Raw genomic sequence first — 72,089 nt, forward strand, 5'->3', positions numbered from 1 at the left:
TCTGGGTGAAAGCCACGGAGACCAAGTCGGCGGTACTGGCAGTTACGGTAGACGTGACCCGCTTCGCCACAGTGGTAGCAGAGTGGACGGCTATCGGACGTACGCCACACGCTGGCCTTTGTGGCGTTCTGCCGCGATCCAGACGGACGATAAGTTGGTGCACTCTGAAACCTTGAAACGGGTGGCGGAGTCGAAGAGGTGCCCTGGAATCGATGGCTAGCCTGATCCATTCTCCCCATGGTGGGATCAGGGCCATGTGGTGTGGTGCAGGAGATCGCAGAGCCGCCGCATAAGTCAGCACAGGGGCCTCAGGTCTTGTTGGCGCGAGTGGGCTGACCACGTGTCGGATCTCATTTCGGATTAAGTCTGCGAGATCACTTACGGGTGGTTGGGGTCCCGCTGCTTGGAGTTGGCGCAGCTCGTCCCGCACGACGCTTCTTATGAACTCAGCGAGGGCATGCCTCTCGCTGTCAGCCCCGATAAAGCATGCAGCAGGGGTCAGGTCGTGGCGTTCATACTGTGACGACCTATACTGGAGAGTACGCTCCATTGTGGTTGCCTCATTTATTAATTCTGCCACAGTCGTCGGTGGATTGCGCACGAGTCCGGCGAAGAGCTGCTCTTTCACCCCACGCATTAAATGCCGCACCTTCTTTTCCTCAGACATTGCAGGGTCAGCACGCTTGAAGAGTCGAAGCATGTCCTCGACAAACATCGAAACTCTCTCGTTGGGTCGTTGGTTCCGAGACGAGATAGCCTGCTCCGCTCTCTCTTTCCTTTCAGTGCTGCGGTACGCATCACGAAACTGTCGGCTGAACTCATGCCACGTCGCAAAGGAACCCTCGTGATTCTCGTACCACGTTTTGGCAGAGTCTTCTAACGCAAAGTAAACTCTCCGCAGCTTGCGAGCTTCATCCCATTCGTTGATGTTGGCAACTCGATTGAAGTGGTCAAGCCAGTCGTCAACATCTTCATAAATGTCTCCATGAAATGAGCGTGGTGTTTGCGGCGCATGAAAAACATGCGGGAGAAAAGAATAAGCGTCGTTGGTTTGACTCGCCTGGTTGTTAGTTGAGGTTGCCATCTCGTCTTGAGAGAGGGGACCGTACTCGGGAGATAGTCCTCGCAGGCGGCGACTGCTTCGTGCCGTGGGAGCTGTAGCTGTCTCCAAGTAGCTCGGTGTGTCGGCTGAAAATCTGCAGCCGAGGCGCATTTACCCAGCACCTCCACCAGTGCCACGAACGTAATAACAGAGAGCGACGAAACGACGTCTTGCTTGCCCTCAGACCAGGACGCAAAAGCCCTCTTCTTTCTTCTCTTCCAAGGGATTCCCCCTACAGTTGATGGCTCATACCCATTACCTGTGACAATATGAAATAAACACTGTGATAAATCCAAGCCAAACATGTGTCTAGCCTCATTAAGAAGCACAAAAATGTAACCAATAATTGTGAATGATTTCAGTGCCACGATGGGTTTTAACCCTGGACAAACACCGGGGCCGCATGTTTCGGCTTTTGCTGGTTAACCGTTCGTACAGAGTGCTTGGGCAGTGATTTTTATAAGAAAGATTCAAGACACGCTCGCATTTCCAAGATCAAATTGTACAGAGGCTTCATCATATCTGCACTATTTGAGGAAAAATAATTTTTATACAGTGCTGCGTACACGGCTGTGATACTGTCCTCAAACGCATTGAGTCACTAGAACAAGACCACATACGAATACCAGTAGGAATAATCTAATAATTATTTATCAATATATGTTGAACATCCAATTAACTTCGTCCAAATGTGTCGCTGCATAGCAGTGCAGTGTTGTACCATCTTGAGATAAGTTCCCGTTCGGTGTTGAGTTTGTGTGAAGCCATCTAGGTATTTTATTGACTCTGCACCACACATTTTCTCGCAGGAGTCTATTCACAATTCGCAATTGCTCCAAATGCAGACCAGTTCTGTAGTTTCATAATTATTTTCTCCTGTATCGACTCTTCGACTTGAATTTTTTTACAGGACCTTTGCTCTTGACCAGACCCATCTGTACTTTTTCCTTGTAGGAAGGCCTAATAAAAGAAAGAAAAAAAGGGAAAATGTTGCTCAAGGTTCCATCGACAGGGCTATCGAAGCAGATAAACCCGCACTAAATAGTCATGAAAGTAAGCAATCTCTAATACTCACACCCACATGCACACAAAATTTGCATATTCATGAATGTGCTCAGAAGAGATGCATCCTGATGTTATGCAATAATCTCTCATGTAAATTTGTTTCTTTTTTTTTTTTTTAACGGAGCTGTTACGAGCTAGTTTTCAGCAAAGCACTGAGTGCTTGAACTGAAAACCCCTTGTACCACCTAGACAGCAGTCTTGTATTTTAAGGCATAAAAGTGTAACCTCTTGCACCCTCTGTGAAGTGGTGGAAAAAATTAATGCATCAGAAAGCAAAGCCACCGCACAAAAAAAAGTGTTTGAACACTGTGCTAAGCACCCATGTTAACAGAGTGTGAATAAATAATTAAAACAAATGTGTAATACCCATGATGCAAAACAAAGCTAAGAAGAGAAGGCTATCCACTAAGTTGTCATTGACTTTGGTGACGGTGAAAGCCCTCTGCTGGAAAACATGTATTGCTGCCATTGGGAATTGTAGGCATCAGGACAATTACTCCTGTGAGAAAATTTCATGCCTAACATGCGTTTCACCATGCTGTGTTGCACGGCCCCTACCACAATGCAGCATGTTCAGAAAGCACTGCTGATCGGTAGCCAAAGCTCCCGAGAACACATGAGGCAAACATTATAGTGCAGCCCATGCGTGGCCTGAAATTCACAATTAATTCTCGAAAGCAGGCTAGCAATCAAACCACTATCACACAACATGCATCCACAGTTCCATGAACATCAACATACAGCACAGGCCTAGGCTCGCAACAAATACTCGGACACTGAGGGCGCCTTCTTTGTCGATGTGGCTGGACCAGTGAACAGCAAATACACAGCAAGCATAATTCATCAAGAAAAACAGGTTGATTGTATATCAGCTCAACACATAGGCACAACTAGCACGGAAAAAGCACAAATTGCCCTCACCCTACAAAACCCTTAGTCTACCTTTATTCCGACAGCCTACCGAAATTTCTGTAAAGGGCACATTGGCCTCATTGTGCACCAAACCCTCACGCAGCTATCATCCCCACACTCAGAGGGTGAATGAAAGCAGCCGATATCGATAGCCGACAACTGCGGAGATAGAGACAGTGATCTTGTCCACAGCCAAGCTGAAGAATTAATCGTCCAGATCTCCGATCCCGGCATATCGCACCCACCCTCGGCTATACGTATGAACCCACTTAACCTCACCGTCTTGTAGCTCGTCACACACGACATCAACCAAGATGCTTGAAGGAGGGGACAACGTGATTATGTCGGCCGAAACACGAAACGTGCCGAGATAGCTGTCATTAGGTTTTTTTTGCTGCGTTGCCTGTCGAGAACATCACGGTGCGCTGTCGGAGGTCAATTATAGCACCTATTCACGTAAAAAGTTGATGCCTAGAATGAGGTCTCGGAAGCATTCGGGAAGTATCAGGCAGCTGCAGAGACATGCGCGTCCGCGAATGCCGAGTCTAGCCGTGCACATACCGAGAGGGGTGATGACGTGCCCACCGGCTGTACAGATTTGTGTTTTGTACAACGGCGTAGCAACTTTCTTAAGATGCGTCACCAGTTTTCTGCTCATGATGTAGTAGTCAGCCCTTGTGTCTAATAAAGCACTAGAATCGTGGCGGCCCTTGAGCACTACCGTTATGTCCAGGGAAAGTCGGCTTTCTGATTCAGAAGCTGTCATCGTCGAATCGCTGCTGATACGTACTCATGTCGATGAAAGCCCTTGCTCGTAACTTTTATCAGCGGCCCCGCCCCCAAAAATCGCTGTCGTTAGTTTTCCCACCTAGAGCTGAGCGATCGCGTTGGCGCCACCCCTGGGTAGTTCGAGACACTTGAAGAAGACCTTCTTGGAGGTAATGATCGTGACTTGTGCTGCGGGGGCAGTGACATGTGCTGCTAGGACAGGTATTCCTCGATCGCTCTGGGTCTTTCGCCAAATCTTGGCCTGGGCGAGTCGACGGCGAAAGCCTGAAGTCCGGGGTGGCGGTACTGGCATTCGCCGTATACATGTCTGGCTTCGCCACAGTGGTAGCACAGTGGCCGCCTGTCCTATGTGCGCCATATGTCCAATTTCTGCGGGAGGAGCTGCCGATTCTCGAAATGCTGGACTGGTTGGACTTATGCAAGTGCATCGCAGGGTGTAGGTGTACGAGGCGGTGCGGAGGGGCATAACAACTCACAGCTTTGGCGTATGATGCAAAAGGCACATAACAGCTCACAGCCTTGTGCACAACGAGGCTCCGTCGGTACAGGCAGGGAAGCATCGCTGGAAAGTGGGACTTACAGAGCCTGCTGTACTTCGCTCCTGATGAGGCTGGAAATGGATCCCGCAGCAGGTGGAGGCGGCCAGTGAATCTTTTGCAGCTCGTCACCTACCACTGATCGGATGAGGTCGCAGAGAGCTTCGAGACTGATGTTACTTTCCGCAACTCCAATCTGGTCCACCGGCGAAGCAGCATCGACACGATCGTACACAGCCGATCGCCGCTGCAGCATGTTTTTAATCATCATAGCTTCAGGTAAAAACTCTGCCACAGTTTTTGGGGGACTTCGAACGAGACCTGTAAAGAGCTGCTCGTTAACTCCTCGCATTAGGTGCCGCAACTTCTTGTCTTCTGCCATACCTGGGTCAGCGCGACGAAAAAGGCTAGTCATGTCCTCCACGTACATCATCATGCTTTCGTTTGGCATTTGAATGCGTGATTGAATTGCCCGGTCCACTCGTTCACGGTGATGGGGGTCAGCGTAACTTGCCAGCAGCTGACGGCAAAACACCGTCCACGACGAGAAGGATTCGCAGTTCTCGAACCAAGTACGACCGCCATCCTTAAGGCTGAAGTATACATTCCACAGCTTGTTGGCGTCGGTCCACTCGTTGAAAGCTGCAGCGCGTTTAAAGTTAGCCAACCAGTCCACGACATCCTTCAAAATGGGCCGCGGAACACCTTCGGCACTCCTGCTTCTGCAGCTTGCAATTAGCCGTCGGAGTATTTTCGTACCGCTCTGACGTAGTGCAGTTGACTTCATCTCCTGTAGGTTCACGCTCGGGAGACAATCCTCAGATTCTCCGGCTGGCCCGGTGGACAGGTGTCGTGACCACAGGTATAGGGCTACCAGGAGGCGTTTGGATCATTGGCTGGGAATACCAGCGACTTTAACAGTTGTCGCGTGTGAGAAAGAGGGACTTTGGGCAAGGAATACCGCATCGTCGCAGAGACGCAGGTCAGTGACGCGACACAATCAAGAAGCCTCAGTGAGAGCACGCGCTGTCCCAAAATGTCTTCCTCGTTTATATCTCCTGGATGTGGGCTCGTGCTCGCAGAAGTTCATGGCCAGAAAGAAATATACATAAATTAAATTGTTCTTGCCCCCTCGTCGATCCCCCAACCAACGTACTATTCAGTCCTTTCAGCCCACCCACTCGTACGAAAGAAGAAAAAAAGCGCTTAAACCGTGTGACAAATACCTGTAACTCCGCTCATAGTTCGCTGATTCAAAACATTTTTGCAGCGATCGATTTATGAGGCAATGAGCTTTTTTTAATGAAGCTTAATAATTACTTCAAAAAATGTTGCCGGGCCCCCGCAAGGGGCTGCTGAAACGCTAATCAACAAGACACGGATGCTTCCCAAAAACAGCATTCTGGGTAGCGTTACGGAACATACACTGAAGCTCTATGCTTGCAAATCCCTTAGACTTCCACAGGAAGTTGTGCCGGTCAGTTCCGTTAGTCACCAACATTTGCAGAGTGGAATGATGCTGAATTTTCTTGACTCTTTTCAAATCAGTCTGTACCATTACAGATGTGAGAAGCTTTCCGAAACAAGTTTACAACACAAAGACCACTTTTTTTTTGCCCCTTCCTTTACCCCTCCAGCTACATACCCATATCGGAATTTCTTGACGGCCTTCCGGCTGGTGTCCACAAGTTCTGCATCGAAGCCTTTGCGTTTCTTGGCACTTTTCTTCCCTTTGGCTGCAATGATAAACATGTAAGTGGCATGAAATATTGAACGAAAATGTCTCACATCGTGTTCATATCTGCAGCCCAATATCGCGAACTACAGCACACTCACGTGGATGTGTTTTTGAGCCGTCATCCTCGGTGACAGCCCGTATGCGCTTAGGTTTCTTTGCCCTCTTGGCCAGGCGTGCCTGGTACTGAGCTGTTTTCTCCAGCTCCCTCGAGACACGATCTTCGGCCTGCATAAGATATGGGAAATTAGCCAAGTTTACCTAACTATGCCTATGCTGCCTGCTGTGTGGCCTAATGCAATTGAGCAACACAGTTTAAGAGAGCATGCAATGACACTTTTACGGATGCAAGCATGAAATAGCTACTTAAAGGGACACTAAAGTCAAATAACAATTTATGTCAGGGTGAAAGCTCAATGTACGACAACATCTAAAAGGACACTATTATCAACAACAGTGCTCTACATACCAAGAAATTAAGGTGAATGCACAAGAACACATGCGCCGCAGTAGGACATTTTCAAAATGATCCTGATGACATCAGACGAACCGTCTACAATTAATCAATAGTAATTGATCTAGTTGCACTAAATAAAGAATCTTCCGTGCATGAAGAGACACAATAAAATCCTGCTTGTTCATTTGTTTGATTTATGAAAAAAAGAACCGCCAGACGTTACTATGGGGAATGGCACCAGTGATTCAAAAATTCAATTTTCACGTAGTTACACTGCACAGATGGTGCCATCTAGCAGGGCACAGTTAAACCAAAAACGTCTGCGATCTCGGAACCAATAGCAGAAAATTGATCAAAGGCCGTTGTTGCTGCTGAGGCTAACGCTGCTTTCGGTCTGCAGCTACTAGCGCAGTAAAGCCGGGCAATGTTGCGCACGGCAACAGTGACGCGAGTCGGTCCTGTCGGTCCACTTCTTGAGGCGGGCGATTTGAAGTGCGCTACCCCAATGCGAACCACTGAAACGTGATTTTATTTCGAAATAGGCCCTTCCTTGGCACAAAATTAACACTACAAGGTTTCTGGACCGCTATTTCAAAAATCAACTTCGACTTGATAGTTGCCTTTAGTGTCTCTTTAAAAGAAGAGAGAAGCTGATTATTGTGAGTTTTGAAAAGAAGAAAAAACCCGATTAATTTGTTTCGCAAGAAAGACTAGAAAACATCGATAGAGCGTCAAAGCTTTCCCAGCATCAATTCCCTCTTTAATCACTTGAAATATTAGCACTGTTGTACCACGCCCCTCATAAAGTATCTAGTTTGGCTGAGAAACACGTTTCATTTCAATTTTTAACTGGGCAGAGAAGAGCTGAGCTCCAAGCCTGCTCCTTCAATGCTACTCAAGAAAGGAATCATGCTAGACACACATTAGCACAAAACATCAGTAAAAAGTTATAAGCATATTGATTAGCTGCTTTTGGTTCTGTGCACTGTTATGCCAAATTTCTATTTCTTAAAGTGGGTATTCATTCTGGTAGTGTGGATGTAACGGAATTTTGCTGGCAAGCAAGAGGTAGGTGGCTGGTTCACTGCCTAACCATCAATGGTACATCTTGAAATGCCGAGAGTATTTTCAGCAATCACTAGTTTGCATAGCCAGATACATATGTGAACATGCTTAGTATCACACATTGTATTGAACGAGCACTGACACAAAATTTTGAAGGCAAGACAATGAGTGAGATATATTTGTGTGGAGAAATAAACAACATTTACGAAATATAAACGGCAAATATAGCCTAGAACATAATTAGAATCGATTTCAAAGTGTATGCCACGCGTCTGAGTGAGATGCAGAGCACCTCGCAGTGCCAATATCAAGGCAGTATCAATGTAAACAAACCTACGTCTCGAGTTTATGCTCGCTGGTTGCTGGCACGCGCCTTGTGCTTGCACTACCTGCGATTTATTTCTTCGTGGCTGTGGCTTTGTATGTGCAGGCTGTCAGTGCAGCCCCCGCTCTCCCGCACAGCACCCACGTCGCCGTTTTGCATTGTCACACAGCCAGCTATGGTTACCCTGACACTAGAACTGCTCCTGCTATTTCAGTGCTCTTTGAAACCAAAACTGCGACTGGGCACTCTAAAGAAGTCTCTAAATAAACAACCATCATGAACTTATGCAAATGAAATTTCCAGCCATGACAAGTGGTTCATGAGCTACATATTTTGACAAAAAAAAAATCAAGGTGCAAAATTTTTGCGTCGTGCCCCTCCAAAGAAGCAAAGTAGGACCATATTATTCTAATATTCTACTCTGATTTGCATCTCAAATCCTATGTAGTTCCAAACAATAAATGAATAAGTCATCAAGAGAGACCAACTACCCGTACTCCATAAGATTAGCACCAGCCACCGACCAAAATGATCTAGTGCCATGCAGCAATTGTGCTGCCATATTGTCCCACACTATGCTCTCCTAATGCAGTACATTAAAGATGATAAAATTGCAACCTGTTTTTCCACTGAGAACACTGTTACACCAACACTCACATTCTGAGCGCGTGGAGGTATCTTCAACTTCTTGAGGGTGTGCTTGCTGTGCTTTCCGAGCTTGAGGTGCACTGAAAGATGGTTCACAGAGCTCACAAAAAAGCACACAGTGTTTACAAGACAGGCCCATTACACCGTACATAGCAGTTAAAGTCTGCTGGCAATTAGTCATCTGCTTCTTCAACAATCTGATAGTAGCAGTCTTCATCACATTCACTCACATCACAACCAAACATAAGCATTAAAGCTCATGTGCAAGGCTTAGCAGTATGTAGCTAGTAAAAAGCAACATGAATTAGCTCAGTTTAAAAAAAAAGCAAGTATTGGTTACAAGAATACTACCTAATGTATCACATAAAAAGAGAGAAGATAATTTAAGCAATGAACAATACTGGGAAAAAAATGAAGCCCACAAGACAATAAATGTAATAAAAGCAGGCAGCATTAAACATACGAGCACATTTTTTTCAATTTTAACCAACTTCTTGTTCTGCAAGTACTACTACAGAGTTAGTCACTCATATTGCAGCACCTACTGTGTGAACAGTACCCTATATACATTACAACTTATTATGAAAACTTCAGAAAACTTTTGACAGCCCACCAAAATTATCTTACACCAGTGTCACATGGTCACTTTTCGTTGCGACCTAGCCTGATATTAATCAAATTTTTGCGATTCTAATTGGCTCTTCACGCGAGCTGCAGAAGGTAGAGCGAATCAATGTTGAGAAATTTGATCTCGATGGGGCTTCATAGCGATCAGCAGTACCAACGTGTGACACATCATCAGAAATTACACATGATCGGAAGTTACTCAGAGTCACGTGACCAGATAAGTACATGCCGTGCAATTCACACTGCTAGCCAAGTAGTTAAAGATACACCTCCAAAAAACAATTCCATCCTGGATGAGAGAATACAGAATTAAACATCTTTTAACCACCACAACTGGGCAACAACAGTAGACGAGTCACCTTGCTCACGAAACTTTTCTTTGGGCGTCTGGAACCACGAGCGCTGCGGCTCGTTGGCATTAGCCTTTTTGTTGACGAGCTCAGATGCCTTCTCAACCTCTTTCTCAATGACTCCCAGCTCCTTCTCGGCCTTCTCCTCCTGCAGGATGCTCTCGATCTCTTGCTCAAGGCCAGCTATCTTCTCCCGAAAGTGGGCCACCACATCTGAACAAGAGTGTAAAAATAAGGAAATGCACTGGTACAGCACAACTCAGCCATAGGATTGAAACTGAATGAATCCAATGTGGCAATCCTTCAGCCTTTCAAAAATTACTGCACATTGTATTTATTTTTCTATTTATTTCTTGCTTTGCTATCAAGCGCAAAGAGTCACATGCTGCCAACTGAACAGCCATCAAGGCTATTAACAGTGCTAACACTGACAGGTTTGCAAGCATTCACTTAACACCGGATAAAGTAGACGAGAGAACGAATGCCATCGTAGTTAAATAGGCAGAGCATTGGGCACATTATACGAAGGTTGCAGGTTCAGACCCTGCCTGCAGCAAGCTGTCTTTACGTCCACTTAAGTGTCTTCACATATATTATAAATGCTACAATACACTTGAGAACAGTACAATTACCCACCCCTATACCTTTCTTAGCATTATAATATGTTGGTTTTCATTTAAGTCAGCATCAAAAAGAAATGAGCCCCTTATGGTTTCCCTTCTTTGTTGAACTTTGCATGGAACACCAATGCGATGACAAGGCACTTGAGAAATGTTCACTTCATTACCAGTGGAACTTATGTCCACTGCAGAATGAACACCCCTTCCAATGATCCTTCTCTGCTGTTGCCATGAAACAAAAATTCAGCTTCGGTTAATTATTTTTTTTTGTTTTTTTTATGTTGACATAAAATATCAACTGGTACTCTATGAATTCACCAAACACATTACTTTGATCCTGAAATTATTCTTGAATAATTCAAAACACATTATCTTGATCCTGAAATTATTCTTGAATAATTCAAAATTAGCCGATTACCCTGCACATGCCCGACCTGAGGGGTTACCAGAGTATTTCTTATGTAGGAATACAGTCAAACTCTGCTACAACGAACGCCGTGTCAACGAAATTTCCGCTACAACGAAAAATTCACGGTTCCCCATCGAGAGTCACTGCATAAATATTGTCCCCACAACGACACACTTTTTCTTCTGCCGTCCTGCATCAACAAAATTTCACATTCCAGGCTCAGATATTATTGCTATACAGTAAACACAGTCCTTATCATTTTGATGCATTTTCAGAACTTGAAGATACGTTGACGTAGTCTAAAACACGTGTTGGCACCACCAGAAACCGCCGCTATTCAGCAAGTATGGATGCCGCCATTGCTCGATAGCGATGGCAATGAGACTGCCCTGCTTTTGCCGCTGGCTTGCTTTTGAGCCGCAGACGATCCGAAGCTGAAGCTCAGTTCATGGTTTTCTTTCACGTAGCTATGTGGAACGATGCCTTTTTTGATGCCAATGTGTATCATTTCGTTCGCGCTTGGCCACTGTCGTAACTAATCAGAGCAGCTTTTCGTTAGCATTATCAACAAAATCAACTAGCCACGAGTGGTGGATGATAAGAATGGCATAGAATCACAATGATTGCTCGAACAATGATTACTTACAATGATTGCTCGACATTTACTCGATTTAAACACATCACTATCTCTTCATTTTGAGAAAATTCATTGAAAAATTTACATATGAGCTTTGAGTTCACCACAGCAACATTCACTCATATGAGTGAAGCAAATATGGTAGAGAGGAATTCTTATAGGGTTAGGCTCACTCCATGTACAATTCTTGGGGCTTCACATTTGCATGGCATGCGATCACATAGTCCTGACAGCACTCAGCAAACACATTATAAATTCTACAGATGCTTTGAAGTAGCTTCCACATGTTCCGGGTTTTAAATTGTAAATGTACCCACCAGGTGGCGAAATTCTCTGTTTCACTGGTGTTCTAGCTTGCTTGACAATTTCTTTTAGGAGTTTCCTCTCTTGCTCACCAACCATGGAGACAGACCTGAAAACAGGAGACATCCCTTGGTGTTGCAACTGTATACTTCATGCAAAGTAACTTCTGGGCCTTGATCTATTTTCAATAAGAAAGATGCTCCCAAGAATAGAACTTTTGCAATAAATGTCAGAGGTGGTATAGCTGCTCACAAATATGTAAAACTGATAGAAGATAAGATTACAGATTTGTTGGAATACACGGCTAGACCAGGCTAAGGGAATATAAGCAGCACACGTTCCAAACAATTGTACTTTTATTCACTCCAAGCTTCACAAATAAAGGTCACGTGCTTGCTCATGCATGTGCTCTTGACATCCTGCATAAAAGCACCATTTAATGGCACTACAGATTTGAGATCTGTAAAAAAGATTAAACTCTGCGGTGTACGGCAATGAAGATGACTGGCTACTAAGCGAAATTGCAGTTATCAATTTCAAGCACCCCAAATGCCTGGACTTGGTTATTGTACAAGCTCCAATAAAAGTGTGAACTAACTATGAAAACTACAAGATTAAGTTTTCCTTCACTTGTAAACCATGTTACAATGGAAGCACTAATGCCAGCAGAATAACACCCTCATCACAATGAAGATAACTACAAGCAATTTACTTGGCTCCTCAACAGAGAAGAGACCACAAAAGAGAGATTATTATTACAAGTGTGTAAATAGCAAAATGTTGGGTGCGAAGCAAATATGAATATTGAAGTGTGATTGTGAATTGAATCATTTCTCAGATATTTTTAGAACATTCTCCTAATAATTCGAAGCGAAATTACAGAAAAACAGAGTTGCAGTATATTCCTAGGCATATTCTTAAAAAATAGCAGTATGAAAGTTTTTTTTTTTTTGCTAAGTTTATGAAACACTGACAGGGTTATTTTTTAGCTTTCTTTTCAAGAATGAGGCGTTGTAGAGGTGGAATTGTATTTATGCACGTGACTTGGAGCAACCAAAGTTTTGCCGGCAACACTGTACATGTGAAAAGCAAAGATGGTATTTCCTGAGCCTCTCCTCTTCTTTCACCTTCTGTAGAAACTGAACTGATGTGGCGGACAATGGTGTGCTCCCTTGGAGCCGAAAACTCCAGGCCTGCCTCTTAGACGTCAATACATAAAAACATCTGAAATTTTGGATGCTAAACACTACTTGAAAAATATTCAGTTTCAAATATTTGCACACCCCTAATAAAATCCTTTTCTACTAATGGTAAGAGTGATTGATCATTACTCAAGACCAATTTGAAAACATTCGATGTTTGAGTTAGTTTGCTTCACTTCAATTCCATCTAAATACCTCTTTTCACACATTGCTACAAGTTATGACACCTAATTAAAAAAGTAATAAATAAATGAGACAGGGCACAGACTACTCAGACAAGCTTCGTAAGGTGAACTCTTTTGCCTTCCATATTAAGGAAACTCTGCTAAAATATAAAAGACAAGTTCAATCTAGTAATCAACCCAACCAGCTCTAATGTGCTGATGAAACACTGATCGAACATTTCTCCCACTGTCTATCAAGCCACGAGCTCAGTTTCCTTACATGGCAGTTACGAAGCACTTTTCCCAAGCAACTTCATCACTAAGGTCTACAGAGTGTTAAAAGAAAGCATTCTTCGCTTTCCTTCCTGCTATTTCATCGGCTATGTCAATTTACGACCTCTTCAAAAGTGGTACAGTCAAACCACTTTATGACGAAGTAGCATCTTACACAAAAATCAGTCCTTTGTGTCTGAAAATTCATTATGATAGTACATTCTCTTAACAGTATTGCAAGACTATTCTTCACTTACTCTGTCATAACCAATACTTCATTATATCTGGGTTTGTTATATAGAAGTTTGAGTGCACTGTCAAATCATCAACTACAACCTAGAATGGAACACATCACCACGTACCGTCCGCTCTTGCCGGCTCGAGCTGTTCGACCCACACGGTGAACGTAGTGCTGAACAGTGTGGGGTAGCGTGAAGTTGATTACCTGCGTTACATAAACATGTTGTGGTCAACAAGCATTTCGTCAACAAACAAACTGTCAATGTGATGTGCTTCAACCTTGCTGGCATACCAGCCTCTCAAGACCGAGTGCAATAAAGGAGAGCATACCCATGAAAATATCGATCTGGAGTGCAGCAAGGCTCAGTTTGAACTGCTCGAGTATGGATAAGTTATTACAGTTAAACCTGCTTATAACGAACCTCCATATAACAAATTCCTTGATATAATAAAGTTTTTTTTACTCCCAGCCATCTTTCATATAACGAATTTTCGCCACGAACAGCGTAAGAATTTTGCCCCAGATTTTGTTATTTTGGCATGAGCATGCATCTTCTGCGATTGCCCCACCGTCGATGAAGCTTGACGCGGTGGCGGCGTACTTGTGGCCCCGGCTACTCCCAGGCGAGAGCAAGCACTCGTTATTGCGCGAGCATGAGCACGAGGCGGGCAGGTAAGCCTGTGCCCCTCAAGCAAGGGTTTCTGCCGTTCTGGCCTCCGTGGGCGCATGCCCGGATGAGCCTTTTATTATTTGGAGGGAGCATCCTCCCCCTCCCTCCCTCCAAAAATAAAAAGCTGCTTTGGGTTGGCAGTGCCCCGCTTTTGTTTAGCGTCACATACGTGGGGCTGTGCCGCATATGTCCAAGTCGTTGGCTCCTCATTTTCGACAGCTTGGGCACATGCATGGTATTGCACGTGCATGGTGTGGCCCCCGACAACGTTCAGCCTTGTTATTTTTTCTTAAGGCAACTGTGTTGTCGCTACCGTGGGAATGTCAGATTAAGCGCTGATGGAAACTCTCCGAGACCACAATGAAAGAGATGGATCTTCGATGGTCGACTTGTCACGCACTTCCGTGCCGTGAGACCGTAGCCTTCGCGATTAGCTGATTAGCTCTGGCAACGAGACGCTGCATTGAATGCAATGCAGTGAATGTGAAAGCAACAAATCGTAATGTTATACAAAGTAAGGCTAGCAGCAAACTCCTTTGGATATGATATCACGGAACTCCTACAAAACGCTAAATACAGTGGAACCCTGATTATACAACATTTAGAGGACCACGCAAAACCGTCGTATAATCTGGCGCCTTATAATCGAAAAACTAAAATTATAGACCGCGACACTCTGCCTTTCTGGAAAAACGGGTACGGACTGCCTGAATAAGCCCACGGCACAACCTTTTACCTCTACAATGAGGGTAGATTAAATTACTGTTGGTAGAGGAAGCTAATGGCAGTAATAGTTAGTAGAAGGATGTCCGAGCTAATCTTTATTTTTAGCCTTAAAGAGAATGAAATTCAACGCGCATCTTTTTACCGATAAATAGAGTCCGAAAATTGCCTGCAGGTGAAAACGAAACTGAAACCGCGTTGCCGTGAGTGTCCCAGCAGAAGAGTCAGACACAGTGCCATCGCTATTGCATAATGGCGACGGACAATGAGTCTATCTACAATGCATTCGTGCGCGACTGAGCAGTGCACGTTGTAATTTGTTGCCTCGTGAAGTGCAACTAGTGGTGTTCCACCGTAGTTACGAACGTTGGTGTCAAGTGAAAGTAATTGTGCACGGCGAAACAGCTGCGTTGTGCCCTTACGCGTGCGCAAACCAGTGACTGCGAGTGTGACAAAGGCAAGAAATCGGGCGAATGTTGACTAGGAAATGTTTCCATGGACCGAAAATGTGAAAATATCAGCTTTTTGGTCAGCTGAACCTACTGCATGTGGATAAAGCTTAACTATGCAACGACCCCGGATACGTATGCACGCGATTGAGGTGTATGTAGAAGTGCATGAACTTCCAGGAGAATAAATTTTCCATTTGATGAAGATGACTACTTTTCCTGTAGGCCTCTTTGGGGTACACAAGTTCGTATTTTGCACTGAGGAATATTTGGTTGACATGTGATTCGAGTAAAGATGGTTTTTCCTTTCCGACGGAATTTGAAAGTCGTCGTAAAACTGCGTCATATAACCAAGGTCTTCAATACATTGTTTCTATGGGGATTTTGCTGGTACCAAATCGATTCGTCGTAAAATGCAGGTCGTCGCAAAACCGGGGGACGTATATTCGAAGTTCCACTGTACGACCACTCCAGGGAGAAGTGCTCTGTTCACGAGTCTGTTCAGGCTGAAAGCAAGCTGATGCTTGTGGACATAGCACGCACACCAAAGATTGCGCCCTTAAAATCAAAGTTCACCGTTGCTGATAAGCACTGATAAGCAGAACCTTCCCGCCGAGTCAACGCTATGACAGTGGTTCAAGACGCACGTGTGCGATGTTCGCGAGAAGTATGGCGCGTGATCCTAATCTGATGAGTGAACTGCCGCTTACTGCTGCATCATCTAAGGCGTAATTGTATCCTGAATAGTTGTCGACTTATGAACACAGAAGGAGTGCGAAAACGTCACTAACTAGCATGATTGTAGACAGCCATGATTCCGTGACGCAGAACAAGCAGTAGACACTATCCCGGAAGCATATCCCTGAACGAGCCTCAAACCAGCGAGGTGTATTGAAGCAACACGGCAGAAGCAGCCAATCAGAGGCTTCGAAATGAATTTCAAACATCTGCTTTTTGACCATGGAATGCTCTTAAAGAAATACTTTTATGACAAGTCAAAAATGGTGGCTGGAAGTTGTGCCGTTGTGAGGATATACAAATTCTCGAGAAATGCTGTCTTTTTATTTTTATTTATTTATTTTTCGCGACTTTCACAAATATTTTCACCATCTCGGCAGGGACAAAAAACCTTTTACAGCACTTCTATGTAGTTATCAGTGAAGATATTTTGAAATCAGATAGAAAAGTGCTACAGGAACCGAAGATGTTATTTTCAAAAATCAAAATTTTTTGATGCCCCATTGAGAAAAAAATGCGTATGACCCGTAGTTCTCTCCGGTTATAACAGACCCATTCAGTGTTTCGATAAAAGTCTGTTGCTACAGTACTTGGATTTTACCTACTCCTTTTGCAACTGACCAAAACCTTCTTCACTATGGAGGTCTGTTTTAATGAGGTTATACTGTAATACCATTTATTTAATCGAAACACAAAAGCTCTAATGACAACTCATCTTCCAGTGATATCCCAAACAAATGTCCACTTAGCATGCAGCGAGTACAAACATCTTCACTGAACAAAATACCCTGGCAAGCTGCCCCATTCCTTTCAGCAAATTCTTAATCGACCTATCAGTCACTCATGATGCAGGCAGTACACTAAAAATTTTTAGTGGCCAAATCTGACGGCATTGAAAGTAAGGACTGATGCACGTACCGTCTTCACGTCCTTGATGTCAAGTCCACGAGCGACCAAGTCGGTGGTGACAAGCACATCCACTTCCATCTCCTTGAATCGGTGCAGAGCTTCGAGACGTTGGGCCTGGTTCAAGTTCCCATGCAGCTCGTCCACCCGTGCTCCCAGCAAACCCAGGAGGACACGCAGGCGGTGGGCAAGCTTTTTGGTCTGCACAAAAACGATGGTGTGGTCGTGGAACGTCCGGCACACCAGAGCTGTAAACAAACAAACGAGCATGCATGGCCAGTTAGCATTCCATTATAATCATCCCATTCATTTGATGAGAGATTACCGCCCGATTAGGCCTTTAGACTAAAGCCTACTTCGAGGTCATGATACCTCGATACAACATGACCTCAGTATTAACACATGTATCAGATTACTCTCTTAGCTTTAATTAACCGTTCCACACAAGCTAACAAATTCTATGAATTTCCTGCTCACGTAAGAAATGCCATGAATCGAGAGGCTTTTTTAATGTAATCTCTGATTCTAATCAGACTGCACATGTTTCATGAATATTTATGTGCATTTTGTATAATACACGACCACTGGCAGTACAAAGATCAAAGAGCCAATGCATCTCGCCAAGAGATTACATATCATCGACTAACAGTTGCGCTTGCCGCTACTTTGCATAACAAACACTGCTTGCTTTGCTTAACACGAGAATGCGTAATAACTAGTTAAATCTGTACTTTAAACCTTGGTTGCCCCACACTTCACCAGCCCAGCAATGCGACACTATGGCGTCTCCAACGAACCATGCAACACCTGCCATAAATGCAAAACGTCGGACATCACCACTCACCCGCAAGAATCGCTTCTCGATCTCCTTCCCTCTGTGGGCGGATACGAACAAATTCTTGCCGCAAGTTGAGCGCCACGTCCGTGTTGTTGTTAAGGAACAGTTTGACCGGCTTCTGGAGCGACACAGCTGCCAAGTCCTTGACCTGTGCTCAAGCGATGGAGATTGAAAGGAAACTTCAGCTGACTCGCCTTGACTCACGTTACAGCACAGCCCAACAGGTATCAGAAAAACCACGTTTCAGGCTAATTAAACTGCGCTTGCAGTGCAACACACCAGCCAATCCACTATGGCTTTTAGCCTTTAGCCGCAGCTCATGAAAAGGGACACGGGCATCAAATTGTAAAAACCAAGCAAAAACTCAATTTTCAGTAAACACCCACTTCCGTATCTACAACACCTAATCTGTGAAATATCAACACAATTTCACAAAGAAACACACCCTATGGGCCCCAGAACAATAAACTCTTGAAGTAGTTAGTGAAAACACACCACACAACATATTGAGAATAAGCAAAGCATCTATTCATTGGCCCTATGATGCAGTCACCATACCAGCCTACTTAAAAAAAAATAATCATATTTGCGTGATTGTGGGTTGACCCATTTTGTACTAGTTTGAAATTCGAAGTTGACGGGATCGACCTAGAATCGAAAACGAGTTTCATTTGTGAAACCTTTCTGAAAATGATCACGTATTTTCGCAAAGCTAGCTTTGCTGCACAACCCTTAAGTAATGCCTTGAAGCCACATTCACACATTAATGGTTTTACGATGTATTAATTTTTTTTTTTTTAAATGCCCTCGTGCTCCTCTCTTTTTTTTTATGCCGTGCCATTTTGGGGGTCGGGCTACATTCGTGTCGACTTACAATTGTGTAAATGCGGTAGTTGTCACAAGCATCAACAACATAAGGAAACAAAGAAAGCAATCAAAGAAATGACCCATCTAAGCGTAAAAGCATTTACAATGGTTGGGTAATAATTTTGAGTTACACGACGTAACACAGTACTAACCTCTTCTGTCATGGTGGCTGAAAACAGCATAGTTTGCCTAGTTGGAGCACATTGCCGGATAATCTCCTTCATCTGGGATGCAAAGGTTTCATCGAGCATTCTGAAGAGAGGAAAAAATATAATCGAAGATCAATATATTTTATGATTACCACACATAGATAGTACTGCACAAAGAATCTCAAGTGTTCTGGCCTTGAAGAATTCTCTAGAGCTTTTTGTACCAGACTGCTGAGAAACTCTTCACCTGCTTCGACCAATGTTTCAGCATGGATAAATGAGAGCAGCAGAGAGGATGCTTTTAAGTTTGACGAAGCACAGCACTAACTGCTTATAAGTTGCTAGAATTGCAGATACAGTTAAACCCCTGTATAAGAGGCATGCTCCGAGCAGCAATTCTTGTCTTTTATATGACATGTTTCTTATAAGCAGGGTACCTCAAATGCATTTTCTTATCAACCTGTACTTTACTATAAGCACGCTGGTGTCTGTTATAACCACTTCTCTAATATCAGTGCCCCTTATAAAGAGGTTCGACTGTATCTGCACCAAGAGCAAAAACAATATATATTTCAAAAGTTGCCCATGCACAAAACATGCCAAACATTCAACGGCATTTATCCGAGAATTGAGGCATACAATCAAAATATGTGCATCCGTTCAAATTTCTAAATGCTGGAACGTTAACATTTGAAGACTAGCATTGGCAACAAATAAATGTGGAAAAAAAGCGTTATAAAAAAAAGGTTGCCGATTAATTTCCGTACACATGTAAGTACACATTTTCACACACATGGAAACCTATGGAAGAGTAAACAAGGGTCACGAACAACCATTATAGCGTAGGGTACACTACAAGCATTAAGAAATATGGGTAGTCTGAGCTTTACGACCATCCTCTTGTGTTTTATATTTAACCTAAATTACCATCACTCATACAACAAATGATGGTTTTTCCCTGCCTCAAGTGCCATGATGTGAATGTCAAGTGCAGGGTTACTGCTCAGGCAATGTGCCAGAAACGTCCTTGTCAAACATCCACTCGACCCCTAGTACTGCATTACCAATAAACTAACCACCAAAGACTGGCATCCTGGGATGACCACGGAGTGACTGGAAAAACTCAATAACAACATACCCCCTCCCCCCAACTAAGAAACGGAAAATAATCCAAGCCCCTCACTTGTCGGCCTCGTCAAGGATGAGCACTTCAATGTTTCGAAGGTCAAAGCCTGGCGTGTTTTCTAGATGGTCGATAAGACGACCTGGGGTGGCAATAATGATGTCTGGCAACTTGCGCAGCGCAGCTTCCTGGGCCTTCAAGTCCAGACCACCTGCATTATGACGAAGAGACACTTCCTTATTAGTATTTGGTCCCATTAGGATGACAGACAGATTTTAGCATAGTGAGTGCAAAATTTAAACATTCACTCTCTCCCTGGTACATCTACACAAAGCGAGGTAAGGAGCTTTACTGACTGCATAAACATTCCAGCTTTCATGTTTAGCCCTGCAGTCCTAGTTAAAGGTTACAAGAGACACCACCAGCAAAGCAAAAGTACGTACTTTCATTCCCAATTACTGGTGGCACCACAGTGATGGGGATGTGACATACTTTGCTGAAAGATTCCTGATGAATCTGCGTAGCGAGCTACAGCCATATTCAATGCAACTGCCTAAGTGACCACTGCTTTCGTCAAAACTGCCCGATACTCTCACGCTTAATGATGTTTGGCCAACTTAGCAAACAAAATGCACTGTAGAAATGCAGCCATGCAGTGATCCCACTGGGGAATGCCGATTTGGAGCAGTAAAATTTCAGTTTTGGAGCATTTTGGAGCAAGTAATGTTGCGATTAGGAGCATCTTGGAGCACTAAAATGCTTTTGGAGTATTTTGGAGCAGGTGATCTTGCTATTAGAAGCATTTTACAGCAGTAAAACTTTAGTTCTGGAGCAGGTAATCTTACTATTAAGAGCACTTCGGCATAGGTATACAGTCAAACCTCGTTATAACGAAGTTGAAGTGGAGTCGTAATTACTTTGTCATAACCATTAGTTTGTTATAGCCATTATCTGTTTCTACCGACAATAACCCAGCAAGAGAGAATGTTCTCACTAATGAATATCACAGCAGCACCCCACGCAGAAAACAAAAGGCCATTGGAAGGCAAAAAACTAGCAAAGTAATAAAGAACAATGCACCTTTATTTTTACCAAATTTGGCACACCAACTGGAAGATAACTTCGAAGAAAATAGACTTTTACCAAGTGTTCTTCACGCAGTTCAATGAATTCTACAGGAGAGGGGAGGGCGGCTGACGCGCAAGCTCGCGCGAGTTGTTGCGTGGGCAAGTTAATTAGTTCCTGAGGAAAGGGGAGGCAGGGAGGGAGACACATTCAAGAGCGTGTTGGCAGGTGGCTCCCAGCGAGTGCAAGGTGTGAGTTACCGTATTTACTCAATTCTACCGCGCCCTCGATTGTAACGCGTACCCGGTTTCTACGACGAAAAAAAAAGAAAAATAAGACATCGATTGCAACGCGCACCCATTTTTCTCGTTGGCCCGCACGATCACACCACTCGAAAAAACGACTCCTTTCGGGAGCGTCTTCCATTTAAATATGAGGTACGGCGGAAGCTTGTGCCCATCTGACGTGTAACAGAGCATTGCCGTCACTGTAGTTTTACCCTGGATCGATGTCAGCACGCGAACTTGCTTCGCCCCCTTCTTCTCGACGGTTGTGGTGCCAGGCATGTCGAAGTAAAGAGGCATCTGATCGGCATTCCCGATTTGCCCAAGCAGGTAGCCGTTGTTGTGCCGCAAATTCAGAACGAACCTCTGAAAACTGTGAAGCTTTTCATCGTACTCCTCCAGAAACTTTTCGCATATGCCCGTTCGCTTTCAGAGGGAAAAGCCTTTCCTCTTCATAAAGTTAGTTAGCCAGCACCTGCTCCCTTTCAACTGGCTCGGCATTAGCCCCTTTTCTAAGGGTAACTGCATAGTCCGTACTTGGAGCAGTTCTGTCGTCATGGGCCGCTCGCTGCTCAAGCACATACTCACCGAGCAGCTCTTCAATTTGCGGAAACCGACCCTGCTGTTGTCCACTGAAGCCTTTGCGTGAAACTTTGCTGTCGACAATCTCACAGAACACCTACACAATCTTCTGCTTTTGTTTCCGCCAGTCCTGCTTGCACGTTTCCGGCATTCCGAACGACCGCGATGCGGCCCGATTTTCGTCCATTTCTGCACACGCGATGACTTTTCTTTTAAAAGCGGCATCGTGGTGCACTTGAGTTTTTGGAGTCGGCCCTTCCATGCTGTGGATGCTAATGCACTACAAGATAACGAACTCCTCAGTACACGTACGAAGTGCCGCACATGGGAAACAGATAGGCAGAAATGGCCGCCGCACCATGCCGACGCACGTTGGGGGCGGCCATTTTGAAAATGACGATGGCAATGGAATGACCGAATTCGTTTTTTTTTTTTCGTACTCGATTCTAACGCGCATGCGATTTATGAACTCGCTTAACTGGAAAAAAGGTGCGTGTTAGATTCGAGTAATCACGGTACAAACAACCGCACCCATGATGACACGTAAACCGTCGCACGTTACAAGATAATGAACTGATGTATACCAAAACGATCAGTAGATGCTCGTTGTGTGGATGAAGGATGGTTTGTTATGTCCATTGTGAGGAAATTTTCACTTTGTTAAAACAAGGTTTTAAATACAAGGGCATCAATGAGAATTTCAAGGGGAATTACAATTGCTTCTTTACATCCATTAGTTCACCATATTGTGCTTTGTTGTAATGAGGTTCTACTTAACACGAAACAACGCGAGAAATGAACAGGGGCTCTACCGCTGCTAGACAGTAGTGCTCCTGACATGACATCAGGTGCACATGCGTGTGCACTTTATTGGATGTCCGGATATCGTCGTTGTATGAAATTCTAACTTCAACGGTAGCGTGATCTCCTTGGAACGCAAAAATCTGGTTATCAAAATAGTACTTGAGGCCTTTTGCGGTCTCTCATCCTTTTATTTTACAAAATAAGCAATAAGTAGTGCTGGTTCCATGTTAATTTTGTTGTACGTGTAAAACCATATTTCCTCGTGTAATGGACGCATTCGCATAATAGGCGCACCCCTAACTTCAGTGGTCAAAATTTAGATTTTGTTTCCCCCGCATAATAAACGCACCCCCTACATTCATCCCCTGCAGTCCCGTTGCAGGGGATGAACATGGCGGCTACTTACCCTTTGGATCTTTTCCGTTTTTAAATTATTATGCCGACCCCCCTCGTCTACGTCGGCTCGCTCCCTCCCTCCCTTCGCCCATTGCTGTGTGCCGTATTGTTTTTCTTTCTATCTGTGAGTGGCACATTCCCAGTCTTCTTTACTTGTGTGCCACAGCGGGGTTCACGAATGTGACTGTAGAGACATCGCAGCTGATAAGCACACAGCGAGCGGGAGCGAGCGAAGGTCACGAATCTGCTCGGGCAGACCAACGATCGCTTCTTGGGAATACAAAACTTCAAGACCCAATGAATTGTATGCTATTTTCGAGCAATGATGACAGGATTTGCTGTTGCGAAGGGTCATTCATCGCTATCGCCTCTCAGATTTTTGGCAAACGAGAAAAAATAACTTGTCAGCCAGAAAAAAACGTTGATGATTTCTACAACAAGGTAGCATCTCCGATACTCGCCTCGCTTGTTCACCGCACGTACAAAAACTTCTCATGTGGAAGTAAGGCGGCGGCAGTATTTTGTCGTTAATCTTGTTATCGGCGGTTTCTTTTATTGTTTTGGGGGTAGCTTGCTGCAATATTCATTACTTGCTACAATGACAATGGCAGCGTTGGGCGAGGTTGCAGCGAAGTTGGCAAAGTGCGTCGTAACGCACGCTTCTGGGCGCCCCTCGAGATCACAGCTAACGGTTCTACCGTCAGCTGTGATCTCGAGGGGCGCCCAGAAAAAAAGGTAGCTGTCGTGATCAACTGATATGTGCGCCTGCAGTAAACAAGACATCTTCATTGCAATACAATGGTGTCACGCAGGCAGCATATCGCTTGCTCTTTGCTGCGTCAGCACGTCATGATGAGACCATTAGCCCATTCTTGCTGGGAAAATATAGAATTTAATAATAACCAGTGTGACAAAAGTCGCGATGTGTTATGACTAGAAAGCAGGATGATAGTAGCTTCAGAACTTCGTTTTCAAAGTAGGCGTTGCAGGCAAGAACTCTACCACCGGTGCAAGTGCACAAATTGCTGGAGCGACCAGCAATCGGAGGTTTACAAACATCGTAAATTCCACCGAATCGTCCTTTATAAATTTCTTTATATATTTGATATTCTCAGAAAGAATAATCAAATCATGACGTGCCAATGTTGTGAAAAGCATGCAATATGCTGCCCGCACGTCACCTCTGTGTTGCAGTGAAGCTTATCTTGTTTTCTACAAGTATGCATTTAGGTTGACCACGAGATTTCTTTTTGTTTGTTTTTTTTTGTTTCTTTGCATTAGAATTAGCGAGGCTGGAGTGCTTCATCTGCCACCTTTTATTATTGCTACCTTTCATTGCCTTGTGGCTCTTAAGGGTCGTCGTTTTTGCAGTTTCGTGGTAAAATCAGGATCGCGGATTGGCACATGGCACCCAAAGTTTTCTAATGAACTGGATTGATGCTGACCACCACTTGAAATTATGTGCTCAGACTTACATTGTAAATACAGGACCATGAACATATTTCAAATTAATTAGGATTTCAAAATATCCGAGTTCAAATTAATGAGACCTTACTGTACTACACCACGACTTTCAGGAATTGACTGCAGTAAGATTATGTATACAAGACGGACAAAAAAAAGAAACAGTAAACAGTAGCCAAGACTCACCGGCTGACAGAGTGATCATGATGTTGGTGAACTGGGCCAGCTGGAGGCTGACCTGGTAGACCTGTACGGCCAGCTCACGAGTGGGCACGATGACCAACACGCGGGTGACCACGTCCTGCTTGGGACGGAACAGCAGCCGCTCCAGCACCGGCAGCATGAAGGCAGCCGTCTTTCCTGCGTTGGCCCATTACACGTTACATATTCTATCTCGAGTGACCTCCAGTAATATGCACCATGAATGTCCATGAATTGGATAAAATACTACCATCTGGGGTTTAACGTTCCGAAATCATGACATTGCTACAAGCCATGCTAACGAGAAATGCTCCATCAAGGCGATCAAGATTACGACTGAAAATAGCGCACGCATTGTTGCTGCTCTGCCATTCAAGCTGAAGGACTCTGTGTACTCCGTTTACATTTTGCAAATGTATAATTTTTTTTCTTCCTTTTGGTTAATCTCACCCCGTGACATTTTGGTGGAGGTGCTCTAGTGGAGAGACGATCTAGCGGAGAGGTCTGGAAATTTTGACCACTTGATGTTCTTTAATGTGCACTGATATCGCACAGTATATGGGTCTCTTTTCACCTCAATCGAAATGACAACCCCCATAGCTGAGATTGAACTCGCTAAACCACTGTGGCAGACGAATCGGATGAAATATGAGTACACTAAAGCAACGAAGGGCAGTTTGGCACACCGTACGAAAAATGCAGGAATCAAGATGCAAGCATCGCCACTAAAGCTACATTTACAGCTCCAACTGGTTCAGAATAAGATGATAACCACAAAGATTTCTGTCATATTTTAATCAATAATTTCTTTGTACAAAACATTTTTGAAATGAATATCTTACATGCCCCATTTATTTTTTTGTATTCACAAGACATGTATGAAACTTCGGTGTGTGTTGCAAAAGTTATGCCTACTCAGACATATATGTTGAAGCATAGTAGTCACAACAGATAACAGCAGCAGCAATGTACATGCTTTGTTTGCTTACATCTGGTATAGCAATAAGTTTGCACAAAAATGAAGATTTTTTTTAGCGGAAAGGGGGCAATGATAGAGTGCTTGCCATGTGACGAGTTACCAGATCAGTGCATGAAAGGCATTTAATCATAGCAACGCTGCAAAAAAAGAGGAGCACACAATAAAAATACATAGCCTCAACCAACCTACAGTTGTAAAGTAAAATCCTGAGCAATCCCTCACCCCCCCCCCTCCCCGATGAAAGAAAATGAGGCAAGATTCAGAAGGGAAGCCCTTGCACAGTCACAGATCAAAATTTAATGTGGCATTGGCAGAAGAGCTGCTAAGAACAAGCGATGCGAACCCATGCTTCTACTGAAATGATTCATTGAATACGACACACTCAATAAAAGTTCTTATTCACCGTTGATGGGTGAATCAAAAGTAAAACTGGCAGAAGGAAAAAGGCGGGAAAACTCGTTTGGGTAGGTGCGCTTGCTCGGGATATTACGGCAAATATACTGGTACAAACTGCAAGGCATTCTAAGGCCTGGCAGTTTTGAGCTAACTGGCCACACTGCACAAGCCTTCTCACCTGTTCCTGTTGCAGCACATGCATAGATATCCCTGCCTAAGAGTGCCATCGGTATGGTTGATGACTGTATCGGTGTCGGGTAGACAAAGTTCATGGCAGTCAGTGCCTGGAATGATTGACAAGGAAGATGCAGTCATTGGACCAAAGGAGTATAATTTCCACATAGAGGTTCTGTATCTTGAGTACAAAAAGAAAACACTTGAACACCTCAAAAGACACCTTAGCATGACCAAAATCTTTGTCCTTGTCCTTTTCATAAGCATTTTTGTTCTTCTGGTTCAAGCTTTTGAAGATGCTCAAACTAAGCCCATCTTCTGGTGTCATTATGGATGACCAGCCTCTTTCTGACTTGCTATCTTCAAGTCTGAATTAAAGTTGCACTTAAATTCTACAAGGCCATACCTTAAATTAAACTCTGTCCAGCTTCAGCTTTGAGACTTTCAATTTATGTACCTTAAAAAAAAAAGCTGCTTCATAAGTGAATTATGATTACTGATAAGACAGCGAGATATTTTAAAGATTCCCTTATAACACAAAATTTCCTTATTATTTGCAAGGTGCTAATGTGCATTACAAATATGATACATTGCAGTCCAAAGCACTGCTATTGCAGTACCTAAAAAAATACTCTTTCAATCTATTCAATGATCAGTAAATTATATACCTTCAGTAATGGTCTGGACAAATTCATCTGCTGAAACGAGGTGTCTTCGTCACCAAAAAATGCCTGCGTCACGTCTTCCGGTTCATCTTCCTCATTCTGAAAAAGCAGTAACAACCCACCCCAAACAGGAACATCAAAAGTTCGTAACTATGACTGCATCACAATTCAGAGTTTCCGAGCATGGCCTGCAGTTCACACGCAGAGAAGCTTGAATGCACCAAAAGCTTGATTTACGCATCGCACGAGGGTTGAAGAATTATAACAAAATCATGATAGCAAGTCATGGTACTCGCATAAATGGTTTTAGTAAAGAGAACACTAGAAAGACATTGGCATGCAATCCATATGTCCACCCAATCTCACACACATGCTTCCTTGCTTCCGAACTTAAGTTAGATGCCACAGGACTCTGTGCTACAATCCACATTATTGCACAGCAATCTATGTCACCACTGCTAATTTTGCGAATTATATTGCATGTATAACTCTTAAACTGACACTTCTACTCATTCTTTACAATATATTAAAAAAGTGATCTACTTACTTCTGACTGGAGTTCCAACAAACATTTACAAAACCTGCCTACTGATCAAATGGCTTTTCTAAAGATACACCCCAGATTAAGAAGCACACCAATCTGAGTACATACCTCAACCCCTTCTACAGTGATAGCTTTCTGCTTTGCTCGGGGATCTTTTCCTTTCTTCTTTTTGGTCCTCAAGGTGTCTGGTAACAAATTAAAAATACATTTTAGAAATGCTGACTTCAATCAGCATTACCAGTACAGCTCTCTCCAGTTAGCCGTAAAAACATTCAGCTTTGCAGGTGTGTTTATGAGTCATCATTGTTAGTGCCATACGGCAGCAATTTAGTGCACAAGCACACAGTCTGCCATCTAACAGTCTTAGAAACCATGGCAGAAAAGCATAACAAAAATGGAATGTTGATCAAAATATCAGGTCCACAGACGGTGAGCCTGAGAAATGCACCACGGAAATAAAATGCAGGATTTATCGAACCATGGATAAAATTGTTAATTTTCCAAGAACAAGAGCTGAATCCACATCTCTGCATTACGAGTGCAATGATATCGACTCAGCAGCATCGGCGCCTTAGGGCAACATTTCAAGGTTTATATTAGGCAACTGCCTGCACGTAAGTTTAACTGGGGTCAGAACAACGTTAGATCCCCCCACCACGGCCACATTTATTGAAAATATATAAATACCCCAGAAAACACGTGGGAGAAGAGCCACCGTTGTAGCCCAGTCAGTGAGGAAATCAACAGGATGCACAAAATATAGGTTTGGTTGGAGTTTGTCTTTATACATCCCCTGCCATTTTCCTTTTCCATGCGATTATGTTTACAAATAAAACCAAAAATTTGCCCTTATCATTTCCCTGAACTTTTTATTTTGATCTAGTTGTGACCTCAGAAAAGAGATTGAAAAGCTCAGTTTCTCTTCTACTCATACAGAAGTGGAAAGCGTCTTTCCGATTCACCTATGGGACATAGATGTTTGAGGCTTGTAACCTCTGACAGCTATGAATAATCTCACCGTCGCTTTGGCAGGCTTATGAAGTAAACAGGTAAGAGTTGTTGGGGAGCCCGTGCGCCCAGTCACCCTTTCCCTTTTATGGCGGCGTAACAGCCTAGTCGCAAGGACATGTCTGTCCCTTTAGGTACAGGTCAATAAAGCCTCTTGCGAAGGAATGGAACACTCCCGCGGCCAGCGCTCCCCCTTTCCCGGCGCACAGAACGGGTTTCACTCCCTCAGCGAAGGAACAAACCTTCGTCAGAGAGAGGGAAACCGGGTCAGTGAACAAAACTAGCGTGCGGACAGTTGCACACTCTCTCTGACACCGGCCTAGGAAGGAGGAGGTCTAACCCGCAACCCCCTACGAGCCGAGGACGACAACGACCGAGGAGTAAGCGTCAACACCTTTGTTCTCGGTCTCTCTATGCGCCATTTATGCGCTATTGCTAACATATAGCAATAAAGTGTCGTTTTGTTGACCTAGCCTGTGGCCTTATTCACCCGAACCCTTGTAGCTGCAATGAAATGTTAATTGTGCACGGTAAGACTGTGTGCGGCTGGAACATTAGCAACAGGCTTCTGCGTCAGCTGTACATAGGACGGACCCCCTACAAAGTAACACTACAGGTAGCGAATGTATTAGTAGCCACTGTAGCTTGTCGATTCGTCAAAGGAAAACAAAGCTGATGTGCAAGTTGAAAGTACAGGCTCAATACGCAAGGTAAGGAATGGGCCTTGAAGATTATGTTCACTAAAATTAAGTGCACCATCTAGCTTGTGAACAGGGGAGCAGTACTGCTGGGTACACTAACCACCAGGCAAACTGGAAGTGAAGGTTGAGTGCATAAATGAAGAGAGAAAAATTTAAGTGCTACTGATGACACGGACACTTCGTAGTGCCTTTTTCTGCATTTCATTCAGAAGTGCTTCGAAGAACTCCTAATTTCTACTCAGCTATGTTTTCAGGATTGTAATAGGGAAGCTGTATAACATGCTACACAAACAGTTAGGATGGCTGGTGTGGTAATGTGATAACTGTATCTTGAAGGATTCGTGGATTGTGCATGAACAAAATAAGTAGTCGAGTCATCTGTGTGTGCGGGAAATTAATTATGAAGTGCCCCCTAGCAGTCATACTAAACACAGCTGTAAAGATGGAAGCCGATCAGTCGTAATCAGGAGCAGTCAGTAATACGGGACCAGCACTAAAAGAATCCCAGTTACGACATGAAAAGTGGCCAGCATATACATAGGTAATGACTATAATATTAACATACTGACACAGCAGCTATTCAAAGTGGCAAAAAAGTCAACATATTGAAACTAACCTTTCACAAGTTTTTCCTCTTCCTCTTCTTTTCCATTAATTTGTGAGGCCATATTATCTTTGACATTCTTTGACTGGAAATGCAAACATTGCAAACAATTGAGGGCATGAAACAGGACACTACCTAAACAGACACATCTCCAACGTAAAGAGGAAGAAAGGGGGCTTCACTTTATAGCAAACAAAAAAACAAGGATGACAAGCAACACGTACATGAGTTATATGAATTACCGACATGCTTAAGCAGATGCTTTTTCAAGGAAAGGGCATGCCATGACACATTTTCCCCCAAAAAAAGTTTATAATCAGTGGGACAACCATCTTTACTACAAACCATAGGTCGGCGAACTCCTTCATGAGCCGACTCGGACCAAGCCTTGAGTCTGAGTGAGTCCGGGTAAGTAATATTTTGGTGAGTTTGAGTCCGAGTTAGTCCGGCTGAAGAAAATTTTCGTGAGTGTGATTCCGAGTGAGTCCAGCTCAGAAATATTTTGCCGAGTCTGAGTCCAAGTGAGTACTGAGCCTCCTATACCTCTCTGACTATGGACATTTCACACCTGACCTTCCATAGACCTCCTTAAGCCTCCTACCTCTTCGACCGTGGTCCTTCCACCCCTTACCCTACCTACTAGACCTCTTAAACCTCCTACTCTCGGACCATCTACCTTTCACACTTGGTCCTGACCTCTGACTACTGACCTTCGCAGACTAGACCTAGACTCCAGGTGGCAGGCACAATATTAGTTACATCGAGCAACGCCAGGTCAGGGACGATGAAGAACCTTCTCCCTCACACTTAGGTCAAATCACTGGCTCCTAATTAGCTACTGTGTCCCAACAGCAGTGCCACTGGGGCCGCCCACAGGCAGCGACAAACACGTATAATCACCACGTCCCACGATGAGTATTCAGCGCGAAATATATTTCATGAGTAAGTCTAAATAAGCTCCACAAGTTTTGCCTACCTATGTTTCGAACTATACTTTAATGCAATATATGAATTGGTATTATTCCTCCGCAGTCTCACATCTTTTATTTTTGCCACATGACGCAACTTTACAGTGACGAAGATTACCTAGATCAAGAAAAAGCCGCAGCCCATGAGAAAGACACAGATAACACTTGTCCCTTGTGTGTCTTTCTCGTGTGCTGTCTTTTTCTTGCGCTAAGCGATTCTTGTCAATTTGCATCAACTAAGCCTTCAAAAAGTCCCTTTAAGACAAATTGACACAACTTAGCGAAAACACCACTGAAAGAAATCACACATTTACAGCCCCAACATGTAGGCCAAGTCACCGTATTCATAATTCCAAAAATAATAAATTACAGATACTGACATGTTACGGACAATATGCTGTAATATAAAATGAACCATTATATTTGTTACAAATTTATACACTGATTATTATTACGCCGTGGGGCTTTCTAGTGAAAGAAAACGACACTTTAACGCTGCCATATAGAGGAAAACACTGATGTTATCATCCAACATGATGACGGACACCTCGCTAGAAATATTTTGTATTATGCTAGTCATACTTTTTATTTTAATGTTTTTTTATGGGGCTGTCAACTAGAAATGCTGTTTCACACACAGCTTTGTTTTTTAAGGTCTTTTCTTTCTGCATGACATAAAAAGATAAACTTGATTTGATACTACAATGTTATGTATGCTATTGAGGCATACACACAAAAGTTATGCAGATGTGAAAAATAGATGCCAGCCTATTTTTAAAAATTCCACACCTTCAAGGCCCTATAAATGACAATGTGCATGTAAGGCATTTCATACTCAGCCGCAAGGCGATTCTTGTGTAAACGTGTCTTCTACATCCCTTCATAGGTTTTAAAACATCTATACTAAGTGTGTGATGGCTTGGCGAGATGTTCTAGTTTTCTTTGTATCTGCCTTGTTTATTTGTCATCTGAACAGATCCTGCTCGCTGTATATTAATGTACATCGGTGCTTCACACACCAGAACCATAATATGTATGACTGCACTCGACATAAAATTTTAGTAACTGTGGTTTCTTGAGATGCACCAGTACCTGTGTTACATCGGCCCTTTTGATCGCTATTAGGACTGATCAGGATCAGAGTTCTTTATCACAATCAACAATCATTGCTGCTACACGGTACCAATTTGGATCAAGTTTGGCACAGACGTCCATCAGGTTGTGATCTGGATCATCTTGATCGGGCATGATCACGACTAAAAGTTACCGTGCAGTAACATCTGATCCGGATCAAGCCCGATTGGGGTCATCTCTTATCCCAATAGACAGTGCCTGTGTGACACAGGTATAAATCTATAAGTACAGAGATGCCATGGCCTGGAGCGGGTCTAGCATCCTCAAGCTTAGCAGTGAAACATCTTAGCTGCACAGCTACAATGATGGGTATCGAATTGAATAGAAATATATTTCCAAATTCTAAAACAGATCTACAAAGGCCACCATGCAGCATTACATTCGAAGCCTCACAGAGTGTGTACTTTATGCCACAGCTACATAGATATGCCGAAAATTCTTGTTTACTTACATTATTTATAAAACACAGTTATAGCTATTATTTCATCAAGCTACCTACTTAATCGCTGAATGTGCTACACCAAAATTTACGTAAGTGATTTTCGAAGCTTAATTTGTCGGGAATCGTGTACACAATTCTCTACAAATGAAGTCAAGGCTTTCCTGCTTGCTTTTTTAAAACAAAAATATTACTTCCTACGGTGACTGCCATCAAATAGGCTACACCACCAGTACAATCTAAAGGCATTATTTCTCCAAGTTTTCCTTTTTTTCTTTAAACCAAAAGTCATTGCACTAGCGACGGGTTATGAAGAGCAAGAAATAACACTGATCCGCTGGGTCGCATTGGCGCCTTCTTTCGGCAGGAGTCGCTTTCCTGCATGATGGGGTGCCTCAGCTGGCAAAATGATAAACCTATGCACAACTATGCTACCTAAAGGTAGCATATACAGTAACTCTAGATGAAGGCTCTTACTGGCGCCCTCTGGTGAACCGAGCTCACTGTTACAAATACACCGGCAGTAACGTGCAGAACGCGCTACCACTTTGACAGTGCTCTCTCTTTTTGGCTGGCATCTTTCAAAGGGACACTTGACACGTACTTCACAGCCACTGGAGGCGTCCGTCAGAGACGCTGTGCACATTTAAACAGCGGGGCTGCACCTTCATCCTTGAGCACCTTGGCGCTGATAAAAGGCCGGTGCATGTGGCATCGGCTGCTTTCTCGTACACATTTTGTACATACATTGTAAATTAACTGTTTTTTCCCTCTGCCGATCGGCAACATCAGCTGCGCTGCCACTGGAAGGCAGCACTCACAAGCAACGAGCTGGCCGACCAGCTTTGGGCCGTCCGGCAAGCTGAAGATGCCGCCCGGGTGCAAGGACTTCGAGCGGTCACCTGAGGCACCACCATCATAATCAACAGAGAGTGGGAAGGGACAGGGGTTATTCCCCTCTTCCCCCACCTTGCCCGGTAAAACTGCCAGACATTAAATATTGTCTATTCATTCATTCATTCTGGCTGCCTTTTGCCTGTCCACAGCCTGGATACTCCCTGCCCAGTCCGTTGGCCCTCACGTTACGCTACCCAGAGACCGTGGGGCCTCTCGTAACATCACTGAATATCTCATACCAACAGAAAAGTACCTTTGTCCCCCTCAAGATTACCAGATAAACTATTGTAATTACAAAAATGCTCATACCTTGCGTTTCTCTATCGCCCTTGATATTTTCTCATCTATCTTCACTGTCTTTTTCTTCTTGACAAGCTTTGTCAGATCACTCCATGTGTCGTGAAAATATTCGGCTGCAGAGTCCACAAAATGAAAGTCCGACGAGAAGGCACACTACAAAATAGGGACAGAACGGGTTTTAACATAAGCACACTTCAATACATTTTAGCAAGCTCTGCAGCAAAAGCACTTCTTTTTCTTGGGATAGGATGGCTTCATAGGATAATAGTAAAGATAAAAACTAAATCAATTCAAATGCAGAAAAAAAATCTAATTTCCACTAGTCCCCACACAGCGAGGAGTGTCAGGGTGCACACAATAGTCTGCGTACAATTCAGCATGCACTGGTTGTAAAATAATAACATGTGGCTGTGCTACACACTACTGGTACCTTAATATGTAATTCGCAACCCAGTCTGGCGCACACGACTGGTGTTGAAAATCAGAGGCAATGCATCCCCTGTAGGTAACCTGGCAACATATGTCACTTTCCGAGAAACAAGGCCGATCGCAAGTCAAGGAAACAGTAATGCACTCTGCGCTCATTGCAGAGTGCATTGCTGGTGCTATGCGCAGCACGCCCGTGAAACTTCAATCCCTCGAAAGCTCGAGAATATTCAGCCTCAAAATCCGGCCCTCCAACAACACATATGAATCGCAAGTTCAATCAGGACAGGTGCGCAAACGCACAGGGTGCATCCGTCGATCTAAATGTCTACACAACGTGAAATTGCGAGCGCACGTTTGAGAACACCTCATGCCACTGCGCTTCAAGTTTCTACACTAACTGTGAACGAAGTTGCCTAAAAAAATGCACCACTAAACTTTCTGGAACAAGGTTCTGGTATCAACCAACGGATAAGACATCGTAGCGCCGGCTTCAGTACACAAGAAAAGACAGCATTCACTATGAATCACATGTATATGATGAAACTGTCACGGACGGCACTTCTTTGCGAAATCGACAGCGAGAAAACACCACGTAGCAGCGGCATCTTCAGTTGCGAAGATTGAAAAAACCTGCCCATCACCGACATGTTCTTGAGGCACAATGGCAGATTTGGAAGTCTAATTACCTCATCTTCACTGTCACTTTTGTCGGACACATCAAGTTCCTCAGCCATGTTGAACGACACACACATGCAACCACACCACGCGCACACGTGCGCTGTGCAATGCAATCACAGAACGTTTGCACCGTCGAATAAGTGATGGCGCTACCATCACAGTTGCGAAATTTCCCTAGAAAACTCTAGGTACGTGCCTAGGACATAGAGAAAGAAAAGGTCGAGATCTCGCACGCACGCGCGCGCGCACCCGAACCGATCATTAGAACGATCTGTGTTGCTTGCGTTCGGTACACTGGATTATTTCGCCGATATTGCCGCGCTTCGGTGACCACAGCCAGGAACACGATGCCACGGGAGATGATTACGCTTCAGCTGGGCCAATGCGGCAACCAAAGTAAGTCGGTAGCGTCCGCTGCATTGAGTCCGACGCTTGTCCGCTTCTGGCGAAAATAACGTGTGCTCCAAACACTTTCAAATTATTGAAGCAAATTCCGGCTTTATGAAAGCTTAATCTTTAGGCTGTTGCCATATTTCCGCTATCTCAAAACATGCATGCATACCAATTCCTTAACGCAGTGGAAGTGATTTCAATCGAACGTTACCCTTTGTATTTCAGTTGGCTTCGAATTTTGGAAGAAGCTATGCGCCGAGCACGGCATCAGCCCAGGTACCGTTTATTTTTATTCTCCCGTTTTTTGTTATCTTGTGTAAGAATCTAACATCGTCTTACCGCGTTTAGAGGGTGTCCTGGAAAGCTTCGCAACTGACGGCATCGACAGGAAGGACGTCTTCTTTTACCAGGTACATCTATCTTAGTCGTGCAGCATCTTTGATCGTCCGAACTGTCCTGTTTCGTCGTTTTCTAAATGAATGAATAATTCTCGCAGGCCGACGATCAACACTACATCCCTCGAGCGGTACTCCTAGACTTGGAACCTCGAGTGATCAACACGATCATGAACTCTCCGTACGCAAAACTGTACAACCAGGAAAACGTCTACCTCTCGCAATCTGGAGGCGGTGCTGGAAACAATTGGGCCGTCGGTTACTCGCAGGTACTTACGTTCATATGCTTGTAAAAAAAATTCTGCCGCGGTTTCGTGTAGCGTTGACTCTTTCGACGTTGTTTATTCGTGCTTTGTCAGCCCTGATTGGCGGCTGTTAGCAGAGATAAATGATAGAAGTGCCGTTTGGTCTGTCCAATGCATCCTACAAAATTGATATATGTAGCTTGAGCCCTTCGACCACTATAAATTCAATGTTAAGTGTGCGGACACTCACACGAGACAGTGGAAATTAACAGCTTGCGTTGTCTCTTTCCCGTGTATGCATCCGCTCAACTAAGAAGTGTGACAGTTTGGGCTAGTTGGTATCACGTGACGATAGTTATAGTGCGAGAACAGAACGACAACACAGAAGGTGCCCTCGACAACACAGAGGGTAGCGCTCGTGTCCTTCTTGTCTCTGTGTCGTTGTGTTCTCACGCTATAACTATCGCTCAACTAACTTTTACATTGTGAACCCTTGCTGTTTGTCACAGCTGTTTTTTATGATCAATATTGATTGACTTCTGTAACGTCAGTCTAGGGAGCCTCAATGCAGATTTTTATACTACCTGTTCATTGGTTGACGTTATTTATAGGGCAAGCTAATCAATGTACTTTGTACATTGTAATGCTCATGATGCATTTGCAATACCACGTGACTGCTGTTGGTTCTGCTAGTTGTGTGAGAGACATCCTCTGAACACCTGGTTGCATTGTGGCTTCAGAATAGCCCTGTTGCACTCGTCTCAGTTCGTGAAAAAGCAAGCGAAGTGCTTTTGGTGCCCTATGGCCCACCACTATGGCTTCTGGAAACTATATGGAATAACTTCATTTTCCATTTGTGTGTCTGTAAATTGGGTTCAGCGCAAATCGTCATCCAGCGCGTTAAGTTGCACCTCACGCAATCAGCCTCACCGACACTGTCAGCATACTAGAAGATAGTGGCGTTGTTATTGTCAATGGTAACCAGATTAGATTGCTCGAGGCAGTGATAAGTTAGAATGAGCAGGGTTTCATTTCCTCCCTTCCTACCAGTGCTGCCAGAGTGCCATCACCCACCATTGTGCACTACTTTAAACATCTTTTTCGAGTGAATTTTCACTCCAAGTCAATGCACTTCCTTTCTGATTGATCTTTTGAATGATGGTGTCCTTTCTTTTTCTTCTCAACCAAGGGTGAACGTCTTCATGAGGACGTTTTTGACATCATAGACAGGGAAGCCGACGGCAGTGACTCCCTAGAGGGCTTTGTGCTTTGCCACTCAATCGCTGGTGGCACGGGCTCTGGGATGGGCTCGTACATTCTTGAACACCTAAACGACAGGTGTGTTGTTGTCACCTTTTCAGTATTCATGAGCATTGCTTAATTTCTTAATTACAACAAAGATATTCTATTTTTGCTCATCATTAACAACATGAACAAATGGATGTTAAAAACATCAGGAAACACAGAAAAGTTTAATGCTTAATTGTTATATGAAAGCATTGTCATGCAAATATTACCAATTACGCTTACCAATTACGTATTTATGAAATGTATTTGCGATGTTGCTGGGTGGTGCATTTAATTCATTTATGGCAGAACACCTCAAGAAAGGACAAAATGCCGTATAAAAAAACACATGCATGCACCGATTAAAAACTGCAGCTTTATTTCTGATTATAAGCCAGTATATACAAGAAAATGTGCAGTGACTGCCTAAGAGATGCGGGAGCTGTGAGCAATTACCAAGTGGCCCAGCCTAGCACACTTACGCCCAACCACCGGGATGTGTTCCAGGTTCCCAAAGAAGTTGATCCAAACATACTCGGTGTTCCCGAATCAGGACGAAATGAGCGACGTGGTGGTCCAGCCCTACAACTCCCTGCTCACACTGCACAGGCTCACGGAAAATGCAGACTCTGTTGTCGTCCTCGACAACGCTGCTCTCAACCAGATTGCGGTTGACCGGCTGCACATTGAAAACCCGTCTTTTGCACACATTAACACGCTGGTGAGTGCCCTTTAGGACATCACATAAATTAGACTTCTTCGTTTTCTCGAAGTCTTCCTTGTTCCCTGCATAATCTGTCCAATAGAGAATAAAGCAGACTTCCATTAGCTGAAAACGAGGTGCTAACTCAGCTTTTTTATTCTCTAATCATCAATAGATAATGAGAACTATGCTTCTATTTTGCTGTATGTGTGTGACTAGTCTGTTGATAAATATTGCTTCACTACATTGTTATGTCTATATTTTGTAGAAACGGAAATGGGGCTGGGGCAACAGAAACTATTTTTGTTATGTATGAAGATAAAGTGATAAATTTGGCATGCAGATAGTATTTGCTGTGCTGATATAACTAAAATCTGTTTCGAGCTATCTGTTGTAGTTTACAATATTTAGTGGACTCTCATTGTCATCCCAAAATTAACTTTGGCCGCGAGGATGATTCGCGGTCAGAGTTCGCGATCAGTTTCCGCTAGACCACTCGTGACCATATCTGACTGGTTGAAGTATGTGCTAATTCTTTCAAAATTAACAAGTGCACTATGTTTGTGCTTGAATTTATTTCTTCTTTTTTTTAAATATATATACTGGGCGTGTTAGGACTGTGACACAATATTTTGTGTGCGCTCGTTTGCACTCCCCCTTCTCGGGGCCTCAAAATCGCGAAAAAAAATGCACAAATTATGCGAGTAAATACGGTATTGTATATTTACATGGACACAATCACAACCATGTCTCATAGAATAAAGCGTGGAATACTTAGTTACTGCAAGAATTGTTCCATAAAGCTTTCAGCATCTTAGCAATGCATTCTCCTCGATCATTTGTCATAAGTTGCCACCTCTGAATGTGTGTGAAAGCTTTGGATGAGATCATGTTAGCGATTCAAAAGCATCATTTACTCGTAATTTTTTTAATTTGTGTGAATATGCACTGTACCTCAAGTGTAGTGGGAAAATGTACATCTCACATTTGCTCTAGCTAAGCTGTGTCACTTGTTGGGCATAACTACAAAAACATCCTGTTTTTCCTTGCCTTCCGAGCCATGGGAGGATGTTGAACTTCTTGGTAATTTCTGCGGTATTACTAGGACCAATTTTTTTAATAAGTGTGTGAATATTTGAAATTTCGAATATTTTTCAATAGTGTTTGCTATTGGGTTCGACTCACACTGGTATTTTCACTATTTGAACTATCCAAAGGCAAATGCAGTTAACGTCCAATTAAAAGTGATCCCTTCAGATCTTCAGGTATGCTTTGCCTTGTCACATACACGTACTGCGGCAAAGCTGCTCTTTCAGGCGCTGCTACGGTTACAAAAGTATTGACTAAAAAAAAATACTTGTTCCAGCATGGAGATGACAGATGTGGCAAAGGGGGGGCTCAATGAATACTGTTTTGGACCTGAAATTTTGGAAGGAAGTCCGAAACATCGGATGCCGAAGATTTGGAACTTCTCACTCAAAGGGAGCACAACCTTGTATGTCACATCAGTTTAGCTTCCACAGAAGTTGAGAGGGGAGGAGAAGCTGAGGAAATAGTGTCTTTGCCTTTCACATGCAAAGTGTTGTCAACAGCACTTTCGTTGCTCGAAATCGTGTAGATAAGTACAATTCGGCCTCTGCATTGTCTCATTATTTATAAGACCTTGCGAGCGCTTCTTCAACCTAGTGAAAAGGAGCACTTTCATGTTGCTGTCAAATGAGAATATGCGTAAGAATCCTCTCCAACTTTGTTTTTTTTTTTTCTGCAATTTCGTTTCGAAGTATGTAAGCAGAAAATATTTTTGGCAGAAATTCTCAAAAAAATATTTTATTCGATTTGCACTCGCACTTATTTATTCATATTCCCTTTGCACCCAAAATATTGCTATTCACACAGCTCTACTTTATTTGTATCTTCAGAAAACCTACTCGTGCAAAAATCTGAAATCTCAGTATTAGCATCTACATCTACAGGCATCTGCAATGTGCATGTATGCATAAGTGTCTTCGAACATTCCTAAAATTATCATGCTTCAAAACACTATAAATTTCAGCAGTAAGTTGCATGAACCAGTTTTATTTTATATATATTGCCTGCTAGGTCTCAGGAATGAAAATAGACAGTTCTGTGAGAACCAATTTGGAAATGATGCGTGGGAGCTAAAATATGATTTGGCAGTTTCATATACACATAGTTATGCTTCTTGACCTCTCTATGTTTTTAATGTTCTATTGGGGCGGGGTAGGGGAAGTTTGCTGAAAAGTGGAGGGGAACCTTTCTTAATGTGAGGTTTTTGCAGCTGGTTGTCCTTGTACAGTTGGTTCAAAGGAGATACACTCTTCTCTGCTTATCGCTTTGGCTGCAGGTGTCGACAATCATGTCTGTGAGCACGGCCACCCTGCGGTATCCCAGCTACATGAACAACAACCTAATCGGTCTCGTGGCACCCCTGATTCCAACGCCGAAGCTTCACTTCCTGATGACGGGCTATACGCCTCTCACGACTGACCACGAGGTGAGAGTGCGCCGCTCACCATTGTCTGTAGACGAAGTGCCTTTTGTCTCAACATGCTTGTTGTGTTTGCATTTCCAGCAGCATCGCATGTTGCTACAGCTTTCTGCAGCGAAACTTTTGACCTTGTAAAAAGCTTAGTTTTGGACATTAGATGCGGCCTCCATGCGTGCTTAGCTTCCATTTCATGTAAAGGGAGCACTAACTGCCCATTCAGAGAGGAGTACAAAAAGTAATTCATTAATGCAATAGAAATGTGGTTGTTTATTTACAGATAATTTTTTTGTGCATGGTTGTCATTTGCATGTGCTTCTTTACAACAGAATCTACATGTTCAGAATGAAATGTAGAACGTCATTGGAGCCACCCAAGGTTTGCTGAAAGGCGGATGTTGCGGGAGCACATATGACTCCCCATGAGTTATAATTTGGCCCAGATCCATCATGGTGGTAGTATCACTGCATTTGAGAGTACCCGATACCTCACTACACTTAAGTAAGCTCAAAATGAAAAGGCCACAGCTAATGACCTGTCGTCTGCATACGTTGTTTTTTGCCCCAACTCGCATCACTTACGCATACCGTTAGAGTCGCTGCTAAGTGTAATATGTTGATGGCACCTACATGGTACACGGGGTTAACAGAAAGCTTGCAGCATTTTGCAAGCCCAACTGGTCTCATTATAATGAATCTAACTTTCTTCGCAAGTATCTAACTTAAGATTGCCACGTGTCCTCTTGCAAGGGCCACACTCCATTTCATAGTTGTTGTTTCTTAGATGCAGCCGTTGCACAAAGTGGGTTGCTTGTGTTCAGGCTGTCAGATTGCTCGCGATTCCTTAAATCTCTGCACCAAAAGAGCAAGCGTGACTGTCTCGCTTTTTCCAATTGGTTCCTATGATTTCCTCTCTGTGTTGGTACTATGCTTAGGTATGTTTTGTCAGCACTGAAATTGTGGCTAGTTACAAGCTTCGCTGCTCAGAGTACACTGCACCATAGCCTCTACCTTGAACAGAGCAATTTACAGTGCCCCACACTGTTCCAGCTGTGTTTCACAAAGATATAACTGGCCGTACCAACTCTATAGTAGTAGTACCTCCCAACCCCATGCCTTCCTTTTATTAGATACTGGTTTTCATTAAGGTTGCATCTAAAAACAATAAAGAAAAACTGGCCCTCAAGATTCTTTTTATTCATTCAAGTCTAACGCTATTGGGTGACTCTCAACTCCATTTTTCTTTTTTTTTTTTTTTCTATTTCGCACTGAAAAGCTAGCTGTATAGCCTCTAGTTGAGAACATATAAAAGCTTGTTTGATTGAATAACTCGAGCAGTTGAAATGTTTCATTCAGAAGTCAAAACTTGGTGATGTTTTGTCAGTGTCTTCTTGTTAACAGTTAACATTCGCTTTACTGCACCTTGTGCAGGCGCCCAGTGTACGCAAGACAACTGTGCTCGATGTGATGAGGCGGCTGCTGCAGCCGAAAAACATGATGGTATCTATCGGTCATGACCGTACGGCCAGCCATTGCTACATCAGCATCCTCAACATCATCCAGGGCGAGGTGGATCCAACACAGGTGAGTCCATGGCGCAAGAGAAAGGACAGTTAATGCGACAATCACATTTTGATGAAGGTGAAATGCCAGAGGCCCATGTACTGTGCTGTGTCAATACTTGTCGAAGGACCCCAGGTGTTCAAAATTATCTGGAGCCCACCACTAGGCATCTGTCATAGCCTGAGTCACATCCGAGACATTAGCAACCAACCAGTCCACCTGTGTCCTCATGTGCACAAGTACATATTGTTACCTTTGCTCAGTTTGCTGAAAAACTTTAAGGAGAATTAACATATGATGAACTAGAAAAGCCTCATTCTATAACCAGTGTCCCGGCAAGAAAACTTATGAAAGGCAACAGCTGTTACACTGAAAGTGGCAAGTTTCCTTCTTGTCTTACTGAGCCTGAGTCTCGCTGTAAGGGAGTCTGGCAGCAAAAAGTTTTTGCAGGTCTGAATCCGAGCGACACTTGAGGGTAAAGCATACATCTTGAGTGAATCTGAGTGAGGTTCACTTTTTTGTTGGCTAATTACAACATTTCAATACCTGCCGAAATCCGGGAGACTCCTGGATGTCGACCAGCTCTTATGTTTGTACAGTTGTCAGGAATCTCCCCTGAAATTGAAATTTCCGGGCATGATCCGGCCACATCGAAAAACATGCAGTCCAATCTGATCCAGGCTTTTTGCGAACCCAACGAATTTGATTGTGCACGAATTTAAAGGACCTTCATATAAACATACAGTAGAATCTCAGTGATGCAAAACTGGCTGATTCGAATTCGTGAAATTCCCCTGCAAAATTTCACTCTGTCTGTTGGGCTGAAATTAAAATGTTACACTTTTCCTCATCACGACGTGTCGTATGAATTTTAGTACCGAAACCGTCGAACGAAGGTCAAGAGCAGCATACTCGAAGTTTCAGAAGGACGTGCGCTGCCAACCGACGCTCTGTCTGAACTGTGGTTATCGCTTGTCACAACCACTGTGGATGAAACCAACGTCGCTCTTGGCACGATAATGTATGATGACAACGTAACTCACAGAACTCTTAAAGTGCACGCGTCCAATACCTGACCAGTCAAAGCGATGTTGCTTTCTACAAATGCTGTGGAAAGCAGATGGGACCATAGACTACAGCAGATGCAACCATAGATAGCAAAAAATGCATTGATTTTGAAGGCACGCTCACAGCTAGCGCATGCAGATTGAAAAGAGAACTCCTGTTTTCCGCAAACGCCACGTGTGATACCATGGCCGCGGCAATGCGATTATCTATAGCGACTACTGGCTGAGGGCACACGACTAATGCAGCAGTAGACTAAAGGCAGTAAAGATGTAAAAAAAGGCTGAAGCGTGTTGGCATTCCTGTCCAAAGTTCAGTTTTCAGTTGGGCTCAAGTGAAGCTTCAACCCGTGCTTTTGCCGCAGCCGGCTGCACCATCCTGTTCATTCATATGTATTCCAGAAGACAGAAATAAATTTTGCTAATTGATTTGATGACGCAAAATTTTGGGAGATACAAATATTCAAGCGCCCTTTTTCAGACTCGCACCTTCTATTGTAGTTGCGAAACCCTACCTTGTTGTGTTCAGCCGCTCCAAGCCATTATAAGACAGCAACGCCAAAGTTTATAGACCCCTCCCACTCGTTTTTGCGTGATACTTTTTCATTTTGGTGTAAAAAAGGGGGAGGGGAATAAATTGTGCGACCCCCCCTCTTGTTGCAGAAATCTCCTCGATCCCAATTCTCAAACTTGGTAGGTATGCATTTCTCGTGTAAAAAAGAAAAGAAAAATGCGCGACTCAAATGTTTTATTACTGTACTTTGAAGGAAAGGTAGAATTTCTTGTAGCACACCGAATTGCCGATGTCGCCGGCTTCATTATATGGTTCACTAACTGTAAGTGTGCCTTGCTGATACGGTATGTACTGAGTGTGGCAGGACGTCCGTGCAGGTACACAAGAGTCTACAAAAGATCCGTGAGCGCAAGCTGGTGCAGTTCATTCCCTGGGGCCCTGCCAGCATCCAGGTGGCGCTGTCCCGCAAGTCACCGTACGTCCAGACACAGCACAGAGTCAGCGGCCTTATGCTTGCCAACCACACGGGCATCACCTCGGTATTTGGCTAGTTTTTTTGCTACACAGCTCTTGCTTAATGCCCGTGTATTATTCATACTGTCACTTTTGTAACTCCTTTTATACCTGTAGATGTACCACTGCCATCGCCTTGTATAAGGTAAAAGCAGTTAACTTGACAGTCTGTTAAAAGGAGCACTGAAGGTACCATGAAAATGTGTTTCATTTAACAGCAGTTTCCTTTACTGAGAGATAGAGAGAGGTGCAGAATTCCAGTGCAAAACGAATCGTATCAGAGGTGTTTGTTCTATTTGAACAGCGAAGAAAGTTTCGTTCACTGAGAGTCTACTGCAACTTAAGTGATACATTTGTGTGTACAAATCCGCAGAATATCAATGCACAATATAGTCTACAACATATAATTAATTTTTAAATGTGTGCAGCACAGCTGAACACGGAACAGAGCACCTCACGACATGAACGTTGGCTTGGTTTGAATGTTATCAATCAAAAGCCACTTAGCTAGATTAGGTTGACCGCAATCAAACCTCATTAATAGGTGCCTATTTTAAACAAACTAATAGTTACAGTTAGGAGGGTGCAAATATTCTAAATTATGAAAATTTTTCTAGCAGTGTTTTATATTTGACTCAATTTGCACTGGAATTTCACTATTCGAACTTACCAAAGAGAACTGTCAACGTCCTATTAAAAGAGACCCCTTCAGATATTTAAAAGTCATCACTTCATCTTTATACATAAGAAAAGAGATGACAAGGACTTGAAGAATTACAGGCCAATCAGCTTGCTCTCCGTAGTATACAAGCTATTTACAAAGGTAATTGCTAACAAAGGTAAGAAAACATTAGAATTCCATCAACCAACAGAACAAGCAGGATTTCGAACAGGCTACTCAACAATCGACCATATTCATACTATCAGGTAATAGAGAAATGCTCAGAATATAGCCAACCACTACACAAAGCCTTCATAGATTACGAGAAGGCATTTGATTCAGTAGAAATATCAGCAGTCATGCAGACACTGCGGAATCAGGGCGTCAATAAATCATATACTGGAAGAAATCTACAGGGGATCAACTGCTAACATTGTGCTTCATAAAGAAAGCAACAGAATATCAATCAAGAAGGGTGTAAAGCAGGGGGATGCAATCTCCCCAGTGCTATTTATCGCATGCTTACAGGAGGCTTTCAGCGGCCTAAAATGGGAAGAGTTAGGGATAGGAGTTAATGGAGAGTACCTTAGTAACCTGCGCTTTGCCAATGACATTGCATTGCTGAGTAACTCAGGAGACAAATTGCAACTAATGATTACAAAGTTAGACAAGGAGAGCAGAAAGGTGTGTCTTAAAATTAATCTGCAGAAAACGAAAGTAATGTACAACAACCTCGGAAGAGAGCCGCGCTTCAAGATAGGTAATAGTCCACTTCAAGTTGTAAAAGACTATGTCTACTTAGGGCAGGTAATAACCGCGGAGCCGAACCACGAGATTGAAGTAATTAGAAGAATAAGAATGGGGTGGAGCACATTTGGCAAGCACCCTCAAATTACGACTGGTAGATTGCCACTATCCCTCAAGAGGAAGGTATATAACAGCTGTATCTTGCCGGTACATAGCTACGGAGCAGAAACCTGGAGGCTTACAAAGAGGGTTCAGCCTAAATTGAGGATGACACAGTGAGCAATGGAAAGAAGAATGGTAGGTGTAACCTTAAGAGACAAGAAGAGAGCAGAGTGGATTAGAAAACAAACGGGGGTTAAGGATATCATAGTTGAAATCAAGAAGAGAAAATAAACATTGGCCGGGCATGTAGCCTAGTCTGTCCATGCATCCGTCCGTGCGTCCACCTAGAGAACACTCAAAATACCGCCATCTCGCATACCCTGTGGCACATAGTAGCTTTACGCGTCCGTCTACCTGTCCGTCCGTCTGCTAGTCTGTCTTTCCGTCCGTCCGTGCGTCCATCTAGTGAACACTCCAAGTACCATCTCTCTCATACCCTGTGGCAAATAGCCGCTTTACGCGTCCGTCTACTTGTCCGTCTGCTAGTCTGTCTGTCCATGCGTGCATCCATGCGTCTATCTAGTGAGCACTCCAAGTACCACCATCTCGCATACCCTGTAACACCTGTAACACATAGCAGCATAACGCGTCCATCTTCCTGTCCGTCCGCCTTCTAGTTTGTCTGTCTGTCCGTCCATGCATCCATCCGTGGTTCCTTCTAGAGAACACTACAAGAACCGCCATCTCGCATACCGTGGCACATAGCCGCTTTACGCGTCCGTCTACCTGTCCGTCGGTCTGCTAGTCTGTCTGTCTGTCCGTCCGTGCTCTGATCTTGAGAACACTCAAAGTACCGCCATCTCGCATACCCTGTGGCACATAGTCGCTTTACGCATCCGTCTACGCGTCCGTCCGTCTGCTAGTCTCTGTATTTCTGTCCGTCCGTGTGTCCATCTAGAGAACACTCAAAGTGCCGCCATCTCGCATACCCTGTGGCACATAGCCGCTTTACGCGTCCGTCCACCTGTTCGTCTGTCTGCTAGTCTGTCAGTCTGTCTGGCCATACGTCCATCCGTGCGTCCATCTAGAGAACACTCAAAAATACAGGATGACCGCTGGTCAACAAGGGTAACTAGCTGTATTCCCAGAGAAGGCAAGTGGGTTAGGAGGAGACAGAAGGTCAGGTGGTCAGATGAGCTTAAGAAGTTAGCGGGTATAAATTGGCTACAGAAAGCACAGGACCGAGTTAACTGGCGGAACATGGGAGACGCCTTTGTCCTGCAGTGGACATAGTCAGGCTGATGATGATGATGATGATGATTTCGCGACGGTCCCATGTTTCGGCAAAACTGCCTTTCAAGCTCCGCTATGGCGTAACTTTTCAAATACAGTCGACATGCGCTTGGAAGTAGCCCCTTCAGATTTATCTATATGCTTCTCGTCATTACTCTTTCGTACTGTGGCAAAACTACCTTTCAGGCTCTACTGCTGCCATAAATGTATTGGCTCAAGAAAATGCCGGTTCCAACATGGAAATGATAAATGCAGAAGAGCTGGGAGCTCAGTTAATGCCGTTTTGGAGTGGAAATTACTGTTGCAACATGTGAGCATAAGTCTACATCGTATCACATGCTACTTGCACTTGCAGTATGCGGCATGCAATGTTTGGGGTCACAAACACCTTAGCTGCCTGTCACTAAGCTTTGTAGCCTGACTCATTTGCTGGTAAACAAGTTCAAAATCCTATTGTTATACCAATTCATCATACTTTGTTGTGAAACGCATGACCTAAGAATATAACGCTAAATGACAGGACAAATTGCAGTGTCTTTCTCCTAGATTCTACGCATTATGCTTTTTGGTTGCAGATATGAGCATTAAGAGAGCTTTTTCAGCCTTTATAGCATTGGGTGCACCAATGAATAAATTAAAAGTCAAGAATGAAATTTAACTCCTGTGTCTTGTTTTTATGAATGTGGGAATCATATTATAAAGGGTTCTTTCCCTTACTTCCCCTTACATATGTCAGTGTAGCTAATTCTTTTTTCTCTTCCAAAACTATTCCAACCACTTAACGTCTTTCTGATAAAGGTTCGCCATACCCTGCAGAGATATCTTTTCTTGCTTTTTGGCACCACTGGCTTTCTTTTTGTGCGTCTGTGTGTCAAACCTCACCCTTGATGAACCTCCGCTCCATCCAGCTGTTCCAGCGCACGTTGCAGCAGTTTGACAAGCTGCGCAAGCGAGAGGCCTTCCTGGAGCAGTTCCGCAAGGAGCCTATGTTCAAGGACACCCTGGAGGAGCTGGACAACTCGCGTGATAACGTACAAGAACTCGTCGACGAATATGTGGCTGCTACAAAACCGGACTACCTCTCGTGGGTCTCACGTCCGGTACGGAAAACTACTTGGAAACCAATAGGTCTGCATAGTTCATAGAGGATGTTTTGGCCAATCTGAGCAGTCTGTAAAAAAAAAAAAAAGTAATAGATTACCTTTAAGTCACTACCTTTCCCTTCTTAAAGAAATGTTATAATTATAACCTCGCCACGGCTGTGTTTGCTGTCGTGCCCCTCCTGGCAGTGCAACACGGCTGCAGCAGTTAGTGGTCAGGCACTTCTCAAATAATTCTTTCGTGGTTGATTCTTGCGCATGTTTCTTTCTTTATTGCATTATAGAGGATTTCTAAATTGGTAAGTAAATTCTTTTTACACGAGTTGATTTCTTTAGTTTAAGACTGCAAAGATTTAAAGGGGAACTCTGGTGCATTTTTAACTGTACTGAGATACTAATGCTGTTTCAAATAGTATTCAGAGTCGTACAGGAAGGTATTCTGAGTCGTACAGAAATAATATGCAGAGTCGTACAAAAAAGCACAGAGAGATGAGAGTGTCGGGGGAGGTTGGCTTTATGAAGCTAGCTAAATGGCATCATGTTATGCCCAGCAATATAATCGATAGTGAAAAAGAACTTCTTTCTCCTTGGAGTTATCTATGGGGAATGAAGCTGGGACAGTGCGAGTCTCTTGCATTGTACGTCGCAGCGTTTGTCTACAATTTCTGCTGATAACCACATAGGTGTACTTGGAATGTTATTTAATAAAGTACAGTTTTATTGAACCAGTATTCTGTTTATTTGGTACGAAAATAATCGCTGAATAAGTTGTTCCAGAATGCTCAGCAGCACAACGCCATTACATCTGCATCATTTCCCGAGAAATAGAGAGTGCTCCTAAGATGATTGGTTCCTTGAGATTTGTAATCATTCAAAATATTTCTAGCTCTTCACAGGGGCACCGAAATAATTATTCATATTTTGAATGTAAATGCAACTTGGTTCTCCAGTGTACACCAGGATGGGAAGCTACCTGCTCCAGAGTGCTCCCAGATTAAAAATTGCCTTCTCCAAAGTGCTCCAAAGTGGAAAGTTTTGCTGATTCAAAGTGCCTCAAAATGAAAATATTTTTGCTCCGAAAATTGCTCCAAATCAGAAGGCCTCAGTAGAATAACTGATCACCTAATCAGAGGCTGTTATAAAGGAAAAGCTTAGTGTCCAAGTTTTTTTGTTTTGTGTGACAAGTGAATACTTAAGTATCTACGTACCATGGTCATAGATGTGATGTTGCTTTTGTCTGGAAAATTAAATTTTCTAAAACATTGCTAGTGAGAGCTGTTACATTATCCTCACATGTCTTCTATTCCTTTCTCTTTTTCCAGTCGACATCGGCAGCGAAGTGAAGTAGGCTTCAGCTGCTTATGATTTTGTCCAGCCCTGCAACTTGTCGCGCGGTTTTCTTTTTTTCTAACAAATGGCATTATGGTAGTATGTACTAGTTTGTGAACTATATTATAACATACCGTACACGTGTGTCCATGTACGTGCGCTGCTGTTGACGGTGTTGTTAAATTAAGTTGCAAGCAAAATAGCCTGTTAGTGTAGTCATCACCAGAACTCTAAAATAAAAGGAAAACATTTGTTAATATATGTGCCAAAACTACCTAACATGGATGCTGTTTGACGAAACTATGACGTGCATCAAACGTAATGTACATAACCTTGGAGTGTATAAACTCAAACTTGCATTTATAGAGTGCTGTAGTATAGATGCATTTTTTTTTCTAAAACTTTTCTCTTTATTTATTTATTTTTTCTTTTTTCTTTAGTGTGTTTGGGTGTAGTTGAGATCGCCCCGCCACAGTAGTCTAGTGGTTAAGACACTCGGCTGGTGACTCTTTGTTCACGGGGATCGAATCTCGGCTGCGGCGGCTGCATTTTCAATGGAGGAGAAAATGCTGTAGGCCTGTGTGCTCAGATTTGTGTGCACGTTAAGGAACCCCCGGGTGGTCGAAATTACCGGAGCCCTCCACTACGGGGTCTCTCATAATCATATGGTGGTTTTGGGGCCTTAGACCCCACATATCAAGGTGGAGTTGAGCTTATCAGGTCATTCTGCTGATCGTGCGCTGTGGTTGTTGCCATACTTAACTTTATGCTTTAGATGTATATAGTACATGAAGCATGCATTTCGCTGCACATTACGTTCATGGCGTAAAAGTTGCACATTTGTTAGTTATACCCAATGCAATCACTGTCTGTATTAACAGAAAATAATTCTTTTTTGCTTATTAAAATTGTGAGCATCGCCAATACTTATTGTACTTCTTTGGGGCCTCTTGCTTATAGTGCACAAAGTTTGCTATTGTAGGACAATTGTCGTCGTCACTCCTGGCTATGCCTACACTAAAACCAACTGAACATTTTTATAAGAGTGAAACGACCAGTATTCAAAGTTCTTGAAGTGTTTTTGTCCTGAACAGCGAGGTTCTACATACCTCATTCTGTGTTACACAATCATAGACATTTTTTTCTCATGATTTTGATGATGGCTTGCATGAATGCTTGCAGAGCAGTAATAGGCAGCTGTTTTAGAACATATTTAAGGTAAACGCATAAACGTGTCCACGCATTCTCTTCACATTACAACATTTCCGCCTCCATCGGAAATGCAGCCGCCGCAGCCGGGATTCGAACCCGCGACCTGCGGGTCAGCAGCCGAGTACCTTAGCCACTAGACCACCGCAGCGGGGCTCTGCTCCACAATTAGAAAGCCATCAATGGCACTTTTGTTCTTTGTGTGAAAAGACGACTCGCCAGTCTCAGCGACACACAATGCATAATTTTTGGCGCACAATTCCCACTGTGTAGAGAATTCTCTTGGTATATTGCATTCTGAGACAGTACGCGTATAGTGTCTTTGCCCACACAGCCCGCATAGCTGTAGCTTTGCTCTCTCCTAAATGGGGTGTAGAACTTCAAGAAGTTATGTAACAGCTGCTCTAAAAATTCGTCTATGCGGAAAACTTGCTTATATTTTGTTTTTGTGTGTGTGGCTAGGCCAGAATGTAATTTCAGAAGAAGAGAGCGAACTATTTCAGAGAGTTTTTTTTTTCTACATCAGCCAAATGTAGAAGCTAAATAATGTAGTGTCGATTTATTCACCAACACCAAATTTTGTAGCTGGGGCAAGCTTAGTGTAAACTTAAGCCAAGAAGCTGTTCAGGGCTTTTGTGTTCCACGCTGAATAAATTTGTGTTTGATTAATGCCTACTTGCTCATAAAAACTGATGTTCCTCATTTCGTGCTTTCAAGGTAGAGTGGCATTAGCCATCTGTACAGCTGTGAATTTTTCAAGTTTATCATCTTTGTATACTACTTACTGCTGCGCATTTGCGACTTGTGTTGTTTGATGTTCTTGAATAAAATGAACCCTCAGAAAGTGAATTCAAGTTGTGTCATTTGATTTCCTCATTCTATTTGACAACCTCTGCCAGGCTACTTGTGTATTGAGTGGCAAGATAGCAATGCTCCGAATTCACTGCTACAAACGCGTGTTCCCTGGCAGCAGAGACTAGTTCTTGGGCACATTTGTACACAGGGAATCGAATATAATTTTTTAACCAATGTCATGTTTTGTTTATTTTACAATATGTAAAAACATTTCATATTTTAATGAAAGCCTACGTTTTACAATGAGGAGCTTGTTTTACCGTATTTACTCGCGTAAAGATCGCACTCGCATAATGATCGCACCCCTAAATTTTGTTGTCTAAATTCCCTTTTTTTCCCCCGCGTAATGATTGCACCCTGAACTTGCCGCATCGACATGTCATGTGCCAAGTCTAGCTGAACGCGCCTATCATGGTTTCTGTGATCTGAAAGCGGGCATCACTATGCTAATGCCGTAACTTTACTGATTCAAATGAAAGCATTCCTTATTGGAAGAAACTTTTGACGTGCGTGATGTACTCGCAACCTCCATAACTGACGCAAAGAAAGAAAAGTGCGGTGGCTTCGCTCCACGGAGTGCTTCGCTCCGTCAGCCGCCATGTTTGTTTTGACATTCCGCACGGTTACAGCGGCAGCCGCCTGTTGGTCGGCCTGTGTTCATCCCGCTGCAATGTTGTTTTTTTTTTTCTGATACCACTTTTTTTTTTCTTTGGTGTGCTTTGTGATCGTCTGTTGAAGCGCCGTTTCACCATGGGGCGGTATGCGAGCTTTACTGCCGCGTTCTAGCTGAAGGCGCTTGACAACGCGCTGGAGCACGGCAACCGCGCTACCGGCAGACATTACGGCGTCGACGAAATCCGGATCTGATATTGGAAAAAACAGCGCGACATGCTCATGGCTACTAACAGCACGCGATGGGCTTTCGGCGAACCCAAATCTGGCAAGTTCCGTGACATTGAAAAGGCAGTCCTCGAATACGTGAAGGACATGCGCAAGGACGGTTATGCAGTGTCATTAGATATGATACGGACGCAGGCGTGCACAGTTTCCCGCAGGCTGGGAATAGCCACAAAGGACTTCCGTGCCACTTCTGGCTGGACGACACACTTCATGCGGCGGAATGGACTGTCGCTGGCATTTCCAACGCGCTCGACGGAACGGAAGATGACCCTTTGTGGGACAGTGAAGACACTGCCAGTTCCGACAGAGAATCGTGCGGCGACGACACTGACGCCAGTGATGCTTTGGAGTCTGAATGAACGTTAGGGGGCCAGAGAGGTAAAAAATAAAAGGGAAGTGTGCCATGCATGTAGCTCCTGCGTAATGTGTGCATTTTATTACAAAGGTAAGCCTCAATTTGCTTTTATTTTTGGTTATGTTCATGATAGCTACCGTAAGAATTCTGATTAGCGACTTTTTTTGCGTTTCCGGTGCTCAGAATATTTTTTCACGGAAAATTTACCCCGCGTAATGATCGCATCCCAAAGTCGGAGTCAATTTTTTGAAATAAAAGAAAAGTGCGATCATTATGTGAGTGTATGCGGTAATTCAGGTACCGCTCTCTGAATAATTGATTTTTTTTTCTAATGGGTTGAATAGCAATAAGCTGTAATGGCCAACACAGCTCTAAAGCTTTGGCTGCAACAGAAAGCCTCCTGTTGTGATGCAGCCACCCTATAGTGGTTACGTGAAGGGTGGGCAAGCAAGCTCGACCGGGCACTTGGTATTTATTTTCTCAACTTGGCACTCCACCAAATGTCAGCCACCTTATTGAACTACTGCTATTACGTGTTAGTAAGTACACTAGAACCAGTTGAATACATGACTTAGGACTGGGACCGAGATGTCAATAATATCTTCTTTCTTTGCCACTGGCTGAAACAATATGGTAAAGGTCCTTGTTCCTGCTAGGCCTGTGGTGTTGAACGCTCGTTAAAATATCAACTGCTAGCAAGATAAGCGTTCATCATGTAGTTCATCACGTACTTAAAGATGCCGTGTAATGCGTCGTGAGGCATTGCATGCTCTCAAAATACGCAGCATAGTGGCAACCTCAATACCATGCCACAATCTTGGTGACGCTATACTCTTCGTAGTTGTTTTTAATGCTAAAACTTCGTCATGTGTGTAAAAAAGTTAACGATTTACAGTATGATGTACTCTACTATGGGAAAGCAGAGAGCCGTCCCGTTTAATATTCGGTAGTCGCATGTCAGTATTCCCGCAGCATTACTTCTATATTTCTGTGACCAAGTCAAACACGACATCGGCGAGCATACAGGAATGTGGCCTTCAAAGGTGTGCGGGCCATTTGCACATTTGTATGCACTATTTTCCAGTAAGTGATGCTCTCTCTATTGTGTGATTTTTGGATGCCAGCTGTTTTTGATCTGCCAGTCTGATCTTTTATCAAGGTGACTTGTCATTTTATTGTGGCTTTTATATGTAATTGTTGTTGCCTGTAGTAACTGAAGTGTTTCTGTGCTAAGCATGTGAATGAGGATATACAGCCAACTGATCAAGCACTTAGAGAAGTCCAGTATTGCCTTCATGGCGAGACTGCCATTGTCTTTGGGGTACTTAGGCAAGTAATGAGATTGCTTTACTAGCAAATTAACATTCTCGTAAAGAACTGCTTGCAATTGCAAGCCAATTCTTCGTGCGTTCAGTATATCGAAACGGATCGCGCACGCATTACCCGCGAGCAGGGAACAGGACCGCTATGTTCACACCAACGCCCGTTACAAGCAAGCAAGTGCCGAAATTTTATTGAAGGCGCGTCGTGGCCGTGTCGATTTTCATGAAACGCGGCAAGTCATCTCACTTGTGTCATTGAATCGCCTTACGCCCCGCCGCGGTAGTATGGTAGTTAAGGTACTCGGCTGCTGACCTGCAGGTCGCGGGATCGAATCCCTGCTGTGGCGGCTGCATTTCTGATGGAGGCGGAAATGTTGTAGGCCCGTGTGCTCAGATTTGGGTGCACGTTAAAGAACCCCACGTGGTGGAAATTTCCGGAGCCCTCCACTACGGCGTCTCTTATAATCATATGGTGGTTTTGGGACGTTAAACTCCACATATCAATCAATTAATCGGCTTACGTTTGCGTGGGGTGATATAGGCGATGCGTGTGCACAGAGAAGGCTACAATGATCTTCCGCCCCCTCTGATTAGGAAACTTCCGCGTAGTGCTCGGTGCTTATCTGCTGTATTCGAGCTTTGCGCGAGAAAGCCACAATATCTACGTTTCCTTTCGCAGCACAACATTATTCAGGAGCAGCCACTGCAGCGCATCTTCTCTCAGACAGGGGAGATGTATATAGTTTTTCTCGCCTATTTATACTTTAAGAAAGAAGCAGACAAGCATCACACACAACAGCCGCAGTATGAACTGTCTATATACGTATTTAGAAATGCCTGCCTATTTTCCTGACCCGATTCTGCTGAGGCCCGCCTTGATTCAAATTTCGTCACTCTCTTGTCACATTTAGTTCTGCTTACACGTGACAGGGATAAGACGGCCTATTAAAGAGATGCCGCGTTTCTTGCGCGCTGGGCCCCGTCAGGTTCGATCAATATCGCCCGTGATGTTCAATTATGAATATCTCGAATTACGTGCAGCTTTGGTGATTTCCAGAAAATGGGTGTGTCGTAGATTGGCACGCATATCGCAACTGCCCTCAAGTCAAAGCTCAACTACGTATAGTCTTTGTTGGTCAATTATTAGTCGCGTCAATGCCATTTTAGTTGCGCTGAAGTTTTCTGCCTCGACGTATTCGTGTGCGAAGGCGACAGGACAATGACTGTCATTGCACTTTTATTTTAAAATTTGTATTGTCAAAAAAAAAGTGTATCTCTTTCGAAGCACTCCGTGTGTCGTCTTTTCGAGCACGTTTTCCCCTCCGAGACGTTGCCCGCCTCAATTTTTCTCTTGGGGAATTTTCCCGTTGGCCGGGAGTGGGGCAGCTGGTCGTAAATAGCCGCCATTTATTTCGCTGCCACCCCGCCCACAGAGGTTTAACACGGTGTCCTATTGGCCTGATTCTGGCGGCGCTCGCCGGACAAGCGCGGAGGCCGAGGCGGGATTTGCGTATATAGGCCACTTCGGGAATCGGGACGGGTCGGAGAGTGCATACGCGTGTTGGCCTTTTGGTTCGGGACCATTTTTTTTTTGTTCTCCGTCGCTGGGCGGCGTTCTTCTCGGCGAGATCCCTGGCGTCGGTGGGCAAGCTTGCGCCTTCTGTATCCTCAAAGTCCCGATCGAGGCAGCGCCTCGGGATCGCGCACCGTCTGTTTCTCCAAACTGTGCCAGTATCTTTTTCTCCTACTTCAGAGTGCCCGGTCGCGGGAGCGCTGGTCGAACAGCTAGGTCAGTCCTCCAAGATTTTTATCTATAAATAGCGTTCCGTCCTGTCTACTTGTTTCCTGTGTCTCGTCTTTATTTGCGCTCTACTTTTATTTTTAGACATGCACCAACTTGCCCAGCAACACATTTTGTCTATAGACCATTTTACCTAAGACATGTGGGCGCCACCATCTGGGGTTGCGAAGTTAATGTGTCATTGTTTTTGGATATGGTAATGTGAATCGATAACGCCATGAAACATCGTATGCACAACTTCAACCACTTTCGTGTGTATGCGTCTACTGTAACACTATTCGTCTAGTTGCTAAAAATGCACAACACAAAGGTTAACAACCCAACAAGGAGGCACTAAAACCGCCCCGTAAAATAGTCTGTATATAGACCTATCCCATGTTTGTAAACAGCGGTAGGTGCCGTCAACATAGTGATTCGCTTGTAGCGACATCGTGGTGCGCAGGCTCCGCCTAAAGTTTCTATTTTCGGGGGAAAATCTAGGCGATTTAGCTCCCCGAGCCCAAAGCTCGCCACCGCACTCTACGATCACGTGACGAGCACAGCGCGCTGAAGTGCCTCCCGCCTGAATGTGACTGCAAACGGCGTAAATTGTGACGAGCGGTAGGCGCCATCGACACGCGCTTGTAGCGACGTCGCGGCGCGCATGCTCCGCGCAGCCCAAAGCTCGCCACCGCCATCTACGATCACGTGACGAGCACAGCGCGCTGAAGTGCCTCCCGCCTGATCGTGACTGCAAACGGCGGAAATTGTGACCAGCGGTAGGCGCCATCGACACGCGCTTGTAGCGACGTCGCGGCGCGCATGCTCCGTGCAGCCCAAAGCTCGCCACCGCCCTCTACGATCACGGGACGAGCACAGCGCGCTGAAGTGCCTCCCGCCTGATCGTGACTGCAAACGGCGTAAATTGTGACCAGCGGTAGGCGCCATCGACACGCGCTTGTAGCGACGTCGCGGCGCGCATGCTCCGTGCAGCCCAAAGCTCGCCACCGCCCTATACGATCACGTGACGAGCCCAGCGCGCTGAAGTGCCTCCCGCCTGATCGTGACTGCAAACGGCGTAAATTGTGACCAGCGGTAGGCGCCATCGACACCCGCTTGTAGCGAAGTGGCGGCGCGCATGCTCCGTGCAGCCCAAAGCTCGCCACCGCCCTCTACGATCACGGGACGAGCACAGCGCGCTGAAGTGCCTCCCGCCTGATCGTGACTGCAAACGGCGTAAATTGTGATCAGCGGTAGGCGCCATCGACACGCGCTTGTAGCGACGTGGCGGCGCGCATGCTCCGTGCAGCCCAAAGCTCGCCACCGCCCTCTACGATCACGGGACGAGCACAGCGCGCTGAAGTGCCTCCCGCCTGATCGTGACTGCAAACGGCGTAAATTGTGACCAGCGGTAGGCGCCATCGACACGCGCTTGTAGCGACGTGGCGGCGCGCATGCTCCGTGCAGCCCAAAGCTCGCCACCGCCCTCTACGATCACGGGACGAGCACAGCGCGCTGAAGTGCCTCCCGCCTGATCGTGACTGCAAACGGCGTAAAATGTGACCAGCGGTAGGCGCCATCGACACGCGCTTGTAGCGACGTGGCGGCGCGCATGCTCCGTGCAGCCCAAAGCTCGCCACCGCCCTATACGATCACGGGACGAGCACAGCGCGCTGAAGTGTCTCCCGCCTGATCGTGACTGCAAACGGCGTAAATTGTGACCAGCGGTAGGCGCCATCGACACGCGCTTGTAGCGAAGTGGCGGCGCGCATGCTCCGTGCAGCCCAAAGCTCGCCACCGCCCTCTACGATCACGGGACGAGCACAGCGCGCTGAAGTGCCTCCCGCCTGATCGTGACTGCAAACGGCGTAAATTGTGATCAGCGGTAGGCGCCATCGACACGCGCTTGTAGCGACGTGGCGGCGCGCATGCTCCGTGCAGCCCAAAACTCGCCACCGCCCTCTACGATCACGGGACGAGCACAGCGCGCTGAAGTGCCTCCCGCCTGATCGTGACTGCAAACGGCGTAAATTGTGATCAGCGGTAGGCGCCATCGACACGCGCTTGTAGCGACGTGGCGGCGCGCATGCTCCGTGCAGCCCAAAGCTCGCCACCGCCCTCTACGATCACGGGACGAGCACAGCGCGCTGAAGTGCCTCCCGCCTGATCGTGACTGCAAACGGCGTAAATTGTGACCAGCGGTAGCCGCCATCGACACGCGCTTGTAGCGACGTGGCGGCGCGCATGCTCCGTGCAGCCCAAAGCTCGCCACCGCCCTCTACGATCACGGGACGAGCACAGCGCGCTGAAGTGCCTCCCGCCTGATCGTGACTGCAAACGGCGTAAAATGTGACCAGCGGTAGGCGCCATTGACACGCGCTGGTAGCGACGTCGCGGCGCGCATGCTCCGTGCAGCCCAAAGCTCGCCACCGCCCTCTACGATCACGGGACGAGCACAGCGCGCTGAAGTGTCTCCCGCCTGATCGTGACTGCAAACGGCGTAAAATGTGACCAGCGGTAGGCGCCATTGACACGCGCTTGTAGCGACGTCGCGGCGCGCATGCTCCGTGCAGCCCAAAGCTCGCCACCGCCCTATACGATCACGTGACGAGCACAGCGCGCTGAAGTGTCTCCCGCCTGATTGTGACTGCAAACGGCGTAAATTGTGACCAGCGGTAGGCGCCATCGACACGCGCTTGTAGCGACGTGGCGGCGCGCATGCTCCGTGCAGCCCAAAACTCGCCACCGCCCTCTACGATCACGGGACGAGCACAGCGCGCTGAAGTGTCTCCCGCCTGATCGTGACTGCAAACGGCGTAAAATGTGACCAGCGGTCGGCGCCATTCACACACGCTTGTAGCGACGTCGCGGCGCGCATGCTCCGTGCAGCCCAAAGCTCGCCACCGCCCTCTACGATCACGGGACGAGCACAGCGCGCTGAAGTGTCTCCCGCCTGATCGTGACTGCAAACGGCGTAAATTGTGACCAGCGGTAGGCGCCATCGACACGCGCTTGTAGCGACGTGGCGGCGCGCAGGCTCCGCCTAAAGTTTCTAAATTTTGTGGGGGAAAATCTAGGCAATTTAGCTCCCACAGCCCAAAGCTCGCCACCGCCCTTCATGATCAAGCGGGAGGCACTTCAGCGCGCTGTGCTCGTCACGTGATCATGGAGGGCGGTGGCGAGCTTTGGGCTGCACGGAGCATGCGCGCCGCGACGTCGCTACAAGCACGTGTCGACGGCGCCTATACCATTGCTTACAATCTACGCCGTTCGCAGTGACGAATTGCTGTATTTTGACTTCGTATTGCTCAATTGGTATGCTCTACAGTCATATCACTTATGCTTAGATTATTTTTGTAAAGACGTTGAATGCCATTGCGCTGAAACCTCGCTAATAAGTGACCGAGTGGAAACGGTGAGAGGCTAAGCTCTCGCCCACGGTGCAATCGGTATACAGACGGCGCGAGGCAAGCACGAAACCGCGGCATCCTATGCGGAGCTCATAGTGCTCGGACCCGCGTCAGTTAACGTATATAAAGCAAAACGCAAAACAGCTCCACACATTTCAGAACTGCTCGAAAGAGGCGTCATATACGGGCGTCCCCTTCATGGTCGGGGAATCAAAACGGTCGTATAAAAGGCGCGTTCTGGATGCACGGTGCATCTATAGTAAGCTTTATGATTTTCTTAAGGTTGAGAACTGGGAAGAACATAAAAGCTACCTTTGCAGATAACTTATATTCAGGGGGACACAGAGTGAGACAGTAATTATCGATGATTTAGTCATTGATTTTTTAGTGACTGCAGCTAACAAGCATTTTTGCGTTGGAAAGTTGGAGGCAGTAGCGCTTATGCGGTGCTACACTTTGAAGAACTCTTCTAGCATGTATACGTATTCCGAAATCCCGCTGCAAAGTTTAATTGCGGTTTATGTGATCACGCATGCAAGGCAGTCAGCACTGGCGAAAAGCTCCGCCCCAACGTGCCGTGGCAGTTGTACCAAGCGATGTACCAAGCGATTCTGGCACCCTCAAACATACTCGAAAAACAAAAACGTGCAGTTTTATAACATTAAAAACAGCGCATGGCTAGAGCATTTCGGAAAGTAAAATATATGATTGGTCGGAACCCTTCATAATTTCGCAGAATGTCATCTGAATGTGATTTATCGGAAAAATTATCCAAGGAGTACTATTTCTTGTTTTGACACCACATTCAATTGCTTTACATATGTAGTAAGAAAAGACTTTTAGGCTTTGTATTTGAAGCCGAATAATAATACAACGATTTGTGGGTCATACACGCCTCCACAAGTTTCACCAGACCGTTCTATGTTTGCATTTCCCTCCCTTACAATATGGCTCTATGTAGAATCTAAGCAATGAATACTTACTCTATATAATGTATATTTTGCATTAAAATTTTTTCATACCATGGATGTTTCTAAACTTAACGAAAAAATAGTAAATTTGAAATAATCTTTCTGCTTTACATTGAAACACAATGTTTTATGGAACAATCAAAAGGAAATAAATAGTTCTTCTTACATGACAAGTTTTGTAATTACAATTGTTCTTTTGTGAAGGTGGAATAAACTAGAGACCGTATGGAGAAACCTTAGTTCTGCAGTGGAAACAGGCTGAGAATGACGGCGTATGCCTCAAGCTTTCATGTTGACCGCCTCCTAAAACGCGAATATAGCTTGTAAAGCTTGCTTCCCCGCGTAGTGACGCTTAATGCGGCGAAGCCAGCTTTAACGAGTGCTCTTTGGAATGTTGCGTGCATACGCACGTGTCGTTCTGAATGTCTATCAGGCACATATATAAAGTATACATAACTTATGTCATATTAGCAATAAATTGGTGTGCCGACACCAGTTTTAAATGTGCCTATAAAGCATTAGTGTAAAGTTCACATAATCACAGCAAAAAAAAAAAACGAATACTTTTGCGCAAGTTGTGAATGTGTATCAGAGTTGTTCTTTCAAGATGCGCTATTTAATAAAGACAGTTTACTAAACTAATTTAACTGTTTCCACTATATAGTTGTGGATTTCTATTGTAAACATAGTGCTTCTATAGTTCGTTCACAAATTGCTAATTTCTAGCACCACCTTCTGAAAAAAAAAAAACCCTGACATTGTAAATGAGAATTACGCTTGGTAGACTTGCTGCAATTTGAACTCACTTTCCACATGCAACAAATGTTCAAATTCGTCCCGTTGCAGAGCTGTAAAGACGCATTTTTAATAAGAATCATGTGTACTTGAATGCGGAAATCGTTGTTGGCTGCAAGCTAGCTTCCGCTGCGTATAGGTTAACTACGAAGTTAACTGCGTCGACTAATAGACGACTGTCGACAGTCGCTGTACTTTAATTATTACATTATCGCGAATTCGCTTCAAAAGTATTATAGCCCTCGTTTTTTCGTTGTCCTCAGGAAACGGTATGGGACAGCATCTTGGAGTACCCAGCAGGCGTTGAGGGAGGTTTGGGCGACGCGGCGCAGCTTGCCAAACGCGAACAGCGTGGATACCGAACCGGACTTTCGAAGCTAGCGTTCGCTCATCCCTTTTGCACTTGGCGCGCTCTCCTTTGTTTGCTGTTTTTATTTCTTTAAGTTCGTGCAAACGAGCTGCATCGTCTGCCATCCGTCCTGCAGTGTCTAAAGAAACTGTGGCCAGAGGGCGGCAGTCGCGCGGGAGAGATAGATAAGGTCTTCGCGAGTCGAATAAAAGACACGAAGTGAAAAAAAAAAAGGAAACGCAACTTTCCCCCTTCTTTCTCTCTCATCTAATCTCACTCGGCCAACGCCTCGCTCAGCGGGTGATTCGCCCACGCGACTCCTCGCGCGATGCAGAAACGAAACTCCCCGCTTCAGCCACCGCCCATCAAAAAGACTCCTCGCGAGTAACCACCCCTCTCCCCTCTGCCTCCTCTCCTACTCTCGCAGAGCAGCACTTTTCTTCGCAACCGCCGCCGCCACTTTTAAGCCGCACCCCATGAGCGACGCAACGCGCGCGCTCACGCTTAACTCTCTCGGAACCAGTGTCAATTAATTTCTCGCCCTTCTTTGTTTGTTCCGCGTGTCACTCCGCGTGGACCCAACACCAGCGTTTCTCTCTCGCTGCTCCCTTCGACGCTCAGTTCACTTCCTGCGCGCTTTCGAGTCCGTATTCTCTCCCTCCCTCTGTGCAACTGCCGTCACACTGCAAGGGCAGTCAGATATCCGGGAAATTACCGAGATACGAAGCGCTTGCCCGTCGGAGCTGCTGCGGTTGTCCCGTCAACGACAAAAGCGGCGAGCGCCCGACCGGCCGTGCAGTGTGGAAAGCAAAAGCAACTGTTGCGAAGCCACTGCGGTTTCGAAAAAAACTCGCCGCCGCCGAGTGAGCGTCGTCAGTGCTCCTGTCATCGCTACGCGGTACGGGAGCTGCTACGCTGAGCGTGGGACGGTCCTTGCTTGGAGCTAGTTTCTTTTTGCATCTGCACTTCGTCGCCGGAAGAAAGAAGAGAAAAACACTTCTTGCGCCACTTTTCGTCGTCGACCTACTGACTGGAATGCCACTTTGAGCGCAGGTGAGTGAGTGTGGCTTGCGTTACGTTTTGGGCGTGCGACCCTTCACTTCTTATGCGGCTGCAGCACGTCTATCGAAAGTAAAAGCCGGCAACACGCACGCGCTGAAACGATGGCACGTTGTCGTACTTAAGCGGAGGGAAGACGACTGTTGTAAATTTTCTTTGTTTGCCTCTTTTTTTTATTGAGAGGGACAGTGCTGTGCGTCTCGCGGTACGCGCCGCTTTTTGATGTGCCCGACTATATACGCGCGTTTTCGCGTCGTGTCTCGCGCGCGGGTTCACATCTTGTCGTATACGACCGAGCTCCCCCACCTTCTACCACCCCTCCACCGCAGGGGTGTAGATGAGCAGCTTCTAACACTCCGCGAGATTGTTTTCACGCTTTAACATTTCGGGTGATACTAAGGTATACTTACTCGCCTTCGCATCGGCGGCTACCAGTCGCCAAAGTTAGCCGTTCTGCACATAAACACTCCCCGAAAAAAAATATGTCTGAGTACGGTCCTGCTGTAACACACACACACACAAATGTTTTCTTCAATATATATATATATATATATATATATATATATATATATATATATATATATATATATATATATATATATATATATATATAGTTCTTGCCGCAATATTTACTATTTATGCTTTCTCCTTTTAGATTTTCCCCTTGCTGCGACGATCACGTCACGTGGGTCAAATTTCGATATAGTGACTCATGCACCGGGTAATGCCCGACAAGCCACTCATTCGCTCGGAAGTTCGCCCGTTACAGGCACGAACTGTGTATGCTAGCTAGCTCTTGCAATTCGCCCGTTATTACGCATATCGACGACAAAAAAAGTGACCTGCCGACGACTCACACTGGAAGTTCTCGCAACGCGCGATGTCACAACGGATGTTGAAATAGTTAAACAGCTTTTTTGTGTATTTTCTTTTTGCCACGTCACGTTGCTCGCCTGAAGGTACACACCCAAACCCTTTCTTTCCCCAATGCATCTATCTATCTATCTATCTATCTATCTATCTATCTATCTATCTATCTATCTATCTATCTATCTATCTATCTATCTATCTATCTATCTATCTATCTATCTATCTATCTATCATGGGGTAATCAGTGGTTCTTAAAAATGAATAACTTCAATGTTTTTCCGTCCGTTCATTCTTACTCATAGGCGTGTGCACATGAAAAGGGCAAGAATGTGGGGGGGGGGCAGATCCTATTAATCTGCAGAACAGCTTAATTGGCAGACCCCTTAACCAGAGGTACGCCACGCCTGCCCGCAAGTAACTTTGGTCAGTCCCGTCGCTGTTTAAAGGGACACTAGAGAGAAACAATGACTTGGTTTAGGTTGACAAACTACACTGAGTGAATGAATGAATGAATGAATGAATGAATGAATGGACTTTATTTAAAGTCCGGCAGTTTTACCGGGCGAGGAGGTGGAAGAGGAGATTAACCCCTGTCCCCTCCCACTCTCCGTTGGTTATGATCGCGGTGCCTCAGGTGACCGCTCGAACCCCTTGCACCCGGGCGGCATCTTCAGCTTGCCGGATGGCCCAGTGTGACTCTGAGAATTTTAATGCCATATATTTCAATATAATAGGTTCATTATTAGAGGATACAATCAAGGTTGAAGTTTAATTTTTAAATTTCGCGCCGATATTGCCACGTGTGACGTCAGAATTTTCAAAATGTATTTTTCGTATTTTCGCAACGTTGGCTCGATAAAAGTTTTATCGATAAGAAGTTGCGTTGGAGCTAGCAAACGCAGGTGCGGCGCCTGGATTAATTTTATTTTACCTGGGGGCACCCACCATAAATGAGATCCTTCAGGGGGGGGGGGGGGGGGGAGGGTTGAGAACTTAGCTATTGTGTAATGACTATGTTCTCTGTTGGGGGCCGGACCAGCAGGGGGGCGGGCGAAAATTTGGGGGGAAGGGGGCTCCAGTCTCTCCGTACCCTCACCCATGGCACCACCCCTGAGTAGACGCCATAGCGAACTACAGTAGACGCCTTCACAATATAGGACGTCACGTTGTTTGGTGGGGGAATCACAAGGTGGCGTTTCCAGCCATATTTTCTTTTCACGTGTTTTCTCGCTCACCAAGGGTTGTGTCACGGTAAGAGCGGTGTTTTCAGGATTGTGAAATTGTACTGTACTTATACGCGAAAATAGGTTTTTTTTTCTATTTAGTGTCGCTTTAATAATACTATCTGGGGTTTAACGTCCCAAAACCCCCATATGATTATGAGAGACGCCATAGTGGAGGGCTCCGAAAATTTCATTTCGACCACCTGGGCTTCTTTTACGTGCACCAAAATCTGAGCACACGGGCCTAGAGCATGTTTGCCTCCATCTAATTGCAGCCGCCGCAGTCAGGATTCGATCTCGCGACCTGCGGGTCAGTAGCCGAGTGCCTTAGCCACTACACCACCACGATGGGGCAGTGTCTTTCTGAAGGGCGGGGTTGTGATCACGCTGTCGTTAAACGACAATATCAGCTGAGGATTCTTTAGGCTGCCCCCCAGAAACCGTTTACTTCCCGCAATCATCCTCGAAAACCGGGGACTGAAAGCAGGCAGTTGTGAGAAGCACGTCATCACTTCGTTTTTATTCTCGCTTCCATTGAGAATTTTTTTTTTTACTTTCGGACTCGTACGATAAGGGAGGCGACCGAAAGTCTTCATTTTTGAATGCATAACATGACGCACACTTGCAAACACACATTCGCATAGCCAGGGGTAGGTTGGGGCATTTATTTACCTCCCCCCTCCCCCACCCTTAAATTTCACATTTGTATATATACAGAAACGTATGCAAACGCAGGCTCCATAATGCATGGTTAAACCTCCCGCCCTACCCCAAAGGAAAAAAAAAAGAATTCTTGCGACGCCCATGCCCGTCCGGCTTGTCTTAATCGCATCAAGTATCCTGCGCAACTGCAGCAGCCATGCATGTAAGAAAGCATGCACTTCCGAGAGCTCTTGAAAGCGCCTCTGGTCCTTCACATATATATACCCTTCACTCGGCCCTGGCTTAGTGCCATCGCAGAGATCTACCACAGCTTGAGCTGGCGGAGGAGATCGGCAAGGGCGGGCACGCGTGTCTTGTAGTGCACGCTTACGCTCGCAGTGTAAGCGCGTGCTACTTCACGTGGACTTCCCAAGGGCAACACCTCTGGCGTATTTACATTTCTCATAACTGCACGGTGTATTATGCGCGGGCATGGTGCACATGCTGCACCCGCGTGCGGATGTGAAGCATCGAGCGAGCGCCCTCTCTCAGGAGGAGAGGTGGGTGGGCCGTCTCGGTTTCCGTATTTCTTGCACAACTGCGGAAAATACAAAAAAAGCGAATTAGCTGTACAGCGGACCGCTCAGCGTTTATTGAGGAATGGCTGTTTGGACTCGCTTGTTATTATTATTATTATTATTATTATTATTATTATTATTATTATTATTATTATTATTATTATTATTATTATTATTATTATTATTATTATTTAATAACACTGTCAACCCTCGCTTGAGGGTCATAACAGGGAGGGAGTACAATATGAGTACAAACAGAACACCTAAAAAAACCACTAAGCAATAAACACAGGAAAACATAATGGGCAGTACTTCAACCATTACCAAAGTAAGCATCAATTTCTCTTTCAAAAGTTTGCACATCGGTGCTATTAATAACATGTTGGGGTAAAGAATTGCATTGTTCTATAGCATCCGGGAAAAATGACCACCGAAAGATGTCAGTGCAAGCGCTGAAAGGTTCAATGGGGGCATCATGATTCAATCTAGTGCTACGTTTTCCGGGAAGGCGTATGTACTCGTCTTTAGGTATTTTGAATATCCCTTGGATTATACGAAATGATGTTTTAAGTTTTTGTTCCCGTCTTCGAATTTCCAGTGATTCTAAATTGCATGAATTTAGCATATCAGTTACTGAATCCCGCCTTCTATATCTAGAGAACACAAACCGAGCTGCACGCCTCTGAATACGTTCCAACTTAGTGACCAAGTGTGTCTGGTGAGGGCTCCAAACCACAGAGGCGTATTTTAGTCTAGGTCTAATATATGTGTGGTATGCAAGCAGCTTTACGTGTTTCGGTGTTTTATGCATCTTTGCTCGTAGAAAACACAGTTTTTTAAATGACTCAGAACAAACCGATTCAGTGTGACGGTGCCAAGTTAGGTTGTTCGTAATTGTCACGCCTAAGTATTTAAAATGGGACGTTTTACTGAGTTTGTTGCTCCCGATGTTGTACTAGAAATTGAGAACACCTTTCTTGTTGGTAATGTGTACATATGTTGTTTTTTTAAAGTTAATTTGCATACCCCATTCGCAACACCGCAATTCCAAATCTTCAAAGCACTTATTTAACTCGAGTTGATCATCAGTACAGCTTACAGGCATATAAATCAAACAATCATCAGCATAAAGTTTCATCTTAACACGTGGCTTTACAATAGTACTTATATCATTTATGTACAACAAAAACAACAGCGGGCCAAGCACGGACCCTTGAGGCACACCTGAAAACACATCTAGCGTAGCTGAAAAAGAACCATCAATCCCCACTGCTTGCTTGCGTTTACTCAGGTAGGCGCCAATCCAATCTAAATTTCATCACTGAATCCCATTTTACTCAGTTTAAAAAGCAGTTTAGTGTGGTTTACAACATCAAAGGCTTTAGCAAAATCAATACAAATTACATCAACTTGTTTGCGATCGTCTATAGCCGAGCTGAAATCATGAATTGTTTGAATCAATTGCACCACTGTGGACTTGCCACTTCTAAATCTATGCTGACAGTCATTACGTAAGTGATTAACCTCCAAGTGAACCATGATATGCTTTGCTATTATATGCTCTATGACTTTGCAGCAAACAGACGTCAGTGACACAGGACGATAGTTGCTAATAATTATTCGGTTGCCAGCTTTAAACAAAGGTATGATAATTGCGCAGAGCCAGTCCTGTGGAATAGAGTGAGTTTCTAAAGATTTTTTGAAGATAATAACAAGGAAGAACGATACCCATTCTGCGTATATTTTCAGAAAAGCAGTTGGTATCTTGTCCGGGCCGCTAGCCTTCTTTGCATCCAGATTTAGCAACCGAGAAAATACACCTTCTTGATCAAACAATAAGGGTTCCATAGGAAATGCGCATGAATAATGCAAGTTGCTATCACCGCGCACATCTGACGGCATCGTGAACACGGACTGGAAAAACCTGTTAAACTGGTCTGCTATCTCAGTCTTTTGCGTCACTGTTCTCGATCCGACAGTGATCTGTTCAATTTTTTCTTTTCGGCCGCTCATATAAAGCCAGAACTTCTGAGGCGCACTCTTCAGAAATTCTGCGAGAGTAAGTTTGAAAACTTACTCTTTCATTTATTATTATTATTATTATTATTATTATTATTATTATTATTATTATTATTATTATTATTATTATTATTATTATTATTATTAATGTAAGACATATCTAAGAGGGTGTTGGATAGAACATATCGTGTTCATGCCTACCTCACGGCCACCCCCTGTTCGGGCGTGCATTTCAGGAGCTAGGCAATTTTTTTTTTTCGGGGTGCCGTATTTCTTTGGTTTGAAGTGGGGGCAGGGCAGTCAGATGTGGCCCAGTGTCACTTCGTGCCTTGTATTCCATGGCGGAAAAAACTTCAGAAAAAAGGGGGGGGGGGGGGAGCCCGAGCCTGGTGTGCCACCGAATAGCTAAGCAACTGGTGCATAATGGCTGCGTGCATTAACATTTATTATATTATCTGGCTTCATAATCGGGACAAGCAAACGCGAGAAAAGGTAATTTTCTAATTAGACAAACAAAAGAAACGTAGTCATCTTCCAAATGTTCGTAAGTGAGCTCCTGCAACTCCGCTGTCGTAACGGAAGTTCGTTTATTCCTGCAGGGTCCCCGTTGCCGATCGCGCCGAGTGGAGTAGATGCTTGCATCCGTAACGCACGCCAACGCTGATGAAGTGAAGAAGCAGGCTGAAAAGGCAGAGATTATGACGCTGCGCATGAAACGACAAACTAGGATTAGAAGGAAGAAAACAAACTCGTAAAGCCGCATTGATTTGCTTAATAAGCTACAGTGTAGGAAGATCTCTAATAAGCACAAGTAGGACGAGACGCGCTCTATAAGAGAACAAGGTTCGATACGTCGACCACTTCAATATTTTTAATTGCTTTTTTTTTTTTGTAATGCTATACGAAGCAGCGTGAAGCGTACGCGCGATGCTTGTCGAGATAACCGCGGAAGACTGGGTCACATTGTTCCTGCGTGTCGCCTTCCACAAATTTCCAGTTCTTCGGAAAGGCCCTTCCACCTCGCCGTCCGTTCTTCGCGGGTGCAGTCGGTCGTTCCTATTGCTAACAAAGCGCCCGACGACTATAGTCTTGTCGTGCACGCGCGTTTTTTGCGTTTTTGTATGTATGCGCTGATTCGTGCGTTCGTTCGAGTGCGCGTTGTGTACTTTTTTAAAGTGTCACTAAAGAAAAAAAAAAGACTATTGTTCTGGTATTAGTGCCAGAGACTTCACGCACCAAGTTTTCAGAAACCTCGTTGAGCCAATGTCGCCAAAATACGAAGAACACACTGAAATCTGTGACGTCATTCACGGAGGTCTTGGGGAGGAATTTATAAATGATTCGTTTTACCTTGATTTTCGCCTTTTGTTAAGGAGCATCACATGGTAAAAGTAACGTCATTAGAGCTCTCAGAGTACAGTTAATCAATATAATTAAACCGAGCCATTGTTTCACTTTAGTGTGCCTTTAGCCATTGACATGCAGTCGTCAGCTGCATCGAAGAAAGCCTCTCAATGAAATGGCGATGTCTTGCGGTCGGTTTATATGTGGGGTTTAACGTCTCAAAACCACCATACATGCTTACGAGAGACGCTGTAGTTGAGGGCTCTCAAAATTTAGACCACCTGGGGTTCTTTAACGTGCACCCAAATCTGAGCACACGGGCCTACAACATTTCTGCCTCTATCGGAAATGCAGCCGCCGAAGCCGGGATTCGATCCCGCGCCCTGCGGGTCAGCAGCCGAGTACCTTAGCCACTAGACCACCGCGGCGGGGCTGCCTTGCGGTCGGAGCAAGTTCTTAAAGAGTGCCCGATGTGATTCATTTCTGTATACGCCCATTGGCTATAGGAGTGGCCCAAAGGCAGACGCGACAGTCGAAGAAGAATGGTAAAAAAGGCTACTCGGGTCGGGGGCGTTGTTTGCAGGTCGTGGCGTCACCTTGACCCGACAGCCAGCGCAAACTTTGTGCAGTCAGACCCGGCGGGCGTGTTGTCGTCAGCGGCGTATCGCACAGGAAGCGACCGTTCTTATGACATCTATGTGGGCGACCCGTGCCTCTGTCAATTCGTTCAACGCGCGCTCACAAATAACAAGGCCAGCTATACCAGTCGAGATGTGAAGCTGGTCCGTCTTCCTGCCTGACGTCACTACGCAATTTCAGTTGGCATTCTTTTTGTTAAAGAGGCGTTGATACGGCCCACATCAACGGTGTCTTGTTGTTGTTGTTCTTGGTCACCCACTAACTGTTGCTCGCACCCACTGTGAAAAATTTTCTCTATAATTTCGTGACGTTTTCACTCTCATAACTTGTATAGAAATTTATAGAACCTTCTCAATTTTTGGTCTTGATACATACCGTTTCCTTCTTAATAATTTTCTTCATATTGTTAATTGCGTTGACTTTATTCTCATTATTATTTCGTCCTTGTCGCCGTTACTGTTGTTGTTGAACTTGCAACATGAAAGAGGGGAGCAATACGAGTAGTCAACAGCCACTGTGTACAAGGGACTTAACGCCTACTATAGTCAGTTCACTGAAGAAAAAGGGGCAGAAGGAATGCTCAGCAACGAAGGAATAAAATAAAAAGGAAGAAAAACGCAGATGTAGACAAGGAAAGAGACCATAATGAAACCAGAAAGAAAATCGTTTGACCGCATTTGTTAAACGAACAGGGAATGATATAGCAATGCTACGTGCATATGTATATATATATATATATATATATATATATATATATATATATATATATATATATATATATATATATATATATGAGAGAGAGAGAGGCGACAAAATTCACTATGCGCACAAAGCGATCCTGTCTGCTTACTTTTGTTCTTAGCTTGTTCTTTTCACATCGAAGTTCAATTTTACCGTTCGGCTCGCGTTTTGTACGCGGCAGCGCAACTTTCAAGCGCTGCACGGTTTCAGAACGACGAGAAAAACTAGCGCGCCCTCGCGACTATAGTATCGCCTTTGCATGCAGCGTTGGCCCTAAAACACGCGTACGAACACGATAACGTTGCTTGGTGTGTGTTCGTAGATAAAGAGACGTCCCAGGCGGCGGCTGTGCTCCGAATACGTAGGGCAGCGAACGGACATGGGCCATAGCCGGCTCGACGTTTTCTCTTCGCTTGTCACATGTGTTAGCGTCCTCTATCCCGCTTTTGGTAAAATTTAGGGTGTCGCCGGTATGGCCGTAAAAAGGTGAAAATTGATAGAAGACACAACACACGACTCACGCACTGTTAAGAAAATGTAAACAAAAGAAGGCTGTATTTAATTAAAAAACTAGGTTACAATTATTACTCGCGCAACCGTTCAATTCCGCACATCGCACAACGCACAACCGCTCAAGTCGCTCGCAATTCGCAGACTCTTGTTCGCTCGCCGTTCTCGCTGCGTCTCTGGCTCTTCCCGCGCTTTCTCGCTCTCCTCTGTCGACCACAGATCCGAGTACACATACGCGCACGCTGACACAAACGCGCACGCACCACACACACACATACACGCACGTGCACAAATTGTTCCACGAAGTCAGTGGTAGAGGTCCGTCGCTTAGCCATTCGGGGAAACAGTGTCGACCGTCCCACAGGCCACGGATGCACAAAGGGACATGTTTCCCTCTTCTTGCACCCGAACTGGCAAGGTGCATTACAGCGGGCCGCCGCCTTTGTGCTGACCCGGCGCCCGCAGGTCTGAGAGGCTCGCCGATCGCTGCTGCCCGTAAACAAGGAAGACGGCCCCCTCGAGTGACCAACGGACACTCGCACGGCACAACACACGCAAAAAGAAAGAAATGAAACAAAACTTAGAAAATTTGAGGCAGTCGCGTACACTCGGTCGTCCTGACAGTCATTAACGTCCTCGTTAATGGAAAAAAATCATAAACAAACCCACACGCCAATACACAAACAGAATTGTTTCCTTCGTCGAAGAAGACAAGAAAAAAAAAACAACTGTTTCAGTACGCACAGTTCACTCGGTAAATCCCGGCACGCACTGAAGTTCTCAACAGACGCCAACGCAACTATGGCGCACTCGCATAGGGATAGGTCTTGGCGCAGCTACGGGCCGAACGTCTCAGTCGCTGCACCTCACATTCGGGGGCGTCCGACTCCTCCGCAGACTCTCCGTCGTCATCAAGGTGTGAATGCGTATTGGTCGTTGTCCAGCACTTCAACTGCGACACGTGCGCAGTGGTCGCGAAGCGGCTCGCCCTTGTTTCGTCAAGGTCGGCAACTCGATACGTGTCAGCTAGCAACACTGCCGTGATTGCAAGGGGGCCCCTATATTTTGGCTGGGCTTTGCCAGGCCTTCCCGTCTGTTCTGGAGCCCTCGTCATGAAGATCACGTCACCGACACTGTACATTTTAGCCGGGAAGTGGCGCTTGTCGTAAGCTACCTTCTTCTTTTGCTCGCTCACGAGGTGCTGCCGTACATGTTCGCGCAGCCCGCCAGGCTCCTCCCACTCTGACGCTTTGGATTCAACCAAGCGCTTCAGTGCCACGCTGTGAAATTCCGGTCGATAACCATGTAACATCTCGAAGGGAGTCTTCCCGGTCGTCTTGTTTACAGCGTTGTTCAAGCTGCACTCTGCCTCACTGAGCTTTTCGTCCCAATCTCGCTGCTCTGTATCGACCATCGATGTAGTAATGACTGGGCTCGCATACTCGGAATGTGTCTCAGTTCCGATTCCC

The 72,089-nt window shown here is 44.8% G+C and overlaps 4 protein-coding genes across 5 annotated transcripts in view; 2 read left to right on the forward strand and 2 right to left on the reverse strand.

Moving 5' to 3' along the window:
* Positions 1-1,850: 1,850 nt before the first annotated feature.
* On the reverse strand, positions 1,851-34,788 carry LOC119184759 (putative ATP-dependent RNA helicase DDX27). Its single transcript, XM_075883521.1, has 18 exons — positions 34,644-34,788; positions 33,538-33,681; positions 29,803-29,875; positions 27,586-27,662; positions 26,937-27,032; positions 26,273-26,378; positions 24,705-24,878; positions 19,984-20,134; positions 18,804-18,903; positions 17,791-17,932; positions 16,959-17,194; positions 13,582-13,664; positions 11,595-11,689; positions 9,621-9,824; positions 8,644-8,714; positions 6,241-6,367; positions 6,050-6,140; positions 1,851-2,062 (listed from the first exon to the last, which is right to left on the reverse strand). The coding sequence occupies exons 1-18, from the start codon at positions 34,707-34,709 to the stop codon at positions 1,969-1,971; spliced, it is 2,130 nt and encodes a 709-aa protein (XP_075739636.1). The 5' UTR covers positions 34,710-34,788; the 3' UTR covers positions 1,851-1,968.
* A 44-nt stretch (positions 34,789-34,832) lies between these two features.
* On the forward strand, positions 34,833-51,107 carry LOC142785103 (tubulin gamma-1 chain-like). The gene is made up of 11 exons (XM_075883526.1): positions 34,833-35,031; positions 35,254-35,304; positions 35,377-35,438; positions 35,525-35,692; positions 36,858-37,006; positions 37,463-37,676; positions 40,024-40,173; positions 41,595-41,747; positions 43,682-43,843; positions 47,529-47,720; positions 49,043-51,107. Exons 1-11 carry the CDS (start codon positions 34,983-34,985, stop codon positions 49,061-49,063), a joined length of 1,371 nt encoding a protein of 456 aa, XP_075739641.1. The 5' UTR covers positions 34,833-34,982; the 3' UTR covers positions 49,064-51,107.
* Positions 51,108-61,290: 10,183 nt separating this feature from the next.
* The window catches only part of LOC119178269 (ras-related C3 botulinum toxin substrate 2), a 51,066-nt gene continuing 40,267 nt past the window's right edge, over positions 61,291-72,089 (forward strand). Inside the window, exon 1 of one of the 2 annotated variants that reach the window (XM_075883533.1) lies at positions 61,291-62,048. The gene's annotated coding sequence lies outside the window, so the exon portion shown is untranslated. The remainder of the gene's footprint in view (positions 62,049-72,089) is intronic. The other variant, XM_075883532.1, reaches the window with a different exon arrangement.
* The window catches only part of LOC142785100 (uncharacterized), a 4,303-nt gene continuing 2,849 nt past the window's right edge, over positions 70,636-72,089 (reverse strand). The window contains exon 1 of the mRNA XM_075883518.1: positions 70,636-72,089. This exon is cut by the window's right edge and continues 2,849 nt beyond it. Within this exon, the coding sequence (XP_075739633.1) occupies positions 71,420-72,089 (670 nt within the window). The 3' untranslated portion in view covers positions 70,636-71,419.

This window comes from Rhipicephalus microplus, unplaced genomic scaffold (genome assembly GCF_043290135.1).
Source record: "Rhipicephalus microplus isolate Deutch F79 unplaced genomic scaffold, USDA_Rmic scaffold_18, whole genome shotgun sequence".
NCBI lineage: Eukaryota > Metazoa > Arthropoda > Arachnida > Ixodida > Ixodidae > Rhipicephalus > Rhipicephalus microplus.

Excerpts from the sequence above, each read along its gene's own strand:
- LOC119184759 (XM_075883521.1), bottom strand. The coding sequence starts at position 34,709 with ATGTGTGTGTCGTTCAACATGGCTGAGGAACTTGATGTGTCCGACAAA. Across the intron at positions 18,904-19,983 it reads ATCCTTGACGAGGCCGACAA|AATGCTCGATGAAACCTTTG; the intron begins GTGAGGGGCTTG and ends TCCTCTCTTCAG. Across the intron at positions 6,368-8,643 it reads TACCTCCACGCGCTCAGAAT|GCCGAAGATCGTGTCTCGAG; the intron begins GTGAGTGTTGGT and ends TATCTTATGCAG.
- LOC142785103 (XM_075883526.1), top strand. The coding sequence starts at position 34,983 with ATGCCACGGGAGATGATTACGCTTCAGCTGGGCCAATGCGGCAACCAA. Across the intron at positions 35,032-35,253 it reads GGGCCAATGCGGCAACCAAA|TTGGCTTCGAATTTTGGAAG; the intron begins GTAAGTCGGTAG and ends TTTGTATTTCAG. Across the intron at positions 47,721-49,042 it reads TCTCGTGGGTCTCACGTCCG|TCGACATCGGCAGCGAAGTG; the intron begins GTACGGAAAACT and ends CTCTTTTTCCAG.